The 70,664-nt window shown below is 52.4% G+C and overlaps 2 long non-coding RNA genes across 3 annotated transcripts; both read left to right on the top strand.

The window, feature by feature from the left end:
* Positions 1 to 42,140: 42,140 nt before the first annotated feature.
* On the top strand, positions 42,141 to 52,030 carry LOC132022826 (uncharacterized). Its single transcript, XR_009405749.1, has 3 exons — positions 42,141 to 42,188; positions 49,678 to 49,853; positions 51,872 to 52,030. It is a non-coding gene; the product is annotated as an uncharacterized LOC132022826 (long non-coding RNA).
* A 1,244-nt stretch (positions 52,031 to 53,274) lies between these two features.
* On the top strand, positions 53,275 to 57,754 carry LOC132022825 (uncharacterized). Of its 2 annotated transcripts, XR_009405748.1 has the most exons (4): positions 53,275 to 54,133; positions 54,224 to 54,307; positions 54,711 to 55,159; positions 55,319 to 57,754. It is a non-coding gene; the product is annotated as an uncharacterized LOC132022825 (long non-coding RNA). The 2 variants fall into 2 exon arrangements; XR_009405747.1 differs by having other exon boundaries at positions 54,711 to 57,754.
* The last annotated feature ends 12,910 nt before the right edge of the window (positions 57,755 to 70,664 follow it).

Genomic DNA, 70,664 nt, shown 5'->3' with positions numbered 1-70,664 from the left:
TGACTCATCTTCCTCTGCTGAGCACTTGTTAATGCCTTGGGCTCCTTCTCCATCAGTTCTACTCTCTCCCCACAAGTTCCAGGAGCTTCCAACATGACCAGGCCTGGCGGAAAGGAGGAGAACATAATGTTGGATTTTTAGAAGTATTTTATTTATTTATTTGAGAGAGAGCGAGCAAGTGAGCATGAGAGGGGGAAGGGCAGAGGGAGAAGCAGACTCCCCATTGAGCAGAGAGTCTGATGTGGGACTCCATCCCAGGACCCCAAGATCATGACCTGAGCCAAAGGCAGACACTTAACTGACTGCGACACCCAGGCACCCCAATACTGTATTTTTAGACTGGACTGACTTAATTGTAACTGGAAAGTGATGAAATCTGCCAGACATGTCTTTGAAGGTTGGTTTGGTTGTAAGACCAGAAAAGCCACAAATAGCATAGGATATGACAAAATAGAAGTTGATTTTTCCTTCTTGTAAGAGATGTCTGGAGGTGGGAATCCAGGGCTGGTGTGGTGGGTTGGCTGCATGGAGCTGCCAGAGACCAGGCTTTCTACCCCACCTTACTTAGAATGTGACCCTTGTCTACGTGGCACGATATAGCTGCTAGAGTTCCAGCCATCACAACAGCATTCTAAAGGGTAGGGTGGAGGAAGGGAAGACTTCCTTTTAAAAATTACTCCCAGGCATAACCCACAACACTTCCTCTTCTGTCCCCTTGGCCAGAAGTTAGTCATGTCACCAAACCTAGCTGTGTCTGGGAATGATGGTATTCTGTTAATAAAGTAGATACAAAGACTGGTATTGGGGAAAAAACAGCGGTTTCCAGTTCATATAGGAAGAGGGGGCTGGCAAGAGGTCTGTGGGAAGCAGTGATTGGAAGAATTCACCCGTGACACCATCTCTCCCCGTTGAGACTGGGAAAGAGGGATTTAATCTGAGTTGGGAGGTTATGAGTCAGATGCCCACCTAACAAATAATTCTTTAGTATAAGTATGTCCCAAATGACACATGGGCTATACTTACACTAAACTTTATTTGTTGTTTATCTGAAATTCAATTTAACTGGGTGTCCTGTATTTTCACCTGCTCAATCTGGCGACTCAGTTATGAGGGAAGCTGGGAAACCCTCTGGAGGCAAGAAGATGCTGGGGTGGCTTGCCATGGTGCTGGGAAAGCACCCCCACCTTGAGCATGTTGGTCTTCTCCCTGGTGCCCCTGCAATGGATGGTCTGCTGGGAGTCCTCAGAACTCCTCCACCAGCCAGAAAATTTAGAGGCAGTGCATTTGTGAGGCCTTGCTGATAAATGACATATGTAAGTCAGACTGCTTGGGATTTGGGTATTATCTGTACTAGTCCCTCCCACAAATGATTTGCAGAAATTTCACAGACTCTGCTGATAAATTACATTTATAGTTACATTTTCTTAAGATTTAGGCTCTTCCTAGTTTCTTAAAGGATTTCATCGCAAGGAACAAATCACAGGTCAATTCAAATTAAAAAAAAAAAAAAGAAGAAAAGAAAAAAGGAAAAGAACCAGAGCAAAAGCTGCTCGGAAGAAGCAGAGAATGGATTTCAGGTCCACGTGGAGTGAGTTCTGTGCCAATGCAACGTGACTTGGCAGGACTCGGGGGGAGACGACCGTTGCCACGGTGTGTGTAGATCTCGGTTCTGTGCGTGAAATTCAGTTTCTATCAAAGATCAGTCAGGGTGTTGTGATGTACTTTACACCGTGATCCTGCAGGTTAAAAATCCCTGTGGGTTTTCACTGTATCCCGGGTCTCCTTGTGGGAGGTGGTCCCAGGAGGACAAGCCTGAGGACGTCCTGCTTGTTCACTCCTGGTGGGTCAAGACAATCACCTGGGAAGTTTCTAGGGCACACCCCAGCCACTACTTACTTCTCAGGTAGGGCCCAGGTGTCAAGAAGATGAAGGCTCCCCGGGGGATGTCCACCTGGGAGCCCCGGGAGCAAAGGGCTCTCTTTCATTTTCTGGGTGGGGAAGCTGAGGCTCAGCCGGTCAGAGGGAGTGACCTGATCTGGTGGCACTATTACAGCTGAGACCTTTGATTCTTTGACCCCGACTCACGGCTCACTCCTCGTCCAAAATATTTTGTCAATGCACAACTTTCCAGGTGTGGGAGAAAACCCAGAACAGCTTGCTGATCTCAGTTTGGGGCAGAAGTGACTGTGCTGGAGGAGACGTGCACGCCGGTCCGTGTGCCCGCCGCGGAGCTATTGTGCGCGCTGTGGTTGTGTACACTGTGTAAGTCTCGCAGCAGCTCCGACGGGGAGGCGCCTAACCACTGAGAAAACGGAGGCCCGGAGAGGGGGGCTGGCCCAAGCCACAGACCTGGTAAGTGATGGAGCCAGGACTGGAATCCCCCAGCCTGACTCAGACCCTGCGCATGAACCATCACACCCCATAAGCCACCTCCCGTCCTTAAAACCGCCGCTTCCCAAATAGAGTGAACACACGAGTCACCTGCGCCTGCATCACACGGGTCAGTGGGTCCGGGGTGGAGCCAAGAGTCCACATCTACCAAGTCCCTGGTGCTGCAGCTGTTGCTGGTCCGGGGACCACCCTTGGAGTTCAAGGTTATAAAGTATCAGCATCGTCCTCCTGTTGCTGGTGGTTGTTTTCGGCTTGTTGTGCCTTTATAAAACAGTTTTACAGAAGTGCCTGTGGGGCTCAGCTGGTTAAGCGTCTAGTTTCAGCTCAGGTCAGGATCCCGGGGTCCTGGGATCGAGCCCCAAGTTGGGCTCCCTGCTCGGAGTGGGGTGTGGGGGGGTCCTGCTTCTCCCTTTGCCTCTCCCCGCACTCATGCTCCCTCTCTTACGTGCTTTCTCTCTCTCTCTCTCAAATAAATAAATAAAATCTTAAACAAAACAAAACAAAGCCACTTTCGTGAATGAGTGAATGCTGAACACAAGTATGGATTTTGTCACATGTTCCCACCTGGATCCAACAAGGGCCACTATGACTTCGTAGAGGTGAAATTAATCAATAGCAAGGGACCCGTACTTCATCTGGGTTTAGATTTCTCGTGACCTTTGCTATGTAGTTCATTTGACAAACCCAGGAGCTGTTCTCGGCTCGGTTTATAAATGTAGAGTAGATGCCCATATTAATGAGAAAAGTCAGTCCCTCGCTCTGACAAATTGGGATTTTGTAGGAACTCCCATATTTGCTAATGTCTTAGTTTGGGTTCCTCTTAGAGCAGAATGGAGACAAGCTTTGTGTATAAGTAGTTGATTTGGGAGGTGATCCAGGAGGCGTGGTGGGGGGGGGCGGGGAGGAAAGGGGGGCAGGGAAGGGAGAAAAACCAATCCATGGGGGAATAATGTGGGAGGGAGCTGGGCGCAGTCCTCCTGGGGTTCCTCCAAGGTCCTGTGTGGACCACTCTCTGAAACAGTCACACCAGGAGGCAAGGACATTTTGGTGCTTGGGCAAAGCTCACCTGGGCAGAGAGGAGCAGGTGCTCGAGGTAAGATGCTGCGGTTTCAGTGGTCCCCTGTAGCTGGCCGTGATGGGCTGAGCCTCAGCCACAGACACCTGCCATCACTTGACTGAGGAAGCAGAGACATCATGCCCAGCGTGTGTTACTAGACATTTCCAAGGGGGAAGCTGAGCCTGCTTCTAGAAATGAAAAACCAGGAGAGACTCTTTGTCTGCTTAAGAAAGAAGGGGACCCTTTCTCAGAGGACACCACTGGGGCGAAGCTGAGAGACCGAGTGTGCATGAGTTTGGGGACACCAATCTGCCACTTGCCTCAAAAGAGTAATCATTTCATCAACCATAACTTCTTTGTGATCCTCCAAAAGCAAGACACGAACCAGGGAGTGGCATGGGGGAGGGGAGCATCTAGGGCACAAAATTTAAGGAGTCCCTCATTCTAGGGTCATCCAAGTGGACCCTTAAATTACCTTGGCCTCTTTGTGGAGAATCCATGCACTCTCTAAGTAAGGGTCTATTTCTTGCATCTGTTCTGTCTTATCGTCCTGCTCGTCGAGTTCTCTGTTGATACCGTACCGCCTCGAATACTGCGGCTTTAGAGTAAATCTTGAAACTGGGCAGCATGAATTTAAAGTTTTCTTGAAAGTCCTACTGAGAGTCCCACCAAGCTTTTTGTAGAAATGAACATATAATAAAATTCATATAATAGTGCGAAGGTGCTGGAACAGACACCCTTCCATCTGTATCTCCTGCCCGACCGCTGCCTCCGTTGGTGACGCATTCCTTCCACATTTGTATGTCTGAAAAGTCTATTTCATTTTTGTTTTTGAAAGGTATTTTTTATGGGTATAGAAGGATAGGTTTAGTTTTTTGTTTTCTTTAGTACTTTTTTTTTTTTTTTTAAGATTTTATCTATTTAAGAGAGAGACTGAGCATGAGCTGGGGGAGGGGCAGAGGGAGGAGGAGAAGCAGGCTCCTCGCTGAGCACAGAGCCCGCTGTGGGGCTGGATCCAGGACTTGGAGATCATGACCTGAGCTGAAGGCAGAGGCTTAACCCACTGAGCCACCCAGGAACCCTTTCTTTAGTGCTTGACAGACATTACCCTGTTGTCTTCTGGCATTTCCTTCTCCTCACGAGGCACCGGTTGTCCTCCTTCTGTTCGGTGTTCTTTATGTGATGTGCTCGATTCCCTGCACTGCTCGTAAGACCTTTCCTAACCACTTGTTTTGTGCTACTTGATCATGATGTACCTTTTTTTTTTTTTAATTTCTTTTCAGTGTAACAGTATTGTTTTTGCACCACACCCAGTGCTCCATGCAATCCGTGCCCTCTCTAATACCCACCACCTGGCTCCCCCAACCTCCCACCCCCCGCCCCTTCAAAACCCTCAGATTGTTTTTCAGAGCCCACAGTCTCTCATGGTTCACCTCCCCTTCCAATTTCTCTCAACACCTTTTTAACATATTTCTTGGGCTTGGTGTTCATTGAGTTTCCTGGTTCTGTGGGTTAGTAGTTTTCATCGAATTTGGGGAAAATCCCAGCCATGAATCTTCTAATCTTTTTTTTTCTTCTCCTCTTTCTCACGTACGACTAGTGTCCGTACCCTGGGATGCTTGACATGGTCCCTGAGCTAAGTGAGGCTCGGCTCTTGTTTTCCCCCAACTAGCTCATCTCTGTATGGTTCATTTGGGTGGTTCCTATTGTTACGACTTCAGGCTCACTAATATTTTGTCCAGCAGTGTCTAAGCTGCCATTAATCATACTCAGTACACCTAAATTTTTTGTGTCTATGCTGTACATCACTGGGAGTCTGGATATGTGCCATTCTCTTTTTCAGAGAGCATTGGGTTTTATTATAGCAAGACATTAATTTCCTGGAGGAAATAGACCTTCAGCCTATTGTGGCTTGATTTTAGACCTTCTTGGGGTGAGTGTGCTGTAGCCCCATACTCTATTTGCAAGACTGGATTTTGTGGGCTGTCCGCTGACTACGGGCAAGCAGTGCCTCTCTGTCTGCATTGGTCTGAACTCCAGCATCTTGTAGCTCTGCACAAAGGTGGACTCTATTCACCCTGCTCCCCTGGCTCCCTGCTAGTCTCCACCAGGCCTCCCAGAAACTCGTCCTGTATGAATGCAGCTTGATATTCAGCCAAAGACTGGAGGGACTGCTCATGTAGATTTCTAGTTCTCCTTCTGCGTGCAACTGCTTGCTCCGGGTTCTCTGCTCTGCCTGTTGCCGCCACCTTGGGATGTCGAATGCCAGTCTCTGTTCCCTCTGTCCAGTGGGAACACGGCAGTGTGCACTCCTCCTCCCCATACCACAGTTTGTAAAGATCCCCCGCTCAGTGCATCTGGATAAACACGTGCTCCCTTATGGGAAACCACTGGAAGATCACAGCCCTGTACGGTCTGCCGTCCAGGGAAGCAGCCGCTTCATGTGCAGTTCTGGTTCTGCAGCTGTTGGTGGTAGAGGGCAGGTCTCATTCGTTACACCGTGTGGGCTGGATCTGGGAGTCTGGAGCTCTGTTTGTCCACTGGACCAGCCCCAGCTCCCCTTCGGAGCAGAAGGGCTGTGCTGAAGCCTGAGCTCCCAGGCCATCCTGCTGAGAAGCATGCAGTAGTTTCAGGAGAAGTTTCCAGAGGTGTTCTGGGAGACGCTGGTTGAGTGATATCTGATGACACAAAAGAGTTTCTGTTGGCTTTTCCTGGTGCCAGTCCTTTGCTGTCATGTTCAAGGGCCTCCAGCGCCGGGGTCATTCTGGGTTCCAATGGGGAGGAAGCCACCATCGGTGTCACCAAGCCCACCTTTCACCCCCACTCTGCTTCTGGCGGAGGGAGCCAAGGAGACAGGATCTAAGTCAGAAACACAAAATCTCCTGTGGGAAAAGCACCCAGATTTCTCCCAGAACTACCATTTTGACAGCACACTATTGTGAGCCTGGGGCCTGCTGAACCGTAGGTCAGCTGGAAGATGACAGAGAAGGACAGGGCAGTCCCTCGGGGTGGTGACTCTGGGGTCTGTGGGATCCTGCAGTGTTCACTCTGGCCCAGAAGCAGAATGGGCCAGACTGTGTCCATGGGTGCTGTTTCCAGGATCCCCAGGGGACTTTTGGATTTCTGGGCATTCCACAGAAACAAGCATGATCAAGATAAGTGAATGTTCAAACTAGTTATCATAATTTCTACTGCTTTACAGAGTGGCTACTGTTTGCGAACCACATGCTAATTGCTTTACAGGCGTGAGGCAGGCACTGTCACTCCTTTCTTTCTCCAGGTCAGGAAAGCGGAAGTCGGAGAGGTGGGTGCACCTGCCCGAGGTCCCACAGCCTGTATGTGGCAACAGAGAGGGGAGGAACCAGGACGTGAGGCATCCTTCTGTGTTCAGTGTCTAAGCTTGAAAGGGTTTCTCAATCCAAACATGTTGTTCGGGGAAGAAAAAAAAAAGGGGCATTACATCTAATCAAGTCCTTTAGTGAAACAAATCACAGCCTTTCTCACTGACCTTCCCAAGTACCTTTCTTGCTCTTCATGTTTTACTGTCACTGAGGTTTGGACTCATCTCACGTCGATGGTGTCGTAGTTGACCTGGAGGAAACCCTCTTTCCCAACGACGCCTGGAATGACCGTGTGCCTCGCGGTCTGTGGCCTGGTCGGCAAGCTTTCTCCGAAAAGGGCCAGGGGGTAAATATTTTGGACTGTGAGAGCCCTGTGATGTCTGTCACGATTCAGTTTTGCCTGGCACTGTAGCACGTAAGCAGCGAGGGACCCGGGAGTGAGTGAGCAGGCGTGCCTGGGTCCCAGGTCGGCGTGACGTGCAGAAATCCGGGGAGGGCGGGTTCGGCCCGTGGGCTGTGGGCCGTGTCTGCGGGCTGATGCTTTTCGGCATCTTGGAGAACAGTAGGCACGGTGGCAGCGAGAGCACACGGGGGTGTTGACGCCCCAGGGCTGAGCTTTCCTCGCTGTTACCGCACACCTGTCTTCAAACGAGACAACGGCTTTGGAGTTGTGAAGGGGTCATCAGCAGCTGGCCTCAGCTGTGACCACTGAGTCAGCAGCACGCCGGGCCCTCTCTCCGGGGGACCCTCGAGGCATACTGTCACCCAGCTTCACGTATTCTTGTCTCGCGCCTTCTCTTGTCAAATTCAATTAAGTATCAGGTGCCAACAAGAAGGAACACTTGCCTTTGGAAGAACCAGCAGCTGTCCCTGCGGGATTCAGAATGGTGCTGGAGGAAGACCAGAGAAACAGCACAGCTCACTGCACGTGTGGGGGTGAAGACGTGTAGGGCAGCCTTGGCCCCAGCACCAGGAACAGTGACAGCAGTGACATCAGTACATGAATTCATTAGCCCATGAACTTGGGCTGGTGTCTGGTTCCTGCCAGCCAGGCCCACTGCTGTGAAGAAGACCCCAAGGGCCAGTGGGTCCAGGTCCTGACCTTGAGGTGGCTCAGGCCATGTGGAAAACAGGCCCAGAGATGCAGCATTTCTCTTTGGCCACAGCAGACTCACCTACACAGCTTGGGAAGTGTGCCCGGAAGGGAACGAGAGAAGACCTGTGTCTGGGAAGCATGTCACCAGGGGATTTCCTCTTGACCTTGAGGTGCTGGCGAGGAGGAGTCTGCTGGGCACTCAGCACTGAGCTCTGGAAATGCCCAAGTCCCTGCTTCACCACGGACTATTTGTGTGAACTTGGGCAAGTCACTTTCTCGGTTTCCTCCTCATAAAAGAGGTCCAATGGCATCTAACTCCTTGTCGAATACGGCCTGGCACAGAGTAATGTCTCAACAGATCTGGTTGAACTGAGGAGCCGCGGTGAGAAGTCACCCGAGACAATGCTTATCGTCCCAGCCGAGGAGCTCTCTTAAGTAAATGAGTTCTAGCCTGTGATTCTACAAGTTCATTCTGTTCTAGAACGTGAACATCATGTACATGGAACCATGAACCCAATTTTCCAGTTGGGATCCCTCTTCTGAGAGATGGTGGCACAAAAAAGGAGGGTAATGCACTGACCAAAGAGACCATCTGTACCTCATGGACACCGTTAGGTTGTCCCTTGGACGACCCCTGCTGTCCAAAGCCAAGTTCAAATACATAGACTTTGGTCAGTGAGGTCATTGCTTTGAATGCTGGTCTCTGCCCAGCAGTGTGCTCTGGGACAAATCCCTTGGTTTCCCAGAAGGTGACATAAGCAAGATGTCAGCAGTCTTGGCTTAGCAGACTGTTTTAAGGCTGGTCCCTGGGGAGTGTGCCTGGTGCGTCGTGAGGCCATTACTATTATTTGTGGCTATTTCTACTGATGAGGCTTTTAAAAGATTTTATTTATTTATTTGAGAGAGAGAGAGAGAGTAGAGAGAGTATCTGAAGCTGACTCTGCACTGAATGCAGAGCCCAGTGTGGGGCTCGGTCCCACGACCGCCAGATCAGTACCTGAGCTGAAACCAAGATCCCGGGGTTCAGTGAGCGGAGCCACCCCGGCGCCCTGCCTACTGACGATCTCATGAGGTGACACGCAAACCGCAGTGCCGGGCACGGAGGGCTTCATAAACGGTCGCCATCATTGTTATGATTATTATTTTCTGTGGTGGGTGTGATCGAGGCCAGACACTATCACACAGATCTGAGGAGCCGAAGGAGCTGCAGAGGCTCGAACAACACGTTTCATCCCATGATGTCAACACGAGAAATGGAAAGTTCCTCCAGGAAGGGCCTGGACTTGGAGAAGGTGACTTCATGCCGTCTTCACATCCCCGGGCGGCAACGCACGTCTCGCCATGACCTCTTTCCCACCATCACGCCCGGGCTCCGACCCAGACAAGAGGAAAGCATGCCAGAGGCCCTGGTGGCAGGAGGATGGGTGCCCGGCTGGGATTAGGAGTCCCTCAGCCTGGAGAGACTCAGGCTTGTTTCATCAGAAGGCAAGCAGCCCGGGGAGGATTATCACGGAGCTAAGCCGGGGCCAGTTGCCCTGTCCCAGAGATCTCCTTGCCTTCCCTGGAGAAAGCCCAGCATCCCTGCCCGGCCCGCGTGGGAGCCTCCTCGCGTTTGGCTCCGGACGCCTGGTACCAGCCGGCTCACGCTCCCGGACTCCCTTGACTTCCTCCTTTCCTGCCCCTCCCCTCAGCGACGTCCCACTCCTTCCTCTGGGCGTCCGTCCTGGTGCTTTTATGCCAGCCATAGGAGTTCGCCCGCGCCTGGTCATCTCCCTGGGCTTTGGGCTTCCTTCTTCCACTGGTTCTGCCCAGATCCTCATTTACCTCTCTGTAGAACAGGGATAATAAATATTCTTGCCTCACAGGGTTGCCGTGATAGATACCAAGGGCTCAGATGAGCTTATAGTAAGTGCTCAATAAACAGTGTCACTCGGCTATGGTAAGTGCTCAGTGAACAGTGGCTGTTACCGTGACTGCTCCTGTTACTCTCATCTGCAGCCTCCAGTCCAGCGTGGGTTGGCACAGGGCAGGTGTGTCAGTTAGTAAATGTGTGTCTTTCTAGCAGAGACCTTCCAACGCTCGTGACAAAATGGCTTCTGGGTGTGTTTTGTGGATATTAGAACTAGGAGTTTCTCCTGCTTTCCCAGGGCTCCCAAGGGCATTTAGCTCTTCGTTCTCCCTCCTTGGATCCCTCCCCCCTCTCCTCCCTGTCCATTCTCTCCCCTATGGGGAGCAGAGCTGGGCTGTGATGATCATAAACAACCGTGTGGCTATTGCTGCCTTTATCTTGGGCTTGGTTTCTAGCAGAGGACCAGATTGTTCAATAAAAACCAACTAACTGCTCCTCAGAAGCCCAAGAAACCCTGAGTCATGCTGGCAGTCAGCAGATGTCTGTCCGTGCGCCACGGAGTGCGTCTCTCCGTCTGTTGTCCACGGGACACCACATGCTCTGGGTCCCGCACCAGGCTTGAACCCATCCCTTATTGATTCGGATTCTTTCAGGAACACCAGGGACTTTGCCCCAGGGTCCTGTCCTCAGCAGACAAACAAGTCATTTGGTGATGGCTTGGGTCTGGCGAGTCCTATGACTCATGCAGCATCCAAAGGCGCGGCCCCAGGAGGGGCCCAGTGGGTGGTGATGTCATGAACAGCTAAATGTCAGGAGACTGGGCGGTCTCGATGGCAAGCTTTGGGTTTTAACTCTCCTTTGTTGCTAACAATGGGAAACCTCCAAAAGCACTCAGTGAATGCCCAACCAGAAAACCTGATTTGCATCAATAGGCTTTGAAAGCGAGCCCCGATATAGTCACAGCTCCCCTCGTGTGGAAAGTGCATGAAGATGGGTTCATGGCTGTAGAATTTAAGTCAGGGCTGACCTGGGAGGAGCCTGGCCTTCACCGTGGAGTTGGCCTCCATTCCTGGAATCACTAGTGTGACCCCCTGACCAGGATCCCCATGAGGAAGCCAAGAATACAGGCTTTGCAGCCAGCTGGTCCTGGGCTTGACTGCCTGCCACCTGCCCAGCAGCCTCTTAACTTCCGAGTCTGTTTCCACCCCCTGAGACATGGGATGGTGGTAGGACTTCACTCCCAGAGTATTTCTGAGGGCTGACACATAGCAAATACGTTATGAATTATTATTTCTATTGTTGTCATTCTAACTTCAAGACCAACCTGGCTAAATTATTTAAAGCACATTTTCAGCAGGAAACTAGGTTCAGTCATTATATTCTTCCTGCTAATGGCCTGGCTACAAACAACTACTCTTTCCAATTTCCTTGGCCTAGACAGGGTTTCCTCTGAATCAGTCTGTAAACCAACTGCATCCTAATTAATCCTCATTGTCCAACCACTCAGAGCAGGTTGAGTGGGGACAACTACCTGTCCCTCCGCCCAGAAATATCTGTTCTTCTCTCATCACCTGTAGGCTAACTGACGCCTGGGTGTTCAGACTAAGACTACATTTCCCAGAAGACCCTGTAGCTGGGAGGGGCCGGGTGACCTCATGTTAGCCAGAAGCCATACAGACAACTTCCTGGCTATGTCCTTTAAGGGGTGGGAGCTGCCCTCCATTCCCTTTCTCTCTGCCAGGACAGGGACAAACTGGCATGTTTGGTTCCATGTGGACAAGGGCTACACACTAGGGGAGGCAGAGAAATAAGACAGAAGGAGTTTTAGTGCTCTATGAAATTGCTTTATCAGCCATAGATGTTATTGAGGAGAGAAAGTAATTTTTTTTTAACTACCGTGACTAACGATGTTGACCATCTTTTCATGTTTTGATGGTTTGTGTATCTTCTTTCAACACGCGCCGATTTAGATCATGTACTCATGTGTTAATTGGGTGTCTTTATTGCTGAGTCTCAAGGGGTTCCTTAGATATTCTGGATATAAGACCATTATCAAATATGTGATTTCCAAATATTTTCTCCTGTGGGTTGTTTTCACTTTTCTTGATACTGTCTGTTGATGCACAAAAGTTTTTAATATTGATAAAGTACAATTTGTCTATTTTTTTCTCTTGTTGCTTGTAATTTAGCTCCTACAGCTCATAAAGCATTCAAGGGTAGGGTCTGTGTTGAATTTATAGATCAACTTGGGGAATATCTGGGTTTTTGACAATAGTCAGTCTTCTGATCCATGACCTTGGTATGTCTTTCCATTTATTCAAGTCTTCTTTGGTTCCTTCCAGCAGTGTTTAGTGGTTTTCAGTATATACATCTTCTCTTCTTGTGTTTAACTTATTCCCAAGCATTTCAATCTTTCTAATGCTATTATGAATGAAGTTACTTTCTTAATTTCTGTTTTGGATTGTTTATTGCTGATGCGTAGAAAAGGAATTGATTTTTATATATGGATCTTATATCCTGCAATCTTCATGAACTTGTTTGTCGGCTCTAATAGTTTACTGGTGGGTTCCTTAGGATTTTCCATACACAAGATCATGTCATTTCCAAATAGAGATGGCTTTACCTCTTCCTTTCCATATAGATGCCTTTTATTTCCCTTTCTTGCCTAATTGCCTGGATAGAACCTCCAGGATGATGTTGTTTAAGAGTGGTGAGATAGAAATTTTTGTTTGTTCCTGATTTAGGAAGAAAGCTAGTGTTTCACACTAGGTATGATGATACCTGTGAATTTTTCATAGGTGTCCCTTATCAGGTTGAGGAAGTTCCTTATTTCTAATTTGTCAAATGTTTTTATCATGAAAGAAGTTTTTCTGTGCCTGTTGAGGTGGTCATGTGGCTTTTATCCTTAATTATATTAATGTGGTATATTGCATTGTTTTTCATGTATGGCCACTGAAGTCTCTGCTCAGCTAGCTGTCTGGTAAGCTAACGACTGGACAGAGATTTCCTTGAATGATTGAATGACGAGGGTACTCTGTGTGTATGTTGGGACACATCTTCAACACGTGGCCAGGAAGTTGACAAATCTGCCTTAGATTTGCCTTCCTCCTTGTGCTGACCTTCAAGGTCAAACAGAGGTGAGATCACAAGGCTTTCTCAGGTCTTTCCTGACCATCCACACAGAACTATATAGACTTCCAAACTCTCAGGAATATGTTGGAAATTTTCAAAGACCCTCTGCGCATATTCTCTAGCTTTTTATTTTAAGCCTTTCAGTTATTGTTGGCCCCAACTATTATTCACCACCCTCAGGGGGCCAGGAAACCAATCAATTACTTCTAATAGTTTCTGACGGATGCCCAGGCTTTTCACACTGGGCAAGGTTCAAGTAGGGTCAAATAAAGACAGCCTTGCAAGTAGGATCATCCAGGGACCACCTGACAAGTCCCGTGATGATGGGTCTCTGGGAAGGAGCCTGCAGAGGAGCTCCAACCTCATCTTGTCCCTTCCAGAAGCTCCAGACTGCTATTTTTCATCGTGATTACAGGCTGTTGTGTTTCAAACCTAACTCAGAGTTGGAAAGGGGGGGATGAAATAGAGCAAGTTAATATGCCATGAAACTCACTGTTCTTACTGAGATCCAGACTTTTTTCTTGAATAAATGCTCTCTTGGATTTCTTTAAGCCTCTGGTTAATTTCCATAGTTGTGAAAAATTTGACTCTCACATTTCTGCCGTTTTTGTCTCGATTTTTATAGAATAGAGAATTTTCAGAGATCCTCAGTCTGCCATTTTTATTGAATCTCCATGGCTTCCTTTTATTCATTCTAAATGAATATCCACCTTTTATTCCTGTTAAATGAATCTAAATCTCTATCTGACGATGATAAAAGTTTCCCTTTTAAATACATTTATTTAAGTAAGAAAATGAAGTGAGTTGAGGAATCCAGTCTGAACGGCTACATCTTGTAAGTATCCAACTTTATGACATTCTGGAAAAGGCAAAACTATAAAGATCGTTAAGAGATTAGTGATTGTCAGAACTTCATTAGAGAGGTGATAGGAATGAATAGGAGGAGGGCAGGGCAATTTTTAGGGGAGTAAAAGTACTCCGTAGGATACTGTAATGGAGGCGGCATGTCATTATGTACTTGTCAAAACCCTTTGACAACATGAAGAGTGAGCTCTAGGGGCGCCTGGCTGGCTCAGACGGTTAAGCGTCTGCCTTCAGCTCAGGGCATGATCTCAGGGTCCTGGGATCGAGCCCCACGTTGGCCTCCCTGCCCAGCCGGGAGTCTGCTTCTCTCTCCCCAATTCTGCTTTCTCTCTCTCTTTCTCACTCTCTCCTCAAATAAATAAATAAATAGATAAAATCTTCTTAAAAAAAAGAAGAAGAAGAAGAGTGATCCCTAATGTAAGCTATGGGCTTACCTTACATTGTAATAATGGATCCGTGTTGGTTATTCAGTTGTAACAAATGTATCATCCGAATGCGAGATGGGAACCATAGGGAAAAGGTGTGCAAGGAGGAGAGGGAAAATACTCCGTACTTTTTGTTTAATTTTTCTGTAAACGTAAGACTGCTGTGAAAGATAAGGGCTATTAAGAATTTCTAAACAGTGAGTTGATTTTAAGAAATATACTGAATATAGAATAGTAGGTGTTATAAAAGTACGGCAAAAATCATGTGGGAGGTAGGTGGGTGCTTGACATTTGGAAACATGACGCAAGAAATGTATATTACAACCGTGGTCTCTTTGAATGCAGGAAAATGGAGAAAAGAGCCAAATACATTGAATAAAAAACAAAAATATTTTGTGAATGACTCGCGATTTCTTGGAACCGTCATTCTTACCCTGGGTTCAGCTGGTGGTGAGTTTTTCTCCTCTTCGTAGGTTAAGAATAACTTGGGAAGAAACAAGAAACAATAAAGGTAAGACTCTAATACAAAGCCTCCACTGGCCAGTGGAGAGGCTCATCGGGAAGGGGAAGAAGAGACAAGTAAGAAATGTTAGAAGGTTTCAGTCGAACACTTTGGGGACTGTGAAAACCGTGAGCTGGGTGGTTAAGTGATGTAGCTTCCCCAAGAATGGCTGTAGCCACTCAGCTTTAGGCAGCTCCGTGCCTCTTTCTGGTACCACGGACAGCAGCCAGACCTGGTGGGGGGAGGGCGTTCACCTCCCAGTGGTACATCCGACCCTTTCACACAGAGCCACGTAGACGTCCAGGAGGCATGAGGGCAGCATGCTGGACGTACAGTAGGAAAGATTGGTCCAAGCTGCCACTTGGCCAAGTCACAGGGTTAGTGACAGAGCATGGCCCGTCTTGGAATCTCCCTTCCCTCTTCTGCGAAATGAGCTTGAGTCTCCACTGGCTCCCGTGGCCCAGAGCGCAGGCAGATATTTCATGAAAAGGCTTCAGAGAATACTTCTCCTGAGTGTGGGGCAGCGGCTGAGGTGGGCTTTCCAGCGCTCTCCCTCTGCCTCCCAACATATCATCTGACACATAGCCGACACTCCAGCCAGCATTCTAGGAAGGAGGAAGGAGGGAGAATGAGTTGCTCATGGGTCTCCCTGTTGTCAGCCGACACTGCCGACACTGGCATCAAGGGCCCGCAGCCACACCCCTCCTTCCTCAGCAGCCTGTGTCTCCCTTACAAGGTGCAGAGCCCAGGAAGCAGCCTTACTGACACATTACCCTCATCGTTAGCAGTGGCAGAGCTCACAAGGAGTGGTGGGGGCCTGCCCACGGGGCGCAGGGCCCGTTAGAGGGCCTGGAGTGCCAGGAGTCTTAGAAATGCTCTTTGCCTCCACCTCTCAGCCTGGAGCTCAGGAACATTCCTCCCACTTCATTTCCAATTGCAGACACCTGCTGAGGTGCGTCCCTGGGGAGTCTGGTTTGCAGGAGGCTGACTCTCAAGGCTTTTGTGATGAAGTCACAGGCCCTTGATGTATTATTCAGGCTGGGTACCAATCAATGCCAGACACCCATCCATCCGCTGCTGGTCACCCTGCTTGGGCTCTGCTGTTTCAGAAACAAGTGCTAAAATCCGAGGAGAAATTGCCTGCCTTTGTTTTCCTGCAGCATGACTATCTGGCCTTCGTCACAGGGGAGATATGCCTGTTCCACATCGTCTGATCCCATCATTTCCAGTTCTCTCGCTGTTTGTAATCGCCTCTTGTGCCCTTAGCTTTAGGAGGAGGACGGGTAAAAGCTGGGCTAGTCTTGGATTTGCCGAAAGGTGGTATCTCGTTTTGTCTCCATGTCTAGAGAGAGATGCCATCAAAAGCAAAATACCTTGGAAAAATTAAGAATGGACCACCAGGTATCAGTAGATGCCTGGGGTGTGCAGAGGGCTAGGAGAAGTGCAGCACGGTGAGGGGGCTGGGTGCTGGGGTTCGGGCCCTGTTCCACTCTGCCCCTTCTGAACTGGGTCGACTATGGATAAGTCACTTAGATCTACTTTACGGAAATGGCAAGATGTGTAAGGTGAGATTATTCCTGTCCGCCTTGCCCTCCTCTTGAGGTTCTTGTGCACCTAGAATCCAGTAGGAACTTTGATATCAAGCCCTGGGGCCAGGTTGCCATGGGTTCGAATCCCAGCTCTGTTTTCCAGCAGCTGTGTGACTTCGTGAAAGTGACTTCACCTCTCTGTGAAGTCATCTGCTCTACGATGGGGGAAATAATGACCTTCTCATGTGGTGGTGAAGGCTCAACATCCTAATCTGTGTACAGCACTCAGAGCAACGTTGGGACTATAGGAAGTGTTTACTGAAGGGTGGCGTCCGTTGTTAGTGAAGGACACCAGTAAGTACTGCGCTCCACAGTTACGTGCGTGAGCTCAGCTCATCTGCACAGAGCCTCTGAAGGGAGGTTTGATGACCCGTCAGGAAACTGTCTCAGACGATGAAATAAGATCTCAAGTTTCTGCTACTCACCATGTTAGACTTTAAAGAGTTTTCCTGGTCTTGCTGGAGAAAGAAGCCGAAGAAAGTTTTATTTATTTAACTAGATTTTTGCATATTTTTAAAAGATTTTATTTATTTATTTGAGAGAGAGCGAGCAAGAGAGAGAGCGCACAAGTGGGGGTGGGGGAGCAGCAGCAGGAGAGGGAGAAGCAGGCTCCCCGCTGAGCAGGAAGCCCCACATGGGGGTCTCCATCCCAGGACTCTGAGATCATGACCTGAGCCGAAGGCAGACGCTGAACCGCCAGAGACACCCAGGTGCCCCTGGAAGAAATTTCTAATAACAGCGCCGGAATTCTGTGTTATTGGAGACCATGCGGGCAGGTGCCCTCACCATGTGGCGCACAGCAGTGGCCCGGTGAATGGAAGGGGCTGGTAGAGTCTGGAGGAAGGCAGGAACCCTTTGTCCCGGATGGCTGGCCTCAGAACCCTGCTCCCTCCTCGCCTGCCCCCTGCCCAAGAAGAAGGTGACCTGTGCAGACCATGTCAACAGTCCTCTTGAACTCAAGTCTTACTGAGATCTGGCCGATGGCTTAACATTCTTGTGCAGGTTGCTGGGGCCGATGGGGGCAGCAGGCGTGCAGGCTCTTTGTAACCCGGAGCGCCACTGGGACTCCTCACCCAGCACCATGCGTCCTGCTGCCCAGGCGTTCAGCAAGCTCGCCGGCCTTCTGCCCATGGGGCCTTGACTGCCCTTCCTGGAGACTTCAGGGCGGACAGGTGCCCCAAGGGAGGATTTGGGGCCTCCAGACCTGGGTTTGAATCCTGGCTGTGCCTTTGTAGCTGGGAGGCCTCAAGCACATCTTTGTCCTCTCCAAGGTCCCTCCCCTCCTGTATGCGGGGGGTCATTACAGGCCATTCAGGTGGCCGTGTCGCTGGGCTTGCCTGGAGGAGCTGCCAGGCTAAGACACCCATTTTCAAGTGTAACCTGGTCAGTGGTCCCACAATTTACAATACTGTTGTCCATTTTTCCCTTGTTGGTCACGCCTGACATTTTTCCAGATGGAGTGGACTCCACGTCATCCCTTAAGCTCTAGAACCCAGGGCACTAGATGCCAGCTACATAATTCTACACATTCGCGTGACTGTGATGCTGTGCTTTCCCCCGCCCTGCCCCCGGCTCCCTTCTGCTCCCCCTACCTGTGTCTGTCCCACAGACGTCCTGATAAAGGCTCCAGGCTGCAGTGACCCGGTCTGTATCTGCCTCCCCAGGTCACCGCTTCAAGGCTGCCTCTTGCCTTGGAAGTCAGTCTCGCAGGGCTTGGAAAAATGAATGACAGGCCTGGCTTTGAGCCCGGCACTCCCAAACTCCAGCAAACACTGTGGCCCCGCGTCCCTCCAGGCAGGCCCCCTCCTTCAGGGACCCAGCATGGAGCTCATCTGTGAGGCCTTGGCCCTCCGAGCTGATGATGCCCACCCCCTAGATGGGAACAGTGCAGGTTGGCTGGCCAGGGCCCTGTGGGGGCTACTGAAACAGCCAAGCTGGGGCCCCAGACTTTCCAGCCCCTCTGCGCTGCCCGCCCTCAGCTGTATACCTTGGCTGATGCTGTTCCCTGAAGCTCCTTGTTGCCCGAATAGTCCAGACTCCCTCCCTGCCAAGAGGCCATCCTGCCTCTCAGCAGGCTGAAAGATGTCTTAGAAAGCAGATAGGATCCGATGAGCGCAGGTTTAAACACAAGAGCCTTAACACACAGACCAAAGCTTCACGTTTGCTCCCCAGGCCCTCCAAAGTTCCCAGCTTCTTCTCAGCCTTCTCCACCCTGTTCCGCGCTCCCCTACACCAGCCTTTTCTCTGCCCCTGAGACATTGCCCCTGAGACTGCACCTGTGTCTTAACCTGCAAAGCACCCCCTCCCCTAGACAGCGTCACCATCCCGACGATTTCATCCCAGACCGGGCCCCTTCCGGACCCGCTCCTGTCCCGCACCCTTTTGCAGGTCTGGGCAGCTCGCCTTCATCAGAGAGCTCTGCTGCCATTTTTAATGTGTCTTTAATTCCTTCTCCCCACATGAACCAAGAAGGTAGGACAGGGACTCGTAGGTGAGGCTCTTCAGAAGCACAGAATTTGGGGTCTGGCACGTTTAGCAGGGATCGGCCCCTGTCAAGGGAAGTCAAAGACAGGGGAAGTGGGACTGAGCCAAGGGAGAAGTCTGGCGTTGGCGTGGCAAGGCTCAGTCCAGCTGGTGGCGGTGGCTGGGGGTGGGGGCCGGGGGTGCTGCAGCAGGTGAGCCCGGCACCCCGTCCTGCCTCGAGCCCGACAGCCGGACCTTTGGCCCCAGAGCGGCTCAATCGCCAACGCCAGCTGCTCTGGGTAGGTGTGACCTCGTGAAGGAATGGTCTCACAGCCGGACAGTCCTTCCTTGAAGGTGGGGAGGGCACCTCTCCCTGCACAGCACACGGGCATCCAAGGGCTCGGCGGAGGACAGCGATGCAGCCGAGTGCTCCTCTTCCAGCGGCGCCGTGGAGCAGCCCCTTCCGGAGGGGTCGCGCTTCCGAATTTGCATGAAGGCACCATATGGCCTGGCAGCTGCCCCGGACATCCCGGAGGACAGGGCAGAGGAAGAGCCTTCAAACGTCTAGCCAGGGGCCCCGGACACATGCAGCTGCCCTGGCCTGGCCCCCACATTTGCCCAAGAGTTGATACCAAGCAGGTTTGTGCTGAATTAGAATTCCACGCGTCTATTTGTTTCTTTGATGGAAACGTCTTCACTCTTGTTTTTCAAATCTGTCAGCTGGCACTCCCCAGCCCCAGATCTGTCAGGCCGGCAGGAGCTGGCGGTTTTCCTCCAATAAGAGGTCAAGAACCTCTTATTGTTTTCAGGCGTAGAGCTAGAAGGAGCGATGTGTCTGTGTGTTTCTTGCACAGTATCGGGGAGGAGCAGAGTTGACAAGCCAAGGAGCTCAGCTCTCGACTTACGTCTGCATTTCCAGTATCATCAGAGGCACGGAAGGACTTTTTCCTTCCCATGGAGAGTTCGTTCTGTCATAGCATCTTGGCCAGCCAGGCAGGAAGAGAGATTTTTTTCTAAGTCCAGACCCAAGGACATCTAAGTGCTTGCCTCCCTCACTGCCTCGCCTGTCCCCCACTTGTGATTTAAATGCAATTTACGTCAGCGTCACTCCTATTTGCCAAGTGGCTTTTATTCTAAACATATCCCGTAATACTTCGCATAGATAAAGAATAACATTTACGAAAATGTGTGATGGCGACATAGAGAAACCCTGGGCTAGATTCCGATGAGTCACAGGACGGAGCAGAAAAGGGGATGTCAGGTTGGGAAAAATACTAGGAAATAAAGTCGTGATGGGGTGGGTTGCTAATTAACTAGAACTAAAATTTTATCTACTAGTTAATTTTTAAAATGTTTTTGATAGCCAATTAAATAGTTTAAAAGCTTAAAGGAACCCTACGTCTGGATCAGTAAAGCCACTTGGCCAGGCCAAGACATGTCAGTCCCCTACCGGCCTGGGAGCAGCCTCCAGCCAGCTACCGCCACAGCGACTACTCTTTATTGAGCTCTTGCTGTGTACCAAGCTCCTTACACATGTTTCAGCCCTTGATCAACTCTGTGGAGCTGTCATTGGATGTCTACTTCATAGACAAGGCACAGAGGCAGAGGGAGCTGCTCTTTGCCCAACGTTGGCATCATTTATGTCCACGGTCCGCCATCTGCTCATCCGTCCAGTGCTCGTCCGAGCCGAGGAGAGTCCCCCGAAATCTCCTTCGCGATCGCCCACCTGGCTTCATCATCGCTCTGGACCCACAGGGCTTTATTGAACGACACTGATGCATTGTGGGTACGAGCACCTTGGTGGGCAACAGCTTGGTTCAGACCCAAGTTCAGGTTTTGGCAATTGTGTGTTCAGGGCAAGAGGCTGTGTCTTTCTGACCCTCTGCTTTCCCACCTGGAAAACAGAGGGAGTCACAGGAAGCCCCCACTTTTCAGAAGTTTGCCTCAGGTGACTCTGCTTCTGTAGAAGACCTGGGTTAGGATCTGTTTTTGCTAACGAAAGAAATCGGAGGAGAATGTCTGCTTTTTCCAAAAAAAAAAAAAAAACAAAGTGAAAAGTGAGAATCGAATTCAGCGTTTGCTTTGCTCTGAGGCTTCCCAAGGCGGCGAGGGTGGTGCCCCCCAGCTCCTTTCCGGGGAACCACACGCAGTCTCTCAGCCTCCAGACCCTGAACCGCGTCTGTGGGAATCTGTGCTTTATCTTCATTTATTTTGTGACTTTGATAGCAAGATGTGTCCTAAGGTATCAGAAAAACCTAAGAGAGGTTGTTTTTTGGGTCTGGGATCACTCAAAGAATTTTCCATATAAATTAAGGGTAATTGCTTCTTGGCTTTATGCCATGTCTGCTTATGAAAGTTTCCGTGGGAGCACTCTACTTTCAGAGAGTGGGGGAAACCTGTATCACCTTGTTGAGTTGCTGTTAGTTATAAGTGAAATGGTTAAAAATTAAAAACTGTATCTGGCACATTACAGACACTCAACTTTTTATTAATATGGCTCTTAAATGTTACCAAGTGCTTCTGAGTTCAAGAAAATCCCCACCACCCTAGATAGTGTTTTTCCATGTATGTTGCATGGACCACCTTCATTAGGGAGGCTTATAAAGCATGGATTCTGGGGTCCTACCCAAGCCCTCCTGAGCCTAAATAGTGAGGGCAGGGCCTGGGAGTCTGCATTCTGAGGACGCTCCCCAGCCTGATGATTTACACGCCTGTCAAGTCTGAGGATCCTGTAATACCACAGGTCAGTGGGGATGAGGGCAGTGAGCCCACAGTGCTGCCGCGGACTGAATATTCAGTTCCCCAAAATTCGTAAGTTGAAATCTAGCCTCCAAGGGGATGGTGTTAAGAGGTGGAGCCTTTGGGACATGGGTAAGCCATGACAGGGAGCTGGAACTCCCACAGTGGGCTTCGTGCCCTTTCAAGACCACATGGGAGAGCCCACCTCCCTCTCCGCCAGGTGAGGACACGAGGAGAAGGAGACCGTCTGCACACCAGGAAGTGCACCCTCCCCAGGAGACTCCGTGGTCAGTGCCTTGACCTTGGACTTCCCAGTCTCCAGAACTGTGGGAAAGTCTTGTCTTCTATCAAGCCCCCCACTTCTGGATGTCGTTGTAGCCCCCCAGACAGACTAAGACAACTGGAAAAAGAGAGATAAATCAAAGAGCCTCGAATGTACTGTCTTCCACCTTCCTGAAAACTGGACAGGAGTGGGGGTAGCTGTCAACGCGGGTCTTACTCGGGAGGAGCGCAAGGACCTGGCGGATGGAACGGCTCCTTGCGCTGCTCACCTCACGGCCCCACAGTAGCAAAATCATACTCCACCTTCTGCCCTCGAGGGACCTTGGTGACCCGCATCTTCTTCCCTGAATCTGCCCCAACTATCCAAATCCTCTCTTGTCTTCACTTCCATCACAGGGCTGCATTTTTTTTAGAAGGAAAAAAAATCAAGTCATTGATGCACAGTGAGTTATCATATAAAGGCAACAAAGTGTTGAGGGAAGAACTAGGACTTTGGAACTTTGGAAGCCCACTTCCGTCACTGATGCATCGGGACACACACACACACACACACACACACACACACACACACACACACATGGACCACCTGTCCCCTGCCAGGCACCACGTGGGCTTTTGGGGTGGCACGGTGGACAGGAAAGTGGTCCTGATCTTCCTCACAGGATTTACAATGGTGTGCACGCCTGCGTGTGCCAACAACTTACAAAGCACTTACCTCGCAGTCCTGTAAGGGCTGTGATTGGAAAAATCTGGAAGCAAGTGACCGGGGTCCTTAAAGGAACGAAGAAGCTTCGGGCGGGGGTGGGGGGGTGAGAGAGACACACAGGCAGGGGAGAGAGAAAGAGAACGGAATGAGAGTGGATACAGGACGGCTCTAACCAGACTGGGGGTCGTGACGAGCTCCTCTGGGAACCACATTAAGGAGTTTGTACTGTTTCCCCCAGAGCTCTGGAGAGCCCCTGAAGGATACGGAGTTTCCTCCGTAGGGCTTGACCATTTAGAGAAATCTGGCTGCAGGTTGGTGGACAGACAGAACAGGGACGAGGGTCGGGGTGGGGGTCAGGAGCTGTGCTGTGAGTGCAGACATGCCCCGTCTCGCCTCTTGCTGGCTGTGACCTGTTGGGGCGCCGAGGCCTAGGGGCTCCTTCTGGGCGGGTCTGAGGGAAGAGTAAGTGATCGCATGCGGTCCAGCCAGGGACACCCTGGGCGCCATTCCTGGCGATTCTCCTGTGGCTCCCCTGGGCCCTGCCTCGGGCTTGGAGTCTGGGTGACAGCCTTCTTGTCCTGTTAGTGCCTCCGGGCCCCAGCCCACACCAGCATCAGGACCTGGCAATCATTCTGGTCCCGGAGACTCACTTGGAACCCCAGGGCTCAGCCAGTGGGGGTGTGGGGACGTTTGGCAGTGCTCTTAGGTCCTGACAGTGGCTTTTCTTTGCAGGGTGACGCTGGCGCAGCCCGCAGGGTGATGGAGGCAAAGCCCCCACACGGCTCTGGGCCTGAGCCCCAGCCTTGGTCAGAAATGTGTCTTTAATAGCGACTTGTACCATTGTGCTAGAATACCTTGTGCTATTCTAGCTGACGGAGGGGCCGGGAACTTCCTGCAGCCCGAGCACAGAGCGCCTGGGACGAAGGGGGTTTCAGAGATGTGTGTGCAGGCGTCCAGCGCCCGGCCTCTCCCCAGGCCCTTGCTGGCATCCGTCCTCTTTGTGTAGGGTTCAAGACCAGAGGCTGCCAAGTTTCTGCCTGTGGCTCTGGCCGTGGCAGCTGGCCAACCTCTTAATAGCTCCACAAGCTGACAAAAGCAAGGGGAAGCCGAGTGTGTACCATGAATGGTTCACTCCCCGGCCGCAGGGCAGAGGGCAAGGTGGGGTGGCAGGGGCGCCGGGGAGAGGTCCTGTCCTCAAAAACACAGACGATGCTGGCTGCCCAGGCCTTCGGGGGGGGGGGGGGGGGGGCTGTGCTCAGCACCAGCCTTCATGGCCTTCTTAGGCAATGAGGTGCTCCGAGTACGTGGGCCAAGGCAGAGAAAATCCACCGGGTCAGAAATGGTGCGAGTGACGATCCCACGGTGCAGAGGACTCCTCTCCGTCCACTTGCTGGCTCGGTGTCCACCGAGCGGAGGTCTGCTGCTCCCTGTGGAAAGGCTGTGTTCTGTGGTGGTTCCGGGTGGGTCGTGGCACAGATGGCCCAAGTTCAGGTCTGGTGAACCTGTGCTTCTGAGGGACAGGGAGGTCAGCCTGACCTCGAGCCTCTGCACCCTGTGCTGTGGGATGCAAGATGTTGGGAGGAGGACGTGAGCCGCCGACTGATTGGAAGCCAGGATAGTGCACGTGGGATGAGTGTGCTCACACAGGTTTGGGGGACGCAAGTATGGGACGGGCACTGGAGCTGGGAGTGAAGCGGAGAACAGGACATTGGTGCCGTTCCAGTGGGACAGCCAGATGGAAGGAGTTGCTAGTGCAAAGGCCCTGGGGTGGGAGGGAGTGTGGTGTGTTTAAGGATGCACAGGGAGGCCACGGGCCTGGACGGGGGTGCTTGCAGAGAGGGCTTGAGGGCGTGCTCAGCCTGAGAGCCACGGTAAGGACTCTGGTGGTCAGTGAGGAAGGAAGCCATGTGGGCGTAAAAGATCTCTCTGATGGAGCTCCTACTGCGTGCCGGGCGCTGGGGATCCAAGAGTAGGAAGGCAGGTATCGCTTCTCTTCAGAATGCAAGGGGACTTTCTCCTGAAGAGCTCCAAGGCCGTCCGTGAAGACTGCCTCACTTGATGCCCCGCCCACCACGTCCAGCAGCTCACACCCATTTGGCAGGTAGAGAAACCGAGGCCAGAGGGGACTCATGTTCCCAGGAGGACTTCTGGGCGGCCGGGCTCCCTTGCTCTCGGTGACTGGCTGGGTCGTCGGAGAGGGTGGGAGGAGTGAGGAGCTTCCCACCTTTGCGGCTGGTGTTGACGGTGCCTGCAGTCTTCGCCACTGTGGCGTGACTGCTAGCTGCAGGTCTTGCCAGGGGCCTGGAGCCCTTCTTTGGAAAAGGGGTCACAGCTTCTGTGGTTGCAGGTCTAGGTGGAAGCCTTGTTTCTTGGGGTTCCCATACCTTTGTAAAGAGGACTGTCATTAACTTCATGGTTTTCACCCATTTTGAGTGGGTGCTATTCTAGCCAAGACCTGCGGAACACACAGTGAACAGAGAACAAAACAGGAATATGCCAGGGAGGGTACCCGTGACATCACCAAGTTGCTGAAGCCCGCCCTTGGCTGGGGGTCCTGTTACAAAAGCCAGTAATGGACCTCGTGCCAATCAGAGGTGGATTTTCTGTTTCATCCATGGCGATTCAATCACGCAGCAGGGGGTACCCTGCCCACCCCCCACTTTACTTCCCCCACTTGCCCAGTGTCCAGTGAGGAACACAGGCTCCAGGCTAGACCAAAGTGGGATCAAATCCCAACCTGGCCACTTAAGAGCTGTGTGACCTTGGGCAGGTTACTTAACCTCTCTGTGCACCAGCTCTCTATTTCTTACCCTGGGGAGGATCACGGTTCGTGCCCCCCCAGGGTTAGAGCTGCAAGATTCTGTGAACGACCTCACAGTGTCTGGCACAGAGCGGACCCGCTGAAGTTTCTTTAGCACTGTTTTTCTATGTTTACTTTTGCACACTGGGAATAATTTTGCTGCATTTCCATCACTGAAATGATGGAATGGTGCTCATAATTTTTTTCTGCCTCAGCATACCCATTAGTAAATAGCACTTGGATGCTACCCTTGAGGGGATTCTGTTTGTGCCCTGAACATTCCTCTGTCTCTGAATCCCGTGCCACCTGTGACATGCTGGGTGGCCCTCTGCTCCGACCCACCGTGAAGTCTGGGGTAGTTGACGTAATGCGGAGGAGGGCGTGTCCCAGGGTGCTCAGGTAGGACGTCAGATTGCCCCCTTCCCCTGTCTTCTGTGGGGACACGTCCTCAGCAATGTCCCTGAGCCTAGCTGTCCCCAGACCAACGGACCAGGTCTTAAGGAGCCCATGGCACGTAGCCCAGGACCAGCAATGAGTTTTGATGGCTGAGTTCCTTGTTTTCTGAAACAAGGGGACTGAGGTGAGGATGCCAATTGCTTTTCCCCTTCCAGGATGTTCAAACTTTCTGGATCCATCCCTCCATCCCTTTGTCCTATCGACATGGACTGACCATCCTTTATATTTCTGGTGACAGTTTTAGGTGCTGGAGATTCTGTGGTTAACAGGACAGAAGATTCCAAATACAGACCTTTCCTCCCTCTGGGACGTCCAATTAAAAATTGAAAGAGGAAACAAGCAGAAAATAGACACATAATTTTTTCCTCCCATTAAAAGGCCACAGTGGAAAATACGGAAAGGCACAAGGAAGAAAGGATCTCGTCCCCTAGAGACCATCACTGTCATATTTCAGTGGATTTTCTTCTGTTCTTCCAAAATGTGTGTTTTAAGTACTATCAAGACGCATCTGTGTGTGCAGGGGTTTAAACCTTCGTTGATTGTAAAGCAAAGCAGATCGAAAGCCACACTCCACAGCTGTAGGGCTGGATGGGCTTACCATAGGCTGAACATCCTCAAAGCTCCGCCTGAACCAATGAGCGAAGGAGCAGAACTTCACCTTCCACCTTCAAAGACCCTCCGCTCTCCCCACCCCCTCCTCCAAAAGGAAGTGTTCCCTGCCTTTCAAGCAACATCTTTGCTTTTGCATTTGTCTACTGTTTTACCCACCCCCTCCCCGGGTGGGCTGCCCTAGCCACTGCGGTTTAGTGCTGCCCTTTGGAGGAAATCTGTTATGTCTTTCAAATCTCTTTTAACCTGCAGTTTCCTCCTCCTCCCCCGCCACTCCCTCCCAGGATTCGTTATCATCTGTAGAAGAGCCCAAGAAAACTGACCTGTGGAATTTCCCACGGTCTGGAATGGTTTAACATACTCTTTTGTCCTCGGTATTTTCTGCAAATTGGTAGCCGATTCACTGGCCGTTTAGGCAAAGGCAGCAAGAGATGGAGAAGAGAAATTACATGAGATACTTCTTTGAGTCTTGCAATTTTACTTTAGAATACAACCCAGGGGTGGTCCTTCTGGGTGAATATCCGTGGGTACTGCATACCCTCGCATATGTAATTTTAAATCATTTTTTAAATGGAGATATGCTTTGCCTACAGTGAAATCCATGCTTCATGCTGTAATTTCTATCAGTCTTGACAGAGTCCCGTAAGCACCACCATGGTTCCGACCTGGAGCTGTTCCATCCTTCCTTCCACGGGAGGAATCTGATCTTCTTGTGTTCAGGGATGTTTCCTGTTGGCCGTGTCCTTGCTTTGCTGGGCTTCCCGGGAGACTCCCCTTATCTCTTCCTTAGAGCTTCTTTTCCATTCTTCAAATCTTGTCCCTGTCCCAGAAATCCTCTTCTTTTTGTTGTTGTTTTTAGTTCTCCCTGCATTTTTGGGTATTTTCAAAATTTTTTTGAATGTTTTATTTATCTATTTGACAGAGACCTAGCGAGAGAGGGAACACAAGCAGGGGGAGTGGGTGAGAGAGAAGCAGGCTTCCCGCAGATCAGGGAGCCCATGTGGGGCTCGATCCCAGGACCCCGAGATCATGGCCTGAGCTGAAGTCAGTGGCTTAATGACTGAGCCACCCAAGCACCTGAATATTTTCAATTGTTAAGTATTTAAGTTCACGCGTCTTTTCTTCTGTGGTGTCTGGTCTGTTGGGAATCTCACCTAGTGTTGTTTCTCTTGTCAGATATTATTAGCTTAATCTCTAGAAGTTTGGGTTCTTTTTTATATTCTCCATGTATCTCTCTGATGCTTCCCCCCATCTTCCTGATAATTGATGTCACCTCAAACCAAAGAAGTTACCCAGATGTTTTCCCCCATCCTTCTCTCTGGATCCCATTCTTTCTCTCGTGGGACCACTTGCCCTACAGGAAGGGTTTGCTGTTTATCTGTCCAGCTCTCTGTCTGTTCAGCGTGTATTTATTGAGCACCTACTGCATGCTGGTTTTAGGGCTTGCAGATCAGGGCAGACGAGGTGCCATCTCTGCACATACAGAGCTTTCATTCTACTCTGCAGAGTTGAAAAACAGACAAAGAAGCAAATGTATAATCAGAAATTGTGATGATGCTACGAAGCACAAGAATTTTGGGGGAAATCTACAAAGAAGTCTGAGAGGAGGTGACATTGAAGCTAATCCTGAAAGAGAGGAAAGATCAAATTGTGGAGGCAAACAGAGATCCCCGGCAGAGAGGACATCTTGACCAAAGGCCCTGGGCAGGAAACGGGTCTGAACAAAGGCCAGCGTGTGGTGGTTGGTGTCTGGAGAGAAGAGCAATGAAAGGGGAGGTTGGAGTCTCGATTCGCAGAGTTTGGTCTTAATCCCAAGAACAAAAGGAAACCATGGAAAGTGTTCAAGGGGAGAGTAAGATAGTAAACTAAATTTCCTGGAGGCATCAGTGGCAGTGCAGAGAATGGACTGGGAAGGGGGAAAGTGAAACGGGGGCCAGGTAGGGAGAGCACACCTTCAGAGGGCGCCACGCTGGCCTTGCTCAGGGAGCCAGTGAGCAGTGAGGGAGTTGGGGTAGGTTTGGCAGTAGAAGAGATGGGTTTGTGGCATTAGGGGAAGGAGATGTGATTCCATCCTTGGGTTCACCAGTGGTCAGCTGGATGGACCTAGAAATTTCTCATCCGTCCCCCCCTTTCTCCTCAATTTTCAAAATTGTAGTGAAACTTACATAACATAAACATTACCATCCAAACCATTTTTAAGAGCACACTTCAGCGGTACTAAATACATTCCCGGAGCTGTGCAGGCACCACCACCATCTCCAGAACTCTTTCATCTTCTAAAACTGGAACTCTGTCCACATTAAATTATAGCCCTTTGCTCCCTGCTCCCCCAGCCCCTGGCCACCGCCACTCTACTTTCTGTCCCTATGGTTTTGACCCCTGTACGTATTCATATAAATGGAATCATATAGTACTCACCTTGCCGTGACTAGCTTACTAGCTTAGTGCAATGTCCTCAAGGTTCATCCAGGTGGTAGCAAGTGTCAGAATTTCCTTCCTTTTTCTGGTTGAATAACATTCCACTGTAGGGATGGACCACATTTTGTACCTCTGTGTGCCTTGGCATCTGATAGGTGGTGCTTCATGTGTCTCAGGAATGAATGGAAAGTGACATGGATGGATGAATGGATGAGTTGTTGGGTGGACCCGTCCATGGATGACGGATGGGTGGATGGACGGACAGGTGGGTAGATGGATGAGCGGTGCACGGGTGGACGGACCACGGGTGGATGATGGCTGGCTGGCTGGCTGAGTCAGTGGGCAGGTGAACGATGATGAATGGGTGGATGGAATGGTGAATGCGCGGCTAAGATAGATGCATGGATTGATTGATGCATAAAAAGCCTTTCTGCAAGAGGCATGTCTTGAATGGTTTTCTCTAAAGCTTTCCAAATGGGGCAGCGTGAGCCACCGGAGGAGAGAATGCACTTGGCTTGATCTTAGGCAGTGTAAGGTAGTGAAGTGTTCTCAAACCAGAGGCCTGGGGTCATCGTTGGCCTGCAAGTGGTGAGCGCTTTCATCAGATTTCATCAGACTGTGAACTCTAAAAGTCAGGCTGTTTCCCCAAGAATCCAGATGTTCTGACTCTCCTGGGGACTGTTTAGCTCTGGCCTCAACGGGCTCACATTCTGTCTGAAACCAAGTAGTTAGAGCTGAGTGGCAGGCCTCCCTTTGGGGGGCTGGGCCCACACCATTCCCTGATCCCCCACAGGTCTACCCTCTGGGCTCCTGCATTCTGTACTCACAAGAGAGGTAGCCAGCCTGGGAGTGGACGGAGGCGCCTGGGGCAGAGTCTAACCCCGTCCTGGTCTCTGTGTCCTTGGGCATGTCGCTTGCCTTCCTTGTCCTGTTTAAGAGGCTGTGGGAGAACAACGGGAGACGACCTCACACCTGTCGGGGCGGCTCAAATTAACAAGACAGGGAGCAACCGATGTTGGCGAGGATGTGGAGAGAGGGCAGCCCTCTTACACTGTTGCACGGACGGAACTAGAAGGGATGAGGTGAAGTGAAATAAGCCAATCAGAGAAAGCCAATTATCATATGGTTTCACTTATATCTGAAGCATAAGAAATAACCCAGAGAATCACAGGGGAAGGTGGGGGGGGGGGTACCGAATGGGAAGAGATCAGAGCAGGAGAGAGACTCTGGACTCTGGGAAACAAACTGAGGGTTGCAAAAGGGGAGGGAGTGGAGGGGGAGGGTGACGGGGAGATGCCATTACAGAGGGCGTGTGCTGGCATGAGCGCCGGGTGTTATACACAACTCATGAATCACTGAACACGACATCAAGAACTAGTGATATACTGTATGTTGGCTAACTGACTTTAAATAAATAAAAAATAAATTGAAAAGGAAAAAAAAGAGGCTGTGGGAGAATCAGCTTTGGCTAAAGGGAATCCCTCGGCGCCAGCTCGTTCTTGCTTTGCCGCAGACTCCGCATCTGAGATATGGAATGATGACCATGGCGGGGGTTTTTGCTACTCACGCGTGTTGAGGGCCTTACCTGTATCAGCCACCGAACCCTAGCTGGGTCAGTGCGGCACCCCCTACATGAGGAGACCCAGTCCTGCCAAGTCCGCCCAGCCAGGACAGGCCGAGCTGGGATGGGGGCTGAGTCTCCGGTTCCCTGAGTGTCTGTCTGCTTCCTGCAAGAATGCGCGTGGCACGCTGAGCCGAGGCCCCTCTGGGCAACCCACGGCTCCCCTTTATTGTGCATCTGCGACAACTTTGGGACAGGCAGGGCGACCCCGGGGCCTCTTATCTGTGGAACATCCCAATGTAGAATCCTTGGCATGTGATTCCTCCTCTCCGGTCCCACTCCAGGCGCCTGGCGGCTGGGCGGTCCCTTTCCCACACAAAAGGGCCTGGTGGGCACTGAGCAACGTGTCAGACAGAGCGGAGGCCTGTGTTCCCAGGCTCCCGGAGCCCCAGGGACTGGCCGGCCTGCTGGATGCCTCCCAGCTTCAGCGGGCTTCCCACTCAAATCTGTCCAGCTGACTGTGTTCCCAGGGGACAGTGTCTTTCCCACGGCCACACGGGCCCCCGGAGTAGCCTTGGCCACCGGCTTGTCTCTGAGGTCCTCCGGGTGGGGGCTCTTCTCTCCCTGGGAGGCAGTGCGGAAGGAGCCAGAGCCCAGGACGGGGACTCAGTGAGATAGGGGCTGAGCTCTCGGCAAATGCCTTCTCTTGTCTGAGCGTCCCCCTTCTTCATCTGTAGGTCGGGGTTGATTATGATTTCTCCCAGGGGCGTCAAAGAAGGCTCCTTGGATAAGCCTTTCCGCCGAACTAGCCTCAAACTGCATCTCCCTTGGGAAAGGCCTTTAAATTCACATACACCCCCTCGTGTGACTGGTCACTCATGTGCTCTCGAGTCTGCAAAGTTATTGGGCTTGTACGTTCCCCACTGGGCCCAGGAACCAGACTCCAGCCAACTGGTGTGACTGTCAGGCCTCACCCTAAAAGGACACGGGGCCCCTCTTTGATGACGCTTCCTGCTGGTGAAGCAAAGGTGACTCGGGTCCGAAGGGGTGTATGTTTCTTGCGGCTCCTGGGGACCAAGGTCATCCTTTCTGGGCACAGCTGGAAGAAAAGGAAATGTCACGTCTTCTGCTATCTTTACCTAAACAAGATAGAAAGAAAATAAAATCAAGCCCGCAAACATGATGGGCATCATATAAAGTTTGTGCACGAGGTCCTAAAATGGAAAAAAAAAAACCTAATGACTAGACAAAATATTACACAACTTTCAGGTCAACTTCAGGGTTGGATCCAGGAGTCACGGGATTGCAGGAGAAGGTAGCATCGCCAAGAATCATCAGGCATTTGCTCTCACTCTGCCAAATGTTAACTTGAAGTATTCATAGGGCTGCCAACAGAGAGTCTTAAAACTCAAGGCCACCAGCCACTCAGCTCTGTTTTATATTAAATAGGAACAAAAGGATATTTCTTAGAGAACATGTTGTGCATCTGTTTCAAATGAATAGGCAAAGAAATCATCAGAGCAGGGGCTTCTTTAGAAGAACCTGAAGGCCCCCCAATGTCATCATGAAGGTTAAAACCATGTGAGTGATTTCTGAACGGTAATTCCTATGGCTTTGTGTAGGTAATTATGAAGGTCAGAGGTGTCCACCTGGCAAGGTGACAGTCCCTAGGTGTCCATTCCATCCCTCATCCAGGTGCCCCAGTGGAGGTATTTTGTAGATGTGATTACAGTCCACAGTCAGTGACTCTACGGAAGGGAGACTGTCCTGGATGCTCTGGTGGGCCTGGTCCAATCAGTTGAAAGGCTTTACGAATTGGGCTCAGGCTCTCTGGTGAAGACAAAATTCCACCTGTGGACACTGGCCTCGACCTGTGCCTGAGGGCTCTAGCCCTTCCTGACAGCCGGTGTCATGGGTTCAGACCTGCCTAGCCAGCCCTGCACTCACCCATGCCCACACAGGGCAATAAATCCCTTGCTTCCTATTGGTTCTTTTTTTTTTTTTTAAGATTTTATTTATTTATGTGAGAGAGAGAGCACAAGGTGGGGGGAAGGGCAGAGGGAGAGGGAGACGCAGATTCCCCATTGAGCAGGGAGCTGGATGCGGAGCTGCACCCCAGGACCCTGGGATATGAGCTGAGCCCAAGGCAAACGCTTAACTGCCTGAGCCACCCAGGCACCCCCCTGCTGGTTCTCTTTTGCTATTAGAACCATGACTGATACAGTAATTAACAGACAATACAGATCCCCCCCCCCCACTTTTTTTTACTTACCTTTTGAGCTATGTCCTAAAATCTTCATCTAGTCATTAAGTGTGAAACAAGCCAGGTCTTTTTCCCCAAGCTCTCTGCCTCGGGGGTCTTTGCCTGTGCTGCCCCTCTGTCTGGATGGCTCTCCCAGTGGCTGGCTCTCACATGGCCGGAGCTCTGTCCTAGGCAGGTTGCTACAGTCATTCCACCTGCTGCGCCCCAAAGTAGCCCCTCCCCCACCATCCTTCTCAGACCCTCGGGAGCATTGCTTGCTTTGCGTTTGTCTTCGCTTTTTTTGGATATTATCTCATTGATGTTCCTGCTTCCTGGCTTACTGCTCTCCCCCCTCCCTCCTAGCACTCAAGCCCCTTGGAACTTGTCTGTTCTCTTTCTGCTCTATCCAGATACCATGTCCCAGAGTCATGGCGCATCACCACGGTGGAACAGAGGATGAGTAAATGCATGAATGATCTGGGGGCGGAACGGGGAGGGCTGGGGGCACGGCCAGACTTCTCTCATCCTGGTTCCTCCTTCTGCCTCTTGCTGTCTGCGGAACGGCCTCAGCCTGGCGCGGCCTGCCCTCCTTCTCCAGAGGCTGCCGCTGGGACCTTGGACCCAGAGGCATATTGGAGGGAGCCCTGGGCTGCCTCTCCCCAGGGCCCAGCCGGACTCTGGGATGTCCCTGCCCTGGTCACTGGGCACCTGGCCTTCCTCTGGTTCACGTGGTTCCCATAGAAAATGTCTCATCCGCAGCAGGGTGCCAATGGTTCTGGGTCACACAATGTGAACAGCCAACTTGTTCTGATAGGGATATCTCATTTTCTGTTAAGGCAGTGGGCTGCACGTGGCAGGAGCAAAGAGTCTGGGCCGGCCCAGGAAGTATTTCAGTAGACTTGAACCTGGCTCCTGGCCTGGGCTCCGAGGTCAGGAATCAGGTTGGGAATGCAGTAAGCTCGGAGTCTCTCAGAGGTTCAGGGTCTGCAAACCTTCCCTGGACCCGGGCTGTGCATCCAGATTTTCATTCCTCAGCCCTGCAAGCTTCTTGAGAACATGCCCCATCTTCCCTCCACACCAAGACCACATGTCCCATAACAATAGAAACACTCCTGCAGAGCTGGGCGCTAGCTCACACACAGGGTCCCATGGCACCCCCCAAAGCCTAGTAAGAGGGTATCATTCCTATGGTACAGAGGAGGGAAATGAGCCTCTGGAGGGTGAACAGACATCGTGCCCAAGGGCTGGCGGTGCGGACCATAGCCCAGATCTTCTGATTCTGTGAGTCTGGGAACAGGGAGTCACCCCCCTCCAAGGAGGGAGAGGTGAGGGGTTTCGTGGGACCCCCTCAGAGAGCTCTAGGTGCATCCCTGCCTTGGGGGGGGGGGGCTCCAGAGACTCATTTCTGGTGGGGTCAAGTCAGCCTGTGTTGGAGACTTGAGGTTGCGTCTGGAAGGGGCACTCCTCTGGGGCACAGTCTGTGCCATGTGGATCATGGGCCCTGGGAGCCTGCGGGCCATGCAGGGAGAGAGGGCTCCTGCACGACCGTGGTCCTGGGGTGCGGCCAGGGACAGCTGTGAGAGGCCCTGTGCACCACCCAGGAGTCTTATTCCATCGGTGGAACCCCTGCCCCGAGGGAGAGCCCCACACAGTGCGGGGCTGTCCACCTTACTGTGCCTGGGCCCCGGGCGAGGGCTCCCTGGCTGGAAGCAGCGTCCTCACCCTCACCGCAGGCCCATGGGGAGCAGGGTCCTATTAATCCCTATTAAACCTGGGCAAGTTGCTGATTGCCCAGGACTGGGCTTCCTCAGCGGTCGAATGAGACCGTTTGTGGCTATCCCTGACCAGGGGTCTGTCTGCGGCTGGAGGGTCCAGCAAAGTCATCGTCATCGCCTGCGTTCCCAGCTGCTCAGGCCAACTTCTATCCCGTGGACACGGGACAAGGGCCAGGGGTCGACAAAACGAGGTTGGCTCCTTAACTACTCCCACGGGTCCAGTCCTTTCTATCTGCCCAGCGCTCCCCGCGGGGGCTCCCGGAAGGCCGTCCGCACAGGCCTTCTCCACCGGCATTGGCGCGCTCTAGGTCGTCAGAAGGGCCTATTGAGGAAACAGGGAAAGGGGATGTCCGACGGGTGTGCAGTTGGGGGATATCTTGAAGTGAGCGCACGTTCTCACCGTCGGTCATCGTGGGACCAAGCTAACCCCAGAGTGGGGGTCAGGGCTGTAGCGAGGTGGGGGGCGGGGAGCCTTGCTTCCCACAGACTTCCCACCGATGACTCCTCGACTCCTCGAGGTGGGGCCCCTCCCTGAGTGCCTGGTTGGGGTGGGGGCTGGGAGGCCTATGGCCACGGGGCGTGGGACACAAGGACCCCGTGTGGTGCGAGGTGCCCTCTGCGTCACTCCCTTCCCAGCGCCAGACTCAGGTGGCACTGCCATTGCTCTCGGTGCTTTCCTCTCCCCCTCCCCGGGCCCGTCTTCCGCATCACTGAGAGCTTCTAGGTTCTAGGCCTGGCGCCGGCCTCTGGCTGGTCCCTTTTCTCAGCCAATGGGGCTCGTTCCTTCTCTGGGGCACCACGTTCCCGGTGTCGGGGCACCACAATGGCGAGTGGCCAGGAACCGGTGGGGGCCAGGGCGCGGGGGGAAGTCCTATCCCGGCAGAAGGACCAGTGCCTCTCAGGGTCGGAAATCAGGCCGGTGTGGGGTCAAGTCGTGGAGGGCTCTGTGTGAGGAATTTTGGGTTTATTCTTTATTTTTTTAAAGATTTTATTTATTTCTTGGAGAAAGAGAGAGAGAGCAAGCGAGTGGGGAGAGAAGGGGCTGAGGAACAGGGGGAAGCAGGCTCCCCACTGAGCAGGGAGCCCGATGTGGGGCTCCATCCCAGCACCCCGGGATCATGACCTGAGCTGACGGCAGACGCTCAACCGACCGACCCCTGGTTTTATTCTAAGTGCAGTGGGAAGCCGCTCAGAACTTTAAGCAGGGGATCGATGAAACACGGATTTTTGGAAAAGGGCATTGCTTACTTTTAAGAAAGCTCCCTCTGAGCTGGAGGGGCGTCGGTCCCTGCGAGGGGCAGCAACCAGGTCTGTTCGTGGGCGCCTCACACAGCGGACTCTCCTCAAGGAGGCCACACCACTTCCTCCCACCTGGCTCGCCTCCCGCGGCCCCTCTGGGGGGACAGGATGTTGTCATCCTGTCCCTTTGGGGGTGGCCCCTGGAGGGGACCCACTGACATGACCTCCCGTTGACCCATCTTCTGCCCAAGTCCATGGCTGTTGGATCGTCTGAATAGCCAAGAGATGAACTCATCGCCACCTCCCGCAGGGCCACTGTCTGAGCGTGTCTGCGGCTTAATCAAGGGACAAGCACGCTGTGTCCCAGGGCTGGGCCCGCCAACGTCCTTGATGAGTAACTGGGACAGTCGAGGGGACGGACACGGGAAGTGGCGACAATGCCGCTATTGTTCTTTGGTGCAGGGCCCCCGAGTGCCGGGTCTGCACGGCCGGCTGGGCTGGGCTGGGCGCCACAGCTGCTGGCTCAAACCGCCGGGCAGCCTGGTCAGCGCAGCAGGAGACGAGGGGGCAGGTCTGGCAGCCCCGGGACACCACCTCCACAGACCCCCCACCAACCTCCGCCCCGAGGCTCACAAAGCAAACGTCTCTTCTTGTCTACAAACCACAGAGTTCCTTTCTGGGAAAGGACTGGGCAGCCCTGCGCCCAGGAGGCCATCTGGATTCATTTGCGCCTTCATTCATTCTCTCCTCATTCATTCGATATTCACCCGGCCCCTTTGAGCATTTTACCCAAAAGACAAAAATAAGCAGTCAATGCTTAACTGACATACATTTTTTTGGGCTGAGAGACTGACTTCATTATGACATGGGATCCTCACCATGTACAGAAGCCTGGGGCCAGTGGCTGAGTTTGGACTCTCCCCGCTTCTCCCAGAAGAATGGTCTTGCGCTGATTCCTTCCCCTCGTGACGCGCAGCATGGCGTGGGGATAGTGGATAATTTATTTGGTTTCTGTTCGCAGAAGCTGAGACAAAAGCAGACCTATAGAAGGTCTGCGTAATTTAATTAACAAATGCAGTCCTATCGAAGGATTAAAAAAAAATGAAGGGATGAATAAAGACTATACTTTCTCTTCCATGAGCTATCTATGGGACCTTTTTTTTTTTTTTTTTTTAAAGCCACAAATAAACCCTACAACCTCAATACATTCCGAAAAAGAAGTCATGGAGACTGATTTTGACCGTACATTGAAAACCATTCACAACGAATGAAAACAAAACCCAGAAAGAAGGTAAGTATTTGTGATTCCTCCACTTTGGGAAACTGTTAGGCGTGTCACGTAGGTCTAGAGATGAACCAGTGTCTGGCCCCTGAACCCATGACCTTCCTCCTCGGTGCAAGTGCCCCGAGAAACTAGAACGTTCCACAGATCTAACAGTGAGCACACACCACCATGTAAGGCAACGTGGGTGAATCCCACAAAAGAATTTGCATTTTGGGCTTCCATTTATGGAAAATTCAGAAGCTCGCAAAACTGGTCTATGGCATTAACATTCAGGATGATGGTTATCCCTGGATGGGGGACCTGGGGTGCATCCGGAAGGGACACAAGCGGGCTTTCGGAGGTGATGGCCACATTCCATTCCCACATCTCTGGGCTGGTTACATACATACGTTTACGTGGTGCAGACTCATTGAGTTGACAGTTGGGATTTGATGTGTTTGGGCAAGTATGCTAATCTTCAAGAAAAAGCGTACCAAGAATATAAGATTTATGAATAAAAGAGAGCACGACCAACCAAAATAAAGAATTATCTCCTAGATAATTCTTGGGCCAATGAGAAAATCAAAAGTGAGCTGAAAAACACCATTTGTCCTGTGAAATTAATCATGAGGCTTCTGATCGCAGGGTGGTTCAGAATAGCAAAAAACGGGGCATCATCCTAGGGCCTGATGGAGGAAATTGGGTAAACACACTATGGCGTAGTCAAACAATGGACTAGTATATAGTCATTAAAATTTCGTTGTGCAGGAAAACGTTTGATGATGTGGAGAACTTCATAATATATTATTAAGTGGTTATGATAGTTTCTTTAAAACATGCATTTTCTCTCTCTCTTTTTTTTTTTTTAAAGATTTTATTTATTTGACAGAGATCACAAGTAGGCAGAGAGGCAGGCAGGGAGAGAGGAGGAAGCAGGCTTTCCGCTGAGCAGAGAGCCTGATGTGGGGCTCGATTCCAGGACCCTGGGATCATGACCTGAACTGAAGGCAGAGGTTTAACCCACTGAGCTGCCCAGGTACCCCCAAAACATGCATTTTCCATAAGGAAAAATAAGTGGATACAAATACATCAAAACACTCATAGTCAACTTTGGATAACTAAACAATGGGTTACTAAATTATTATTTATTCTTTTTTTACATTCTCCAAATGCTCTGGGAACTTGTATTATCACTGTAATCCCCCCAAAGTTTATTTAAAACAAGATACCTGCTTTATTATTATCATCATTATTATTACCATTATTTTGGCCCCTAGAAAGTGCTTCCAAGGGAATGAATTCCTGGTGGATGTTTGTCGAATGACTGAGTGATTGATTTCTAGAGTGAAATCTGAATGCTGTGACAGAAGACGGGGGACGGGGCATCTCCATGAAGGGTCTGAGGAGAACGGCGGTGAATAATCGCCGTCTGCGGGAGGAGAGAAGAACGAAGAGGATTGTGGTCTGGGGGACTCGGGGAAGGAGCTTTCCAGGCTTAGAAACAGACAGAGGAGCAGAACAGACAGGGTTTTACGAGTGTGATTTTTGACATCAAGAGACTCTGCCCCACCCCTTGACCTACTGTGGCCCCCGATGGTCTGCTTCATCCGTTCACTTTACTGAGCAGTCACTTAGGGGCAGAAACCGAGAAATGCCAGCTGGAAGAGGCCGTGTGTGTCTACCACTCGATATTCGGAAGACTTGCGAGCTGGTTCTTGAACCACAGACAGCTGGGGACCATCCCTTACAGAGCGTTTATGCCCGGGAACCGGTAAACCAGGGGATTTCTCCCGCTTTGCTCTGGGGAGCTGGATACTAGCACAGCCCCGGACTTCATATGCTGGTCATAAAATCATTGCGGCTCTCGTAAAACAAAACAAAACAAAGAAACCCTGCTCATTCTGGTGGGGGTCAGGGTTCAAGATGTGCTGTGCCTGCAACCTGCTTCCAACCACCCAGGGTAGCCCCACCCCCAATCAAGCCCACAGGAGAGCTGGCGTGGGCCCGGAAGCCCTTTCACACATCACGGCTGCCGGCCCCCAGCCCCTCCACAGATGGGAGACCCCCACTCTCTAGCCCCGCTACCCCAAGCCTCCTGGTATTTCTCCCCACGGTTTCTCCCGAACCTGGCCACCAGTCGGTTCTGGGGAGTCCTCCGCTGATGGTCGTGAGGGTAGAGTGGGGCTAGTCCACGACCTCCCAAGTGACACAGCCCTTGGCCTGAGCCCCCTTTCCTTTGCAGTTTGTGAAATCCTTCAGGGCAAAGGATGCCTCTTTGCGGGGAGGGCCAATGGCCCCGACCAGCCACTGGGAAAACACGAGCTGCAGAAGGGACCAATCACCCTACAAACAGTGGCTCCCTCTGAGCGGCATCTCCAGAGACGTCCAGTTAGCTGTGCGACCTGAAGAAGCCACGTTCAGAGAAAGAGGAGCGCTCTCCTCCCTCCACTGCCCCCACTCCCTGCCGCCCTTCCTCTGCCTTCCCCTGCCGCCCCCTCCTCCTGTCCCTCTCTCTCTCCCTCCCTTCTTTCCTTGCCTTCCAGAAAACTGCAGCTGTCCTGGGCTCACTGCCGGGCTGGGCCTTCAGGGGGTACAGCCCCTCCCAGCCCATGCACCCCACAATCTGACACGTGCTCATTCTGAAACTGTGTAATCAGAAGGGTGAGCTCGGACTGTGGCTGAGCCTGGAACATTCTTCTCCCCCCTCCCCGAGCCGACCATCACCACCGCTGTCAGTGGGCAAGTCTGTCTTCCTCAGGGCTGCCTTGCCAAAGGCACCGATTCTTAGGCCTCAGAGGTTTAACAATAACATCCCCAACATATCTGTTGAGCACCTACTCTGCGCCAGACTTACGTGAGATGTGAGAAGCCCCTTTCTTGTTTTCTTTAGGCCTCTGCTTTGAAGCACCGTAACCTCCCTTCTAGCACCTTCCACATGCCTCTCTTGGACTTACGTAGAGCTCGTGGCGTGGTGGGAGCTCGGGACAGACTGAGGGCCCACTACGTTCCATTTCTGTGAGTCGCTCACTGAAATACAGACCCACGGCCGCCGCTGACACCCCTGCCCCTCCACAGATGGGAGACCTGCTGCTGAAAAGGTGTGGATTTGCCTTCACGGAGGGTCCGAAGCGTTTTTTCTTCCTCTCCCTTCCTTCTTTAGCTTAGTTTTTCCAGAACGTGATAATTTCCAACTTGATGAACAGAGGCCGTTTTTACCTTTGACCAAGGCTAAGAACCACACTCCGCGTACGGGGCAGCAGGCATCAGCGCTGTCATCAAATTACGCTAATTTACTTAGTGCTGCAGGTGTCCTGGGGCTCCTTTTTCCGAATAGAGCTTTTGAAAGGTTCAAAATGAGGAAAACAGGTTTTGCTCGTGAAACGTCTGCACTCAGCGCTCACTGACCCAGCCACGAATGGCTGCGACCTCCAAGCTCTGACCACCTTAGCAGATGCCATAGAATTCGAGCTTCTGGAATGTTCCTGAATTTTCTGGTCATGAGACCAAGCTGGGGGCAGATGGGGTGGCTGAAGACGCCCGAGGGTTGGACGGCTCTGGGATGGCGATGACTCACACTTCCACGGAAAACCCTAGCACTCTTTTGCGAAGTGGCATTCTTTCGTCCAAGTTGGGGGTTCGGGAGAAGGAGCTCTCCCGGGAGAGCTGCACCGGGAAAACCGTCGGAAAACCTATGGCTTCCCAGAGAAGCCAACACCCGTCGCCGAGTGGAAGGGATCCGACCCCCACGCCAAGACAGCCCACCGCCTCTGAGACACCACGCCGGAACCCACCTTTCTCAGTCTGTGGGATTCTGGCCAGGCCGCCGGGGACTTTGTTGGCCTTCTTCTTCCATTTTTTTTTTCTTTTAAAGATTTTATTTGTTTATTTGACAGAGATCACAAGCAGGTGGGGGGAGGAGCAGGATCCCCGCTGAGCAGAGAGCCCGACTGGGGCTCAATCCCAGGACACTGAGATCATGACCCGAGTCGAAGGCAGAGCCTTAACCCACTGCATGCCCCCAGGAACCTCTGTTTGCCTTTTGACACTGACCCCGACTGCAGTGGGCTCGTGGGCTCCGGGCGCCGGCCTGGCAGAGTTTTCTGCCCCCATGGGCTTCCTGGGAGTACCTTGGCCGTTTTCCTTCTGGAGACACATGGCTTCCCCTCCCCGAAGCTGGCCATCAGGCCCCCTTTTTGGGAGCAGCACCACCCAGGATTTAGTTCCTTATTAATTATTAATTAATAAGAAGCCACTCATTTCCTTGCCTCCGTCACCACCTGCCCCCTCCAGCCTCAGCCCGCCACTGCTCTGCATGATCAACGGTGGCACACGCGGGCTCGCCCCTGCCCCGCTGGGGGTAGAATCTTGACCCTGTGCCTCAAGCTGTGTGATCCCAGGCCTGTGGGCTCCCTTCTCTATTCCTTGGGTTCCTCCTTTATAAGACGGTGACAGTGATGACAACCAGCACCAGGGCTGAACTTGGGCTTGAACTTGGGGTAATTTGCATCAGGCCAGCAGAAGGCAGGCAGTGGTGATAAGTGGGAGCCTCTGTGACAGTTGGAACATATCTCCATGCCCCCCTTCCTGTCTCCCCTTTGTCACTGCCTTGACTCAAGCTGTTAGCCTGCCCCAGGGGGGACCCGGGGACAGCTTCTGTTGTGGCTCCCTGCTTCTTCCCCGCCCTGTCGGTCCTGCAGGTTTCAGCCAAAGGGGAACTTTTAAACATTGCTTTAGTTTCGAAGACCAAATGCTCACACCCTTGGTGGCTCAAAACAACAGGTGTTTTCCCTCCTACCTTTCTGGAGGTCAGAGCTGGAAATCAAGATGCCTAGAGGGCAGTGCCTCCTCCTGAGGCTCCAGACAAACCTCCCAACCGCCCCCCCTCTCCGTTGTGTGCCTTCGGGAGGACTCAGCCACTGATGGATCCTGGCGGGGGAGGGCGGCGGTGAGACCTGACAGGGACGCTGTCTGGCCACTGATGTTGCAAAAATGGTTAATAACAGTCCGCAGGAAAATGCAGTTAGAGCCGTGCCCAGGGGCCAGGCCGGGCGCGCCCCGTAGGTCAGCATAGGATACAGATTATATTCTAATTGTGAAGAGAAATCACTGAGGGTTTTGAGCAAGGAGCAAAGGGTGTTGTTTGTACTCTACATAAGTCTCCCTCACTCAGGGTTGCCAAATTTAGCAAACCAAAGTACAAGGTGCCCAGTAAAGTTTCATTTTCAGATCAATAACGAATACGTTTTGTTTTTAGCATAAGTGTGGGCTCAACTGAGACATACAGAGGCTAAAAATGTATTTGTTACTGATCCGAAACTCGCACGCAGCTAGACGTCCTGTGTTTTGTGTGGGGACCTCACGGTGGCTGCTGCACGGAGAGCGAGTCAGGTGAGAGCGAGGCTGGAGACTGGACACCGCGGGTCTGGGCCGTGGCCCGCGGGAGCGAGGATGGCGGCTGGGAGAGGCGGTGTCCGAGGGGGTGGAGAGCAGGGACCCGACTGGAGAAGGATTTAACAGCAGCTGGCATTCATGAGTGCTTTATTTGTATTATCTCATTTACTCTGTAGGATAGCCGTCTAACGTAGGTATCATACCCACTACACAGATGAGAAAAACAGAGGCACAGAGAGGAACTCGCTAGTTTGTGGGAGAACCAGGATTCGAGCCAGGTCTCAAGGGGTCTAGTCCTAACTATTCTAAGATAGTGGTGGTGTAGACGGACCCCCCCCTTCCCTGTAGCCCCTGTATACTGCTCCCCGTGCTGAGATCCCAGCTGTGCCGAGGAGGGGGTGTGGGTAGATGGGAGCAGCGCGACAGTGGAGGGGCCCCTGCACGGAGTGACGAAGGTCACCCAGGGCAGTGACCGTGGGGTGGAGAAGTGGAGAGGGGGGCCCTCTGTATTCAAGAGACTTGGGGAGACGGATGTTGTCCTTCAGCACCCCGCTGTTTGCCTGGGAAAGAGACTCCTGAGGAAAAGCTCCCTGCCCCCTGCTCCTAAGACACACAGAAACACGAGGGACCGTGAAGAACTGTTTCTCCACACCCTCTTTGCAGGCAGGGGAACGGACTGTGGGGTGGCACTGGGAGGCCCTGTCTGGACCCTGCCAGGGGTCACGCTGCCTTACCCTAGCACTGCTCTGACGGCGGTGTGCGTGGGAGTCCCCTGGGGACCCGGAAAAGGGCCCCGGAACCGCAACGCTGGAGCCAGTGGCGGGCTCTAGGTCGGGGTCCTCGGAGCCTGGTGCTGAGACCAGCCGCATCCCTGTCACCTGCGACTTGAGACAGGTGCAAATCTCGGGCCACCAAGGCATGCTGTGCCAAGACCTCTGGGTGAGGCTGGTTCTCACTGGGTATGGAGAACCGAAAGCCCGTGCAGCTGTGACAGAGGAGGGCCCTGCCCACCCCCAGAGGAGGAGCTGGTGAGGGCGGATCAGAGAAGGGTGGGGTGGTGCAGGCCCAAAGACTTGCCGGCACGCGCCCCCCGTCCTGGAGCAGTCTCCCATAGGTGGCCGTGCTACACAACCAGACCAGGGAGAAAAGAGGAGGGAGATGGAGAGACAGAGAGGAACATGCGCACCCTCAGACACCGTCCCCCAAAGTTCTCCCCCAGGGAGGTTCATACAGAACCGTCCATCTGTCCATCTAGCTGGCTCCCTAGTCAAGACTTTGAGTCACACTAATTTTTCTACTTGAGACTCGGAAACCCTCGAGCCACTGGCCTCCCCCACTTCATGCAGGGAAGAGAGGATGCAGTAACGCCCCCTCCCCACCCTCACCAAGGAGGCCATGCTGTTCCCCCATGGGTCCCTGTCTGTGAGCATCGCATCCCTGCCTCTGGCCGCCGTGCGTCTGGGACCCCCGGTGAGAGTGTTGCGAGCTGGTCCTCCTCTTTCTTTGTTCACTCATGTCAGATGAGGCAGGTCACCTTGGCGCCCAGTCTCACAATTGGGTCATTCGAATAAACAACCGGCTGAGCGGCAGAAATAATTGCAAGGCAGTTTCTGTTTTTGCTGAAATCTCTCAAAAACGCTCAAGGTGCTCACATTCTTGATGCACACGGACGCTCTGTGACACCCTCTATCCCAGTGGCTCCCAGCCCCACCCAGATGGTTAGGGCCAGAATCCCCGGCCCTTGGGTACGCCCTTTGCTAAGTCCCAGGTGTCCCCAAAGCACAGCCAAGTGGGAGAAGCTCCGCAGGTGCTCCCCCAGTGCACTCTCCTTTCGCTTGCCCGCACCCCCTTCCCCTCTACCTCGTGCTTCTCTTCATTTCCCCTTTGCTTCTGCTTCTCTGCCCTCCCTGTCACCCATGAATCCTGCTTGTAGGACAAAGACCAGAAATGAGCCAGCCAAGTCAAAGTTCTTCCCGACAGGTGGAAGAAAGGATGGGAGTATGGGTTTGCCTATTAATCTGGGGGCACACACCGGTCTGCCAACATTCCTTAATGCTCGCTGTGTGCCAGGCACTGTGTGAGGCCCACGGAGGCAAAGGTATTGAAATCAAAGGATGAGAAAGGGCTGTGGTTTGAGGGAAGCAAGCCTGAGCCAATGACAACAGCGGTCAAGACAGGCTGTAAGAATGATGGGGAGTTCTAAGTACCAGTCACCTGCTGGGTTCTGCTCTCAGTCCGTTATGTGGGTTAACCTGTTTAATTCTCATAACAAACCTGTGGTTTAGGTACCCATGTGAACTCTAATTTTTATAGATGATGAAACCAAAGAACAGAGAGGTTGCTGTTTGTTTAAAGTCACACAACAGGTAAGAGGTAGAGCTGGGGGGCGCCTGGGTGGCTCAGTGGGTTAAGCCTCTGCCTTCGGCTCAGGTCATGATCTCAGGGTCATGGAATCAAGCCCTGCATTGGGCTCTCTGCTCAGCAGGGAGCCTGCTTCCCCCTCTCTCTCTGCCTGCGTCTCTGCCTCCTTGTGACCTCTCTCACTCTGTCAAATAAATAAAAATTTGGGGGGGGGGGAGAGGTAGAGCCAGGATTCTAATCAGGGATTTCTGGATTCCAGAGTCTGTCTCTTACCCACAGTGCTCTCTTCACAGAAGGCTGTGGGGTGAGAGAGATGGGATTTTGAACAGCCTGGGAAAGCGTGCTAGGGCATCAGGGAAGGCTTCCTGGAGGAGGCAAATCCTGAACTGAGCCTTGAAAGATCAAATGTTTCATCAGGGTTCCTCTGTCTCTGTCACATCTAGCATCCCAGATTAAGGCAGGACATGAAGGTCGAGGGGAAGAAAGGTGGGCAAGATACCCAGAGGGACGTTTCCTGACTGTGACTTGAACAAGAGAAGGAAACATAAAAAACCAGATTAACAACAACAATAGCAACAAAACCCCAGGAAATTTTTTGACACGCGCAGCTTCGAAGTCGAGCAGTTTGGCAACCTTCAGGCACGGCTGTATCTAGGGAGTCATTTGACAGCAGCAAGACTTGACTCTTCTCCCACAATCTCTACGCTCTTCCTATTTCTAGTTGGTTTCATTCCAAAGCAGGCTGGGTTCCAAATGACAACAGAGATGGCCTCCCACAGCCCTGAGCCTCCATTGCCTCCAGAGCTGGGGGACGTCAGAGAACAGATCATAAGCTTCCTGCAGAGTCCATTTCATTCCCCCAGAGGCCCTGACAGGCCAGCTTGGATCGTGTGTCTGGTGGCATCCAGGCAAAGGGGATCTTGGAGGAAGAAACCCCTCTCCGGAGGGAAGCAGCTCCCTCCACCCGCCTTGTGGCGCGGGCTCCCAGCCTGAGCCAGATCCGGTAATGCGACTCTGGTTCTGGACCTCTGCCAGGTTCCTCGTGCCCGCCCAGCCCCACCGTGGGGTCAGGAGCACGAGGAAAATGCAAGAAGGAGAAGGGAGACCAGCCGCACGTCTGTACGCGATTCAACACAAACAGGATCCCGATTCGTCCCATGAAATTTGCTGTAACTGTTGGAAGAAGAAAAAGGGTGTGTGTGTAAAGGCACACACATCCCCTTTGAAGAGGAAACGGGACGGATTGTGAGGCTGAGCACCATGCAACTGAAAATAATTTTGTATGAAGCTGATGCATTCTTGTCTGGCTTTTTGCTTAGCATTTGGGGCACTTGTTATACCAGCAGTTGCCTGACTTGAGGACGTGGAGGGTGGGAGACCTCTGCTGGGATCGTGGACCAGGGGCCTGGGGGCTCAGGGGCTGGGCCCCAGGATGTGGGGCTGCTCCTGTCCCTGTGGAGACAGACCACGGTTCCACATGGTTCTGTAGGCAGCTGGGAAGATGATCGTCCGGCCAGGTCCAGGTGAATCAGAGTCCAGGTGTCCTGGATCCCTGAGTGAGCTGAGGGAAAACATGTCCCCTTCCGAACTTCAGTGTCCTTACTCGGTAAATTAGCAGCTGATCCCAGACAGGACTGGCCAGTTCTGGGAGCATATGTCATCGGCAGGTATGATGATCGGTCCTGTGGTACAGAAGCCAGTTAAAAAAATGTCTCATGTTGGGATGCCTGGGTGGCTCAGTTAGTTAAGCAGCTGCCTTCAGCTCAGGTCATGATCCCAGGACCCTAGGATCGAGTCCCACATTGGGCTCCTGCCTTGGTGGGGTGCCTGCTTGTCTCTCCGCCTCTGCCTGCTTGTGCTCTCTCTCTCTTTCTTTCTGACAAATAAATAAATAAAATCTTAATTAAAAAAAAAGATTTTACTTATTTATTTGACACAGAGATCTCAAGTAGGCAGAGGGACAGGCAGAGAGAGAGGGGGAAGCAGGCTCCCCGCTGAGCAGGGAGCCCGATGTGGAGCTCGATCCCAGGACCCTGGTATCATGACCTGAGCTGAAGGCAGCGGCTTAACCCACTGAGCCACCCAGGTGCCCCTAAATAAATAAAATCTTAAAAAAAAAAAAAAAACTAAAAAAAAAAAATGTTTCGTACTGATGTGTTGATCTCCACAGCCGCCGTCTGTGTCCGTGTCTCCACCCACAGCAGGGATACACGGTTTTATTTAGAAGCAAGGCTGGGGGTGGCTCAGTCAGTTAAATGTCCGCCTCTTGATTCCGCTCAGGTGGTGACCTCAGGGTGGTGAAATTAAGCCGGACCTCGGCTCCAACTGGGCGTGGAGCCTGCTCAGGATTTCTCTCCCTCTGCCCAGCCCCCTCCCCTGCACGCACATGCGCATGCCTCTCTCTCAGATAAACAAAATTTTAAAAAATGAAAATAAGTTTGCTTTTGTGAAAAGGGTGTGTCAACTGGAAGAGTAATTCTCGGGAAACTATAGTGCCGGTGCCCAAACCGATAAGGCAGTCCCCCCACGATCAACGTCTGGGAAATGCCAGGGGGGTGCCTTGGGATTTGGGGGGGTGAAGGGTCGGAATCTTGGTGCTATGCCAATGGTACGAGTCCGGATCGCATTGGCGCGCCGGCCGTCAGTCGGCGTGTGCAGAACCCAGGGTCTGGCTGTAAGGGCTGGAGGGCGCGCTGGGCTTCCGGGACGTGCCGCCTGCGTACACAGCTGCCACCCCCATGACCCGCCGCTCCGAGTCCTGCTTTGCAAAACATAACACGCACTGACAGTCGCCGCCTGCCATCAGCCGGGCTCCTCCAGCAAGCTCGTCGGTGCCGCTCCCAGGCCCCGCGTCGGGGTGTCCTGGAATAGGCTTACCTAGCTGTTTTTGGAGAGGCTCGTTCCCATTGCTTGTGACGATAAGTGACAGTGCTTTGAGCTTCCTGCGTGGCTCTCTTGCCTGATGATCCCCCAGGATGCCCTCCTCGGAAGGGTCTTGGCTGGATGCCTCTGTTTAAAGTGGGGAGGGGTGGTGGTGGCTGGCCCGGTGACAGAGCCCCAGGCTGCTGCGTCCCACGGCAGGAGGCCATTCAGCTCCCAGCTCTGTCTAGACAGCGAGCATGCCAGCCACTGCCAGGCCCGGGCCAGCTCTGTGTGTGTGTGTGTGTGTGTGTGTGTTAATTACCCTGGAATGTCTGCTCCGGCCGCCACCGTGGAAATGTAGGTCATCCCAGGGAGGCGCGCGGTCATGAGAAGGGGGGTCGGGCCAGCCAGCGGCGCACACACAGTATCGAGGTCACGGCCGTCTGGGAGTCAGCGGAACAGGGCCCAAGGCACGTGAGAAGCAGACTGGCTGGTCTCTCCCTGTCTTTCTCTTTGTGCGTTTCATAGGATAGCTCACGTTTTCAGCCTCAAGCATGTCGCATTCCTGCAGCAGAGGCGAGGACAAGTGCCCCATTGTACACCTCAAATTGGATCTTTCATGTAGCAATCGTTTATGGAGTCTGGACATTCTATTAAACAACTTCCCCTGCATGGTCAGTGGCTTTTCATCCTCCAGAAGCCCCAGGAGGAGGGTCCTGTTATCTTCACAAAAACACAGTATATAATCTCCATGGACACTTTACAGATGAAGAAATGAGGCTCAGACATGTTACCCAGCTGTTACTAATAATAGGGAACAATTATTTGTCACGGGCTACACGCTGGTCTCATCTGGTCTCAGCTCTTTGTACGTAATGCCTCTGTTGATTCTCCAACAAGCCAACAGCGGTCCTTCCCGTTTTCCAGATGAGGAGATGGAGGTGCAAAGAGCCAGCCCATCGCAGTGTTAGTGGGAATCAGACCCAGGAGGTCCGCCTAGGGGCTGAGCCCTCAAACTCCATGCTCTCCATCGCTGCGTTAAGGTCCCTGAGTTTGGCTGGGGTCAGTGTTTGGCTTGGATATGCCATTGGGACTTAAAAAACCCAGGAGTGAGAAAGGGACTATTGTCCCTCCTGCAAAGAAGGCTTTGATCGGAAAGATTTAAACCCGAGCCCTGGTAAACAGAGGCAGCTCCGGGAGAAGCGGCCAAGAAACCAGATCCTCTCAATGTGCTTGCTCCAGAGTCCAGGTCTGAGACATCCCTTATGGACACACATCCCCACCCTTCTCAGCCCGGGTTTAAATAGACTTCCCCATCTGCGGAACGAGACGCTGCTGTGTGGGGGCTTTGTGAACCGGACAGTAGTAATTGTTCATGCATTTTAAACTGAACGGTTATGAGCAAAAAGGTTTAAGAAACTAAAAGAAATGAGAAGAAAGGGTGCTTCAACCACCTTCCCCTAGAAGGCTGGAACAGACTGCACTTCACTGTCAATGTCGCATCATAAAAATTATCAAAACGACAGAAATGTTGAAGGAACCGTAGGGTGAACACCCAGAGACCCGCCATCAAGACGCTCCCTTGAGACGCGCTCGCTCTGCCACACATGTCTCCGTCCCTCTGTCCGAGGCAGGCTGCTCTTGAAAATGACATGTAGAATCTGCGGTGGCTTTCCCTCCAGAAGGAAGGTACTCCCAGCCCTGTGTGGGTTTGGCCATGACCTTGATACAGAATATAATGTTTGAGAAGGTGGTAACAGTGCTGGCCCCGGGGGCTGTCTGTGCCGCAGCCCCGTGCGGCGTGTCCCACGCACACTGTGGCTTTCAGCCCTCACAGCCACCCTGAGCTTCTGCTATTCTCACCCTTCTTCTCCCTATCACCGCCCAGCATGGAAGTGGCAGGGGACGGAGGTGTCCCCAGACACAGAGCTGCCCCTCCAGGACCCTGCCTTCTGACCCTCCCCCCAGCCTGGCCCAGTGTAGATGCTCCATCAATGTTTGCCTAATTCACCAAGAAAAGAGAAACTCTGTCAGTTTGAATATGAAACACCTGACATGCATTACCTCGTATGCCACCCATAGGGATGGCTGCGAGCACAGAGGTTTATAAATCAGATGGAGAGAGGGTCAGAAGACCCGCCCACTGGACCCTTCACCTTACTGTTCCGGTTGCTGGCCACATCTGTCCCTAGCGCCCGCCGCAGGGCAGCAGGCTTCTTTGGTCTAAAGGTCATTCTCATGCCAGTCTCCCTCCTCCTTCCAGAGGGAGCCCTTCCAGCTGCCCAGGCGGGATCAGCCTGCTGGTGCTGATTTCTGCCATCCTGCCTGTGAGGACGTGGAAGAGTGAGCCTCTGGGAGTCCTGCAGACCTAGATCTAAGTCTAATGGCCGTCTGTGATCAGCTGTGCAAATGTGGACAAGTTTCTCCGTGTGGAAAAAGGTAGGGATCATGCCTTCTGAGAAGCAGCTGGTGTGAGATTTTGAAACGAACAAGAGGGTATGTGAACAACTTCTTGCACATGACAGGTGCTCAGTAAAAGGTCATTCTCTCTGCTGACATCTGCTGAGCTTAGGGGTTGTAGTGTGTGATTTGCACATGAAGGGGTTGGTACTGGGACTTCTGTGACCCATGACCAGGAGGAGAGTTAGATCTTAAACAACGTGACAGGAAGGCTCCTCCTCCCTCACAGCTTCTAGGGGTGCCTCATGCCCTGTGGAGTTGCTCGAGGAGAGATGTGACTTAGCCTGATAATTTGACCACATTTTAACAATGAGTTACATATTATTCTGGTCTGTTTCTTGTATATTTTTACCTGTTTCTGCCCTCAAGGAGCTTAAAGTCTATGGAGATGTTTTGCTTCTTTCTTATGAAACCAAAGTACCTAGCAGAGGGGTCAGTGTGACTCAGTGTTCCTCAATGCACCCCATGCCAACTCAATCTAATCTAACCCCAACCTGCTCAACCCAACCAAACTCAACCCAACCCAACCCAACCCAGCTCAACCCAGTCCAACCTAGTCTAACTCAAACCAATTCAGCCTAACCAGCCCAGCTCAACCCCATCCAACCTAGTCTAACTCAAACCAATTCAACCTAACCAGCCCAGCCCAGCTCAACCCAACCCAACCCAACCTAACTCAGCCCAACAACGCCCAGCTCAACCCAATCCAACTTAATCTAACTAAAACCAGTTCAACCTAACCAGCCCAGCTCAACCCAGTCCAAGGCAACCTAACTCAAACCAACTCAACCCAACACAGCCCAGTTCAGCCCAATTTAACCCAACCTAACTCAAACCCACTCAGCCTAACCAGCCCAGCTCAACCTAACCCTACCTAATCTAACTCAAACCGACTAAACTCAACCCGCTCCACCCAGCATAGCTCAAGGGCCATAGTTTTTCAGTGGAAAGCACACACCGTTTAAACTGAGGGAAACTCTCAGTTCTTTTACTTACCAGCTGTGTGACCTTGGGCAAGTTACTTCACTTCTGAGTCTATTTGCTCATCTGTAAAATGGAGATTAAAATTCTACATTTGCAAGTAGATAAGATTAATTTTCTGTCCATCAGGTGCCTTCTTATGTGACACCAACCAGCCCACCCTAAGCCACTGAATGGATTCAGTCTTGTCAATGTGCCCCCTTCCTCCCCAGCCCACCCCCCACCCCAGCAAGGGTGTAGGAACGCCTTGAGAAGAGCAGGAGGCGGACCTCCAACCCAGTCCTCCTGGTGGCTTGGCACTTCTCTAAGAGGACGTGGAGTAGGAATTCATATTTTTCAGGAAAGCTTCCTGGTAAAAATTGAGTGACTTCATACGCACTAGCTAATCTTTAGACTGCAAATATGGGATGTTTGAGGTGTTGCCATGGTGTCAGACATTAATGCTGGGCCCTCCCACTGAATATGTAGAAATCGCTGCAGCAGCCACAGCTCCCATTACCTCCAGCTGGACAAGGGAGTGGGAATGTCCTTTACCTGCCTCAGTGTCGCAAGAACCACCCCCCACCCCCGCCGCCTCTATAAACACCGTGTGGATGCCCGCAGCACCTTGAGTGTCTGAGGGTGATCAACAACACCCCCCCTGAGCCCTCCCGTTCTGCTCCTGGGGCTCTAATGAGTCACCTGGGTTCTTGGTACCAAGTCAGACCGATTGGTTCCCGAAGTTGCTCATGCTGGTTACACTTGTAATTTTAATTCTGTAATTCAAGGGAGTTATTATACAAGATGAAAAACCGTTAAGTGTGAAAAGAAAGGTAATAGTCATTTATGTGAAAAATTAGTCAGGCGCTTTGGAATGACTTGAGCAATGTGAGTCGCTAAAAATCTTGCTGGAGAATGAGGTATGGGAGAGGTGACTGCAAAGATTCAAAACTACCTGAACCGTGAAGAGTTCTACATTCTGAAGTTTGGCAAATGTTTGTCAGTTCTTTTAAGTTTGTATTTATTCATTCATTTAGGTAATCTCTACACCCAACGTGGGACTTGAACTCAGAACCCCAAGATCAGGAGTGACATTCTTCCAACTGAGTCAGCCAGGCACCCTTGGCTTCAGTTATTTATTTCACTTTAAATCTTAAAAAAAAAAAAAGACTTAATTTATTTATTTGAGAGAGGAAGAGAGAGTGAGTATAAGCGGCGGCAGGCGGAGGGGAGGGTGCGGCAGAGGGAGAGGGAGAAGCAGACTCCCGCTGAGCAGGGAGCCCGATGCAGGGCTCGATCCCAGGACCTCGGGATCATGACCCCAGCTGAATGCAGCTGCTCAAGTGACTGAGCTGAACGCAGCCACTCAAGTGACTGAGTGCCCTGTTTGCTTCACTTTAAAGGGTTGGAAATGAGCAATTCTAGGTCGTGTAAAAATGGGTGTAACTGATGTGAGAAAATCAACATGGAGCTCCAATCTGCAAAACTAAAAACATCTTGTTGCATGCAAAAAGACGGGTGAATGGTTGTACCAGTGGGTCACGAACCACCAGCTTAAACCGCACCAGGATTTGACAAAACCCTCACTGCCTTGTAGGCATCGAGGAAGCTGCGTGTGCATATGATGCCCGGAGCTTGACTCTGCACCGGGCTTCAAATCTGTGTAAGAGCCATGTGTGACAAGTCCCCTCAGTAGACAAAACACAGCCTGGTGGACGGATTCCCTCCCTCTCTCTCTGCTACTTGCATATCTGGGTGACCATGTCCTTGCCAGGGCTGAGATTTTGCTCTCAGCAGAAGGGGATGCTAAAAGCTACCTCCCAGGGTGTGAAGATCAAGGGGACAGGTAACGAGAGCCCAGAGCTGGCTTCCGAGCCAGGACATGGGCTGTCGGGAGCATCTGCCCAGAGCTGGCTTCCGAGCCAGGACATGGGCTGTTGGGAGCATCTGCCCAGCGCTGGCTTCCGAGCCAGGACATGGGCTGTCGGGAGCATCTGCTGCTCCTTGCCATGGGCTTCCCCGCCCCAGAGGCCTCGGGTGAGTCTGACTCCTTTGTCTCCCAGCCCCGAGTTCCAGCTGTCAGCTGGAGGGCGTTCTGGGGTGCAGTGTCTATGAAATTGTGAAGATGTCTATGGAACACACCACCCCTGGAGCTCAGAAAATGCACTTGACCCATTGGTCCCTGAGGGAGCCTGAAGTTTGGGTAAGGCTGAGAGACTGCAGCAAACAGAGCTATACAAGCCGGGGGGCGGGGGGTGGGGGGGGCACGGGTCCCAGGAACAGGGTCAAGGCGCTGCCTCCTGGCTGTGTGCAGGATTCCAGAAACATTGCCCTCATGGATTAATTAATGATGGCAAGCTCATTAACCGCTGTCTGACCTCTGACGGGCAGGCGCTCTGGGTGGGCAGGGAGGGCCGGGGTCATTAACGATGAGGTGGGTGGATTTATCGGAAGGACAACCGTTTTCCTCAAGACCCAGTTTCAAAGTGGAAATTGCGAAGACACTTGGCTTCTGGGTCCACATTATTCCTGGTATAGAAATAACGAGAGAAGGGCTGTGGGCTTTCTTGGAAACACGAGAGAAAAGTCTGGACACAGTGGGCCTGGGGAGGGCTGGCCGGAGAGGAGACCCACCATGTGTCCAGACTTTAGGGAGAGTCCTGAGAAAGGCTCTCCTTCCAACTTCCCTGACTTTTAAAATGTACCGAGCTCATCCTTGTGTGCTGACTTGTGCCTGGCACTGCATGAAGTCCTTTCCATGTGTGACTCAGTTTCATCCTCAACAACACAGGGAGGTCTATAATGTACCCATTTTATGGACGAGCGAACTGAGGCACAGAGCAGTTCAAAGACATGCCCAAGATTGGTAAGAGGTGGACCTCGGGATGAACAGCTCTGTTGGACTTTATGAATGATACTGTAACGATGAAGCTTTACTGTCTCCTTGGTGATGATTCTAATAAATAGTATTTGTCCAGTCAGGAAGAGGGTCCCGGTACTTAACACACACGAAGTTATGAAGCCACCAAACAATCCTATGAAGATAATGCAATGGTCTCCTGATACCTTTTGATACTTTCTACCACCACCTTCCAAACCGAGGGGGTGGGATCTTGCCGAGCGGGGTCTCCTGGTGAAGGTAATGGGCTTATACATCGGGCAGACCCGGTCTGCGGCCACTCACCAGCCTCACACTTCACGCCGCCTGCCCGAGCCTTACTCTTTCAATCCGCAAAGTGGAACAGGAGCGCACATGGGACCAACGGCCTCGAGATGCTTCCGCCAAGAAGCCGTAGACGGTAAGATGGGACACTCCCTCCCCCTCATGGTCAATACACGGGTTTGCTTATTGACTAAAGGAGCATTTTTTTTTTTTTTTTCCCTTTTAGGTCTTGGCTGTTGGATTTCACAAATTGGAAATTTTGGTTTGAGTGCTCAGGTATCTCCACACGGACTTGACATGATCTGCTCAGGTATGTCGAGTACCTCCTCCTACATGCCACCTTATGGCCATAAGGTCCCCACTTGGTAGGGTTGCCAGATCAAATCCGGGATGCCCTGATGAACTTGAATTTCAGGTAAAAAAAGAAAGAAATTTTTAGTAGAAGTATGTCCTATGCAGTATTGGGGACATATTTATATGAAAAACGTATTCATGGTTTATTTGAAATTCCATTTTAACTGGGTGTCCTGTGTCTTTATTTGCTCAATCTGGCAACTGTACCACTTCCCCGTGGTGTGGGCAGGAAGTGGTACTTGGACTGGGCCGTATTGATGACCATGCTGATGATTTGTTTCTTGAGAGCCGCTCTGCCGGGCCTCTGCTGCTCCTTGATGTCTACCCTCCCATTTTTAATCCTCAGTCTCTTTCCGCAGATGTGGAAACAGAGGAAGAGACCTGCCCTAGGACGCATGTCACTGAAGCCTGTGCCCTTACCTGCTCCAGCTCCTGCACCCTCCAGCGCCGAGACCCAGGGGTTCCCAGACTCCCTGTCCGCCCCCACTCCGGTGCCTCCCCCTGGGAGGCTGGACGGCCGGACCGCACCCTCCTGCTGCCAGACCTGATTTAGATCACTGCTATTTTGAATCCAGGGCCTATGCCAGCACATCAAACCTGTATTTGTCCCATCCAGATCAGTTCCTGGAGAGACCCAGCACCTCCTCAGCTTTTGACCCTTCAGTTTGGCTCAGGAAAGGAGAGATGCAGCCCTGACAACCCCCAGCTCTCCAGCGAAGCGGTGGATTGTCTGCTCTTGGCAGCAGCTCTAGCCTGGCTCCGTGTGAAATGTCTGCAGCAGACCAAGCCCCTTCGCAGCCGTCAGATGGTACGGATCGGGCAGAATCGCCTCTTCCCTGGGCCTGTCCCGTCTCAGGGGCCGTGACCGGAGGGCACGCAGTTTGGGGCTGCTGGAGACTCCTTCAAGAACAAGCAGCTCAGCCTGACCCCAAAGCTTGGCTCTTACTCTGTTTCTTGTTTGATGTAGTTGGCCCTACGGGAACGGTCGCCAGCGGAGAACCCGGGCCCGCGAGGGTCGCGCTGCCAACGCGGGCTCCGCAGAGAACTGGAATTTCAGACGCAAGTTCTGCTTGACTTTGCCCCGGCTCCAGCTTGGAAAGAGAAGTCACGATGGAGAGAGCTGGAAGGTGGTAGAGTCACCAGATGAAGCCAATGACGCCATCTTGCAAATGCTTGAGGATGAGCAGCTCTGGGAACGAGATCCTCATGGAGGCAACAAGGTTCACGGCCACTGAGGGTTATACTTACAGGTTCATGCATCCGAGAAGTGTTAACTGAGCCCTTACATTGTGCCTTGTGTGCTGGCTTCGGCGACATACTGCGATGGTGCCGGCACGTTCAAGGCATGTTTATTGCCTCCCGGGGTTCTGTCAGCTTCAGGGGAGCTGGACACACACGCCAACAATCGAAACCCACGTGGTAAAAGCCACTGGGTGAAGACCACTGAGCCCTACAAGGGGACCCTCCCCTCCCCATGCTCCTTTGCCTGACACCATGTTTTCCAGCCTCCGCTGCAACCGCAGGTGAGATGTACGTCGAGGTCTGACAGGGAGTTTCTGAGAAAATGTTTGCTCTCCTGCTTAAAAGAAAAAAAAAAAAAAAAAAAAGCCCATATTCTCTGGCTTCCCCTTTTTACTTTCCTTTTGTCTTGAAAATGTCAAACTCCAGCAGCCATCTTGAGACCAAGAGGTCCCCAAACTGAGGACAAAGAGCCACGGGGCCTGGAAAGCTGGACGGGTGGGCAGCGCCAGCCTTGGCTCCTGAGGGGACAAGCCCCCCTCCTTCCCCCTTGACACGCAAGAAAAATCAACTCCACTTGTTTGTGCCCCTGTCGGCTGGGTTTTGTGTTCCTTGCAGACTCCAGCATTTTCAACGGAAGTGGGATTCCGTGACTTCTATCTGAACCGTTCTGGAAATCTAGACAGAAGAGTTTTTTAAAAAAAAAGAAAGAAAAGAAAAAGAAAAAGGCACAGAGTCCCTTGTCTTCAAAAATTCACAATAGTCAGGGATAAATAACACGAACCACAGCGGCTGGTGTGCCTGACAGATACAGGAGCCCCCCTGCCCCGGGGTGCTGGGGGCCATGGTGTGGGGTCTGAGCTCAAGAGCTCTTGAGCTCTTGAGCGAGGGACGTGAGATCAGACTTCTGGCATCCCGGGAGCTCAGTGTCCCCCAGACTTCTCTGGAAGCCGCTTTAGTCTGCCTCATGCACTTGTGCTGTAGAAACACAGAATCCATAGACAGTGTCTCTCAAACTGTGTCCCCTCGGGGTCATCTCTGAGAGCAGATTTATACCCGGCAGCTCCCGAGTCTGGTTTCCCGACCAGCTCCCAGGCGGGGCCCCAGCCATGGGCCGGAGGTCGGTTCTTGGAGCCTCGGGAGTCAAGGGCATCCAGCTGTGTCTCGAACCCTCCCATGGGCGGTCAGACGCGCTGTCCTGCCTACAGAATCAAGGCCATGTCAGGGGCTCTGCACTTGGACGCATTGGCTAAATGCCCTCGTCTTGTCTTCTAGATGATTCCCTCCTGCAGTCTGATAGGACTTCACTGCGGACTCTAAACCGGCTCCCTGGGGTTCGGGCAGACTTGAAGTGGCCCCAGGATACGGGACTCTCAGTCCCCGCCGACGGGGAAGGGTGGGTCGGCCTGTCTAGACTGAAGTCTGAATGATTAAACACAAGACAAGACAACTCAGTCAAGTCCTTGGAAGCAAGCGAGGTGGATGGCTGCCGGGGTCAGGCAGGGACGAGAGCACCCCAGGCCAACGAGGACATCCGTCACAGCCCTGCTGCGGTGAAGTGCGACAAGCCTGCTCTTCGGCATTTGCTCTACATGTTCCGGATCTGGGTCTGGAGGCCTGGACAGTTGGGGAGGGGGACACCAAAACAAGCCCCCAAGTGCCTCGAGCTTGCTGCCGCCACACGGCGGGGGAGGTGACGGCCCTGTCTCTGCTCCTTGCCGTGGCCCTGAAGACGGGATGGGACAGAATGAGGTTGTGGATCCTCTGCCTGTCGGGGGTTTATGCGCCCCCAGCCCCACCTCCCATGGCCCGGGGCTCTTCATGAACCGCTCAGCAACTTAACGGAAAAAATGTGCTCTCTCGTTCCCAGCCGAATGTCCTCAATTTGCCTCATTTGTGCCTAAAGCACAGGGTACACCAGTGTTAAGTGAAAGGCTCTTACCAGAACGTGGTGTCCCTCCTCCCAAAAGTGTGTTGTCTCCCTGACCAGACGGGGTGGCAGGGAGGGCAGCGCTGACCCGGGGACCGGGGACCGCAGGTGGCGGCCGGATTCTGCCCTCTCTGCGCAAAGTAGGGCCCTTTGACTTCGGGGCCCTTTTTTTGTTTTGTGCTTATTTTTCAGAAGTGGCAAATATTTACAACATATGAGAAGTTTTAAGTAAAAGTCCGTATTTCTGATTCTCTTAAATCGAGCAGTGCTGACTCCACCTTGGGACTCACACACAGATGGCTCTTGGTCGGGGCTGAGGGCAGAGGTGGGGGTGGGGTGGGGGGAGCGGCGTCGGGGAGGGGGAGGGGAATATGAACTCCCCGGCCAGCCTGGTCCCAGTGGCAGTGACTGAAGACCTTCTCGGAATTGTTTCTCGCATTATTTTATTCAGTGAGCAACATAGGACTCCTAGCATGATCCGCACGTTATCAGCAGTGGATTTATTTTCACAAATAATTTCTGACTCACTGTTGCTCCAAAGGCGGGACTCCCCGCATGGGCCGGACTTTGGACTAACGCAGGAAGGAAGCAGAAAGTAAAGAGGCTGAGGCCAGCTCAGGGGCTGTGTTGAGGGCCAAGGGCCATGGGGTAGAATTTCAGAATTAAAGTTTTGCATCTTCTGTTATTGGGAAAAAGTGCGAATTCATTGTGAAAATGGTTATGATTTTTCATAGAAATACTTGGGAAGAATGTGAGTATCTATTAAGGGAGAGAGGGTTCTGCATGTCCTCCAAGGTATCCTAGGAAGCCATCCGGAAAACACCCTCACAGCAGCTTTGGAGTCTTTGCAGATGCACGTTGAACAGGAAGTGTCAGTTCAGGTGTCTGTGGGGTGCATGTCCGCTTGTGTAAGTGCAAAGATCTGCTCCTTAGCAGGCAAGTCTGGAATAATTGGAGGATCAGGGTCATCTCATTGCTTGATTCATTATTTTTACTGGGAGGCAAATTCAGTGCCATGAAAAAAGGTGTTTGCATGAGCTACATGAGAAATAGCAAGGCAAGGTGTAGTGTACGGTTCCGTGATAACTGAGTGAATCCTTCAATGTGTCTGCAAAAAGAAAGATGAAGCGTTCTAAGCCAAAGTGTTGGCTTTTATTGGTGGATAGATAGTTGGATCATATTTTCTTTTAATTCTAGATTTGTAATGAATCTTGGCAATCAATTCTGTGTCTCAAGTTAGGTCTCCATCAGACTGCCCAATGATGCTAGCAAATGCTTGCCAAAGATCCAGGTTGAGCCGGGAGTGAAGTCGGAAACGGTCAATAACAATAGTTGTTGTCCCCGTGGCGTGCTGATTCAGACTGCGTGAGGCTGCATGACATAGAAACAAAACAATAGCTCAGCAAAATCGGGCTCACCCCTGACCCCGAGGCCCCATGTAACATGGAGCCCAGAGACAGGTAAATGCACACAATGACCCTGTAATGCTGTCGGAGTCCGTCCGCGCTCTTTCTCTCACTCATCCTGTGGTGTGCGTTTCAGCCTCAGGAGAGCAAAGTGGTTGCTCCATCTCCAGACATCGCATCCACAGTCTCAGAAAGAGAAAGGAAGGGAAGAAGGCGAATGTTAAAATTCTTTTAAAAAAAAAATTAGATTTAAAACCCTGCCAGAGGGTTGCTTCTGACTCCCCGCTGTCCCACACCAAGCCAAGGAGTGCTTTGCTCCTGCTCTCCCCCCCAGGAAGAGTCTGCTCCCCATGATGAGTGACGTCCAGGCTTCCAGAAGGAGCAGGATGCAGGCCCCCGACCCACGAGGGCACTGAGAACTTGGTGCTCTTGACACGTCTGCCCCCATGTTCATGTTCAGAGTCCCGGGAACTGGTGGGTCATGACCTTAGTTCTTTGCACTAAGATGGCGGTGATGAGGATGATGGGGAAGAGGGCTGTGGCGCAGAAGACCAGAAAGCAGATAGGAGCATCAGAAAGAGGGGAGGGCGTGCAAAGAGGAAGAGGAGGAAGAGGAGGAGGTAGATGTTACGGGAGGTAGAGGAGGGAGGTGCCTGAGTTTACTGACGATGCCTGACGTCATATAACCCTCAGAGTCACATAGGGAGGGCTGTGCTCCCTCTGCCCCCATTTCACAGATCAGGAAGCTGAGCCCAGAGCTGCCCAGGCCATGGGCAGGTGATGGATCTGGAGTGGAATTCGGACACTCCCTCATCCCGAAGCTTTGAAGGGCACACACGCCGTCATGGGCCTCTCCTCGCCACGGCATGCCACGACTCCCACCTAGCCCACCTGCCTCGGTAGCAGCCCTCGAGCCAGGCTGCCACGGAGAAAAAGCAGGAGAAGTCTGCAGAAACATATCATGGAAAAGAACAATCTGGATGCCGGAAAGGAGCCAGCATTCCCCGGACGGCCCTGCCGCCGGCTGGGTACAGCGGGGCGTCCTGCAGCGGCTTGGGAAAACACAGATGTTTTCCGATGGGGTCCATGGAGGAGCGCACAATCGGAACATAACAGGCCTTTGCTGTTTGCTCAGATGCGACACTGACCTTAAGAAATACGGGATGAATGTGGAAATGTGCTCCCAGCTGGTTCAAGGCCTGGCGGGTCCGCACACACGGGCACACACGTATACACAGCCCGCAGCATGCCCTCTGCTCAGCGGGCGGCTCTGGAACACACCCGTCCCCACCCCGTGTCGGACCCTCCTTCCTCCTCTTTGGGGTGATTCCCAAAGCGCAGCCCTCGCGACGCCCTTCGCAGGCAAGCTTCCAGCCTCCTGCAAGCTGGGGGCCACGTTTGCTGAAGCATTGAGGTGTTTCTTACCTGGTTCACGTGTCTCCATCTGAGCGAATTTCTAACTTTTTTTTTTTTTTTTTTAATGTCTTATTGATGTTTTGGAGGTTGCATTCCTCACCCTGTTTTTACCATAAGCCCTGCGGTTGTGACAGTGTGGCTTTGCGTAGGATGGTGATTTTTTTTTTTTTTTTGAAGATTTTACTTATTTATTTGACAGTGAGAGAGAGAGAGAGAGATCACAAGTAGGCAGAGAGGCAGGCAGAGAGAGAGTGGGAAGCAGGCTCCCTGCTGAGCAGAGAGCCCGAAGTGGGGCTCGATCCCAGGACCCTGAGATCACGACCTGAGACAAAGGTAGAGGCTTAACCCACTGAGTCACCCAGGCACCCCTAGGACGGTGATTTTAAGAGCCACATGTCACCTCAAGGCAGAACTGATTGTGCAGGAGTTGGGTTAGTCACCTGGCCATCGGGGAGCCTCAGTCTCCTCTTCTGTGAAATGGGCACAGGAATGACCATCTCACAAAGGACAGGGAAAAGAGCCTACTCCTGGCGGCTAGGGACCGGGTCCCAGGCCAGGCTCCCAGGCCCCCAAGGCCATAGGCTATCAGAGAGGGACCCCTCCCCAGCCCTGCCCACCTTGCAGACCAGCTGGGAGGCTTGGAGAAGTCCGGGGGTCAGTTATCTGGGCACTTCTGTCCTTTGTCATGGTGTGATGTCCCTGGCAGGCCAGGACTTGGGCTCAAGGCTGGTGTTCCCCACATCCTTCTGCAGACCTGGCAATTCAGGGGGGACCAGCTGCACGGTCCCTCCCCCTGCGCTCCTTCACCTGGCGTGACTGCCCTCTCGGTGGCCCTGAGAGGAAGGCGGGCGCTACTGGTGTGGCTTTAGGGACACTGTTCGTTTGGGTATGTTCCTGAGAAGACGATGTGGCTTCCTACAGCCACCATGCCGAAAGCCTCGACCATCCCCCAACAGTAACTAATGTAGTTCAAGTTCATATTTTCCTATGAGGAAAGGAAATCAAGTCAATTTTTTAAATTGGGGAGAAAAAATTCGAATGGTGTAAAGGAGGAACCAGAAGTTCCACGTGTTCAACCCCAGATCCCTCTCTCAGAGGATTTGACTCCAGGCCCTGCTCTGCCCCTCGTCCTCTCTGGGTGATACGGGCTCAGGATCCAGTGTTCACCCAGCATTATGTCCCAAGCACGCCATTTTCCCTTTATTAAAAATGCTTCGTAAACATCAGTTTTAATAATTGTATAAATATTCCGCCACAAGGACTTTTTTATAATTTATTTAACCATTTTTTTTTGCAGGGTTGGACATTTAATTTTTTAAAAAGTCCAATAATGCCAAGATTACTGTCTGTTTATATTAACCTGTTTTCATTTTCTGATTATTTTCTTGGGCCAGATTCCCCAAAGTGATACTACTTAGTAAAGTCGATGAGTGTTTTTAACATATTTTTGGGCACCCATACTCCACCAAGTTGCTTTTCATCATGAAGGTGTGTCTAATAACATGTGAGACTCTGCTGTTACCCCCTCTCCAGGCTCTGAGTATTATTATTTTACAAAGATCTTTCTTGCATTGACTTCTAAAATAGTCTCTCATTGTCTCGATCACACTGATCAACTCTGAATATGTTTTCCCCACAGGTCCATTGCTAACGATTTCATAGATTAGAGCCCTTGAGGGAACATCTCAGCAGGGTTCCAAGGCTTGTCCTCTCTGAATGAGCTCCAAGGGGCCCCAGTAAGATACCCGCCTGCCTTCTAGTCCCGGTTAGCTGGGTGGGAATGTGCGCAGCCCTGGGGGAAGCAGCTTATCTTTGTGGTTCTACAGCGATCTGAGCTTTAAGATTGCGTTGGCATTGGAGGTCCTGAGTGGGGATGGATGGTCTGGGGAGTTCAGGTTGGCGGACTGGGGCGCTGAGCGTGATTCAGGATCTGCTGTGCTCTGGAGAGAACCCTGTGTATAGCTGTGGTAGGACGCGTCCGTCGAGCGGGTCTACAGAACACTTTGGTCTGCGCAGACGATTATAAAGACCACAGGAACAGGTCTATCTTTTCACGGACTACATTACATGGCCCCGCTGGGAGTGGAGAACTTGGGGTGACTGGCCCACGGGGCCCTGGATGACTTTCGTGGCTTTATTCTGCTGTAACCTTCGGGAGGCGTCTCAATGACATGGCAGTGGTTTCCTCGCCCCGTTCAGCTGGCGCTCCCAACCTGCTTTTTCTTCCCAGGACTACATCCATCACGAGCCTAAATTCAGGAACTGTCTTGGCATTTATCAGTCAGCCAGAGTGCAGGTCCAGCGCCTCGAAGACATCTCATTAATTTTGCAACTTTGATTTATGCCCTATTTAAACTATGGATTAAATTCCATGCAAGGGGGGAGAAATATCGAACAATTGAAGCAGCCTTCTCCCTGGGACAATTTTGAGGTTCGCAGAACGGTGAGTGAGAGCCACGGGGCGGCAGCAGAGAGGATAGGCTGCGGCGTTTGGAGTCAGGAGCCCCGAGTTCGAGTCCAGCTGGGTGACCGCAGGCCAATCAGAAGCCCCTGACCTTCAAAGTTCTCACCTGATGGGTAAAATAAAACCTCATGGGAAAAGGCGCCTCGTGATCCGGAAAGCAGCACCAACACAGTGGTGGGGATGGGGGCGCTGCCTACCTCCCTTCCATGCTGGTTTTGGCACAACTTTACTCTGTAAAGGATTATATAATGGGGCGCGTGGCTCAGTGGGTTGAGCCTCTGTCTTCTGCTCAGGTTGTGATCCTGGGGTCCTGGGATCGAGCCCCGCATCGGGCTCTCTGCTCCGTGGGGAGCCTACTTCCTCCTCTCTCTCTGCCTGCCTCTCTGCCTTCTTGTGGTCTCTGTCAAATAAATAAATACAAATCTTAAAAAATATATATATAGGGGCGCCTGGGTGGCTCAGTGGGTTAAGCCGCTGCCTTCGGCTCAGGTCATGATCTCAGGGTCCTGGGATCGAGTCCCGCATCGGGCTCTCTGCTCAGCGGGGAGCCTGCTTCCTCCTCTCTCTCTGCCTGCCTCTCTTCCTACCTGTGATCTCTCTCTGTCAAATAAATGAATAAAATCTTTAAAAAAAAAAATATATATATATAATTATTACTTATTTTATTTATAATTATTATTTATTATAATCGTTATAATAATTTTAAAAGGATATATAAAATATATTTTGTGAATGTACATGTCAATTTTGTGTCTATATGTGCAAAATAGTGTGTATTGGCCTAGGCTATATATCGCATAGAGATGTATGTGTACCAGCACCAACATATATACACATACATGCCTGTAGACGTGTCTGTAGATGTGTGTAAGTACACTGATATCTGTATATATATTAATATGATATACATACAGGTATATAAAGACACAATTTTTTCCATGTTTTAAAGGCTTTAATTAGAAATTACAGGCAGATTACCTTTTATTTTTATTTTTTTAAAGATTTTATGTATTTATTTGACAGGGGCGGGGAGGGAGAGCCCAAGGAGGGGGAGCAGCAGAGGGAGAGAGAAGCAGGCTCCCTGCTCAGCAGGGACATGGGCTTGATCCCAGGACCCCAGGATCATGACTAGAGTCGAAGGCAGATGCTTCACTAACTGAGACACCCAGGCGCCCCCAGACTACTTTTTTTAAAATGACAGAATACTTTTTTTTTTTTTTTTGTAAACCCTTTTGGTTACTTCACCGTTGGTCCCTTCATCGAAATCCTTTTTGAAGAAAAACCTACAGTAGAAAATACAAAATCGGACTAAGCCAGAGTTTGCTTCGTAACACTGGCAGGGCTGGGGTAATTTTAGCAGGCGACATGGACGAAACAGACCGGAGGATAAGCCTGCCCCTGGAAGGAACCCCACAGTGGCCAGATAGAGGCTCCCGGTGTCAGATTTAGCATCTAAACTCTAACTTCATGGTCATCGAGGGGCTGCAGACTTTCTCCGTGTTTACTACAATCTCAACAACTCGTTCGTGCTTTTATGGTGACGGCACCATTTATCTCTCCGGGCAGATGGCCGCGTTCATGCCCATTTAGCCACAGCAGACTGTCCAGTGTGGGGCTGGCCTGCTTCCTTCCCCAGCATTATCCGCTTGGCTAATTGAGTTTGAGTTTGGTTAATCGAGGTCATGATGAATTGAGCCCGAACTGGGTGCCTGGGGCATCGCCTGTTGGCGAAGTCGGGTGGGGAGAGCAGACCTTCAAAGTGTGGGCAGCTTCAGCAAACCCAAACAAGGTATCTCGACGGGACCCGCGGGACCCGTGGGACGGGGCTGACTTCTCCCTAAGCACAGTGCCTCGGGAATGCAGGACTTTCAAAGGCCGGAGGGAATGATCCAGCATCTTCTGGAATCAGGAGGAACAATGGCTCGGAGGAGACAGAGAGCAGGGTGTCTGGAAAGCTCCGGAGGCTGAGTTGGGAGGGGCTGGCCAGGGTAGGAGGAGGAGGGTCCCACAAACGTGCTGGAGACTCGGTGTCTAACCAGGGGGCACAGAGACCCAGGGCACATACAAGATGACACTGGGGTAAGGACAGGGTAGGGGCCCTGGGGATGGAGTGCAGGGGTGAGAGACTGAGGTGCTGTGCAGGGGGAGGTGGAGAGGCGGGTCTGGGACACGGAGAGAAGTGGCAGAGACGTTCTGGCTACATAAGCACATGCTTCCCCTGCCTCCCCATTGGTGGCCCACTCCTCCTCTAGCAACCCCACGGCTTTCGGCTGTCGTTCCTTCTCTGTGCTCCCTGTCGGCTCACCCTTGCCCCTGGCTGCACCCCTCCACCTGCTTCCCACCCTGTGCCGAGGAGCTGGCGAGCATCCCCACGACCTCCCGGGGTCCCGGTCTCACGCCTGTGCTCTGCTTCTCCTTCCCGACATGGTTTTCAGGAGCTCGAAGCACTAAATGATCCTTTGTCTTCTAATCTTCACCCCAGCTGAGCTGGAACTTCTCTAACGGTTCCACCCAGATTCCACGGGAAGTAAAAGCCGGGGCTTGTCTCCCCGGGGCCTGGGGAGGGGCTACAAGGTTGGAATTTATGTAGAGCCTGTGTTTTATCTGGAAAACTCTCACAGCTCTCCTTCTTCTACAATAGCTGTCTGTATCTTCCTAATGGAAGCATAAGTCTCCCTGGTAAGTCATTCTGCGAAGACCGGCTCCGGGCGAGACCCGCAGGGAGCGTAAGTAAGGAGAGGTCCCCGTTGGGGTGGACCCCGAGGCTGACACCGCCCTGCTCTGGGCACCTGGGCTGCGCCTTCCTCGGGCTCTGCCCAGCCTGCCGGCATCCCGTTGAGAGATGAGAGTAAAGGTAAGGGTTGTCCCCAGCCGCCCCCGGCGTCAGCCTCTCGGGCATCAGAGCAGAAGTGCCTCCTTGAAGATCTCAGGGGGGACAACGCAGACACAATTAGGTCACTCACCAGGTTACTCATTCACCCTTAAGAAATAGTTTCTAAAAGCGGACTGTGTCCAAATGCCTCGCTAGACACTTGGGAAACAGCAGTGCCCAGACAGACCAGGTGTCCCTCTTGGGGTCTGGCATTCCAAACGGCTTCGGTGTTTTTGCTCGGGCAAAACCGGACTGGAAGGTAGAAAAATGCGTCTGCGTCTGGGGGAAGCTGGGCGCATGCCAGGCCGTGCCCAGCCTTCCTGCTTCAGCATTTGCAAAAGGGGCTGGTCCTTGGCGGGTGCTTGGCCCAAGAGTTAAAGCGGATGCAGGGTCAAAGAGACTTAGAGATGCTGAACAGCCCGTGCCCTTCAGACACCGGTGGTGTGCATTTACAGATCGGACTCTGCATTTCCACAGGGAGCCCCTTTTGCCTGCAACAGCTGTTAACATCTGGCCAGAGGTTCTGCCATGCCCACTTCCCCCGAAATGCTGATCTTCAACTTTCCCACCAGTTTGCTGGGCTCGGCTCCCCTCATTGGTCTGTATCTGGGGGAGCGCTAACCTCTTTCCTCCTTCCGAGAACCTGTGAAGCTGCGTGGACACAGCTTGATGGTGTTGTTCGAGATCGTGCCCTGGGGCCGAGGTTGCGGGGCGCAGAGCCCACCCCGGGGTGTCGTCGCCCCGAGCTATGGGACGACGCAGTGATGAGCAGGATCTTGCTGCTTCCCACAGCTTCGGCATAGTTCCTAACGTGGGAACAATTGCCCAGAAACATTAAAAATCCCACCAACAGAACAGAACGGGCTGCGGGCAGGGAGGGCCCCGGGAAGGGAAACACAGAGGTCGTGCAGCCGAGAGCGGTAATTTGGAAATAAAACGGAAGCAGCTTCCCGAGACTGCCCTGCTAGGCTGTGAGCTCAGAGAGAAACTGGTCCTCGCTCAGGTGTGTGCGTGGAACCCCGGGCGGGGCAGGGGGTGGTGATGCCCCCTTGCTCCCAGCTGGCCCGGCTGTCTTTGCAGCCAACGCTGAGAAGCCCTGCCGTGGGGACCCAGGGGCACCACCTCCCCGTCCACCCCCTCTTTGTCCCAGGGAGCTTCTCTGGCATCTAAGCGTCCAGGTTCCAAGGTTCCAAGAAACAGTCCTCGCTTCCCATCCTTCTCCCTTCAGACTCTGCTTCCGTCCGGATTTCTCCTCCTGCTCTGCTGTCCTCCCCCTACCCAGCCTCTCCCCGCCCCCCGCCCCCTCGCCCTCCGCGTACACAGAGGAACCCAGCAGCTCCCCGAGTCACAACAGCCAGGGTATTTTTGACGGTGCAGCTGCAGTCTCTCCGGGAACTGGGCTGCACAAACCCGGGGAGAGGCGGGACCCTAAATAGCTCCTGTGCCTCTGCTTCTTCCCGCCTGGGCTCTGCAAGTCCCAGGGTGACCCTCAGCAGCTCGGGGACGTAGGTGTGTGTGTGTGTCCTGGGGCGGCTGCCCTCCCAACTCCCCTCGAGCCTTCTCGGCTTGTAGCCCTGTTGCTGGGTTCCTCTGGAGGTCGATGGCCAGAGAGGATTCCAAGCCCTCTCCGGGTCCCCTCTTACCACTAGAACGACAGTTCTCCCCCAGGACATGCGGCAGGGTCTGGGGACATTGGACTATCACGGCTGGGGGTGGTGGGTGCTGCTGGCCTCTGGCGGAGAGAGGCCAGGGATGTTGGCCCAGCACTCGGCAGGGCACAGAAGGACCCTCACCTCAGAGAATGAATGTTCTGGTCACAGATGTCACTGCTGCCCAGACTGAGACACTGGAACTCTACGCTTTCTCTCCCTTCCTTGGCAGCCCTAGGGTTGATTCCAGCAGAACCTGGGCTAAAATCGGGTCGAATCGGCCTCAATTATTTTTGGATATCTCTTATTTCCTTCATGGATTTCTTTACATTAAGGCACTCTGCCTTCTCAAGTCAGACAAATGTGTCTGAAGTGGGAGCTTTCTGTGATGGCAATATTTGGGAAAGTAGGGTCACGTGCCGCCGACGGACGGCACTCCCCAGAACACGAGCCCACAGACTCGGTCGACGTAATTCACCACATTGGCCAGGGATGGCGGCCCGTGAAGATTCTGAGCACGAGGCTCCCTTTTTGGTGGTTGCTGTTACTCATGTGTCAGAAGGAGGTTAAAGACACGCTAGCACCGCCAGGAGACTTTCTCCACGAAGGAGGAGGGACCTGCGGGAACGAGCTTGCTTTCTCTGCGAGGCGATATTCCCCCCAGCGCTGTCTGCGTGCGAGTGCCACCTGGGTCTCCCCCGGGGCTGTGGGTGGTGCGTATCTCGTATTAGGACAGCCGTCCCTCTTAGCCTGATCAGGGGGCCGGACCTCTGCCCTGGGAGATTCTAGGAGGGAGTGCCGGGACAGCCACCCCCAGCTCTGCAATCCCAAGCAAGTTACTCAAGCCTTCTCAGCCTCCCTTTCTTTACCTGTAACATGGGGCTGTTGTCGCTCCCACGGCCAGCGTAGCCATGAGCCGTCAACGAGAGAACAGACACACATTCCAAGCTCAGCTCCGTGCGGAGCACCATGACGCCGAATGACTGCGCTCTTATCAGGACGCGTCGTCTGAAAACAAGGAAGACAGTCTTTACTATGATGTTGAGCAACAAATGCCTACGTATCTTTCATGAAGTTCATACAGTATGTTAACATACACAGACGCACAGGCACAGACGGCTAGAAACGCTCTAGAAGCCCAATCACCCTGCCCGATCTTCAGATTCCTCAAGGACTGTAGCTAAGGTTTGGTTTCCCAATCGTCTTCCTCCTTCTAATGTGCCTGGAGAACATCTCCCTTGCTCCAAATGGCCCAGCTCTCTAGTCTGAGCCCTGAAGAAATTCCCAGGAGGTCTGGACAGTCTTGGAATCCACAAGCCTGGGGAGGTATTAGCCAAAGACCCAGAAGGGTGGGGTGTCACATCTGAGCGCCCTTGTCCCTTGTCCCAAGCAAGGCTTCCACCCATGCTCCAGACCCCAAAAGCCTTGCCAAGGTTCCCTCCCCAAGCAAAGCCCAGGCCAGCATCTGTCCCAGCCGAGGAGCCTGGGCTTGGCCTGGCTGAGGGTGTCATTTCCCGCGGCTGGAGCCCACCTGCCCTGGTTCTAACCTGAATGGGTGGCATTTGGACTTGAGGTTCAGGGAGCTGTTCCACAGCTGTGAGTGTGAGTCCCAAGTACAGAAGTGATTGTGAGGGAAGACGTCCCTTTCTGTAGAATGAGGCTAATAATCCTTCCAATCTCCAAGAGCTGATTTGAGGATTTGGTGGGACGGTGTCACCAGACGCTTTGCAGGGACCTGGGATGCAGTGAACCTGGACTAAGTGGCGGCTACTGTGAATATTTTTAGGTCCCACAAAGCTCTACTCACGAGAAAGAGACTGTCGTAGCCCACAGTAGTCAATAAACAGAAACAGGAATCTTGAGCTGGAATTGGTTCCAAAGAGCAGGCCCTGCGGGCGATTAGACTCTGCTGCCAGGTGCTGATAAGTGCTATGGAGAAAAATGAAGGTGGAAGGGGAGATGTGTGCATGTGTGCATGACTGTGTGCAAGTGTGTTTATGTGCAATTTAAAAGTATGGTGGTGAGATAAAGCCTCAAAGGGAAGGCCGTATTTATGTGACGATCTAAAGAAAATAAGGAGGTAACCCACTGGAATAGCAAGGAGCTTATTTCAAGTGGACAAAACAAACAGTGCAAAGGCCCTGGGGCATCGAAGGACTGGCAAAGAGGCAGGGTGGGCTGGAGCAGAGGGAGCCAGGGCAGAGTGGGCAGAGTGTGCAAAAAGGCAAGCGGTGGTGGTGTGGCACCCAGGTCACGGCCAAGATGTCATGAGATGTGAATCCTTGGGAAGATCATGAGCCAAGAAATGATAGGACTCGACTTGCACCTTAACAGGACATTTTTAGCTGCTGAGATGCAGACTTGGGGGCCAGGCAGGCCCAGGAGGCCGGGGGAAGGCATTGCAGGTGTCTGGGTAAGAAAGGGTGTGGGTGGCAACACGATGGGATCTGGAAGAAGCGCTCGCATCCAGAATCTATTTGTTGACCAATTGGGAGCCCAGCGAATGTGGGGAGCAAGGGTGATGGGGACCCAGAAGGGCTCCTGTGTTCCACGTCGGAGCTCCACGAGTCAGGGCCGCTGTGCCTTCTTTCCAGCCTGCTGCCATCGCGGTGGGGGCTGAGAGCGAGGCCGGGGCAAGGACAGAGCTGGTCCGAGGTGCCCGGGAATGGCGGCAAAGGGTGTGAACGCTGGCAGAGACCGAGCCCTTGAGCCTGGGCTGGCAAAGTTGGAGGCCCGGCAGGAGCCAGGACCCCACGGCCGGATGCAGGCCAGCGGGTCGGGTAAACAGAAATTCAGAGGTTTCCCAGGCCAAGCGGGGCTGTCTCCACGGCCCTCCCCCCAGCGGAGGCTCGGACCCCTGCAGGCCTGGTGTTATTTCAGCTGGAGGCAGCAGGAACCCCGCGGGCAGAGGATGAGAAGGACATTCTGCGCTGGGTGAGGGCGAGGCCGTGGGGGTGCAGAGGCTCCGCGTCCCATTGTGGAATATTCCACGTGGACAGAGTTGGAGGGGTGGCATCGGGAAAGGGCATCTGGCTGCCAGAGGGACAAGCGATGGCCTTTTTGAGTGTCTGGGTCCCCGGGAAGCAATTTGGGGAAGCCCAAATCACAGTTATTCACAAATAATCTGGAATGGCAGAGAGAGGGAGGGGAAAAGGGAGATAAAAATTGGAAAACGGGAGGAAGAGCCAGAGATGAGCGTCGCCTCCTGCTCGCCTCTGTGTCCCTCGTGTCCTGGGGTTTCCTGAGGCCTACGTGGAGGTGGTGCTGGTCTAGCCGCGTGGCACCCCACCCGGCCTCCTGGGCTCCCCCCATAGCTGGGGATGTTCTCTGCACTGCT

Source organism: Mustela nigripes, chromosome 7 (assembly GCF_022355385.1).
Source record: "Mustela nigripes isolate SB6536 chromosome 7, MUSNIG.SB6536, whole genome shotgun sequence".
Lineage (NCBI taxonomy): Eukaryota > Metazoa > Chordata > Mammalia > Carnivora > Mustelidae > Mustela > Mustela nigripes.
Note: the sequence above shows the minus strand (reverse complement) of the source record. Positions and strands in the feature narration are given on the sequence as shown.